The sequence below is a fragment of the Lepeophtheirus salmonis genome, chromosome 1 (genome assembly GCF_016086655.4).
Source record: "Lepeophtheirus salmonis chromosome 1, UVic_Lsal_1.4, whole genome shotgun sequence".
Classification (NCBI taxonomy): domain Eukaryota; kingdom Metazoa; phylum Arthropoda; class Copepoda; order Siphonostomatoida; family Caligidae; genus Lepeophtheirus; species Lepeophtheirus salmonis.
The window spans coordinates 8,619,060-8,684,995 of NC_052131.2; the positions used below are offsets into that span (position 1 = coordinate 8,619,060).

The 65,936-nt window shown below is 31.3% G+C and overlaps 3 protein-coding genes and 1 long non-coding RNA gene across 5 annotated transcripts in view; 3 read left to right on the forward strand and 1 right to left on the reverse strand.

Annotated features, from left to right (window-relative positions):
• Nucleotides 1-33,797: 33,797 nt before the first annotated feature.
• Nucleotides 33,798-34,708, reverse strand: LOC121116360 (uncharacterized). The gene is made up of 2 exons (XR_005863834.2): nt 34,580-34,708; nt 33,798-34,453 (listed from the first exon to the last, which is right to left on the reverse strand). It is a non-coding gene; the product is annotated as an uncharacterized lncRNA (long non-coding RNA).
• On the forward strand, nt 34,212-43,877 carry LOC121116306 (myosin-3). The gene is made up of 15 exons (XM_040710547.2): nt 34,212-34,424; nt 34,496-34,639; nt 34,707-34,863; nt 34,968-34,995; nt 35,056-35,245; nt 35,612-35,965; nt 36,030-36,353; nt 36,414-37,435; nt 37,496-38,719; nt 38,780-38,858; nt 38,917-39,312; nt 39,691-40,782; nt 40,848-41,015; nt 42,043-42,282; nt 43,475-43,877. Exons 1-15 carry the CDS (start codon nt 34,212-34,214, stop codon nt 43,667-43,669), a joined length of 5,826 nt encoding a protein of 1,941 aa, XP_040566481.1. The 3' UTR covers nt 43,670-43,877.
• Nucleotides 43,878-49,969: 6,092 nt separating this feature from the next.
• Nucleotides 49,970-57,461, forward strand: LOC121116328 (myosin-4). Of its 2 annotated transcripts, XM_040710570.2 has the most exons (4): nt 49,970-50,539; nt 50,594-50,826; nt 51,684-56,678; nt 56,750-57,461. In XM_040710570.2, exons 2-4 carry the CDS (start codon nt 50,614-50,616, stop codon nt 57,332-57,334), a joined length of 5,793 nt encoding a protein of 1,930 aa, XP_040566504.1. In that variant the 5' UTR covers nt 49,970-50,539; nt 50,594-50,613; the 3' UTR covers nt 57,335-57,461. The 2 variants fall into 2 exon arrangements, with proteins under 2 accessions (XP_040566504.1, XP_040566496.1); XM_040710562.2 differs by having other exon boundaries at nt 50,402-50,826.
• Nucleotides 57,462-65,075: 7,614 nt separating this feature from the next.
• Nucleotides 65,076-65,936, forward strand: part of LOC121116315 (myosin heavy chain, muscle-like) — a 7,362-nt gene continuing 6,501 nt past the window's right edge. The window contains exon 1 of the mRNA XM_071888692.1: nt 65,076-65,323. The gene's annotated coding sequence lies outside the window, so the exon portion shown is untranslated. The remainder of the gene's footprint in view (nt 65,324-65,936) is intronic.

Consider the following 65,936-nt stretch of genomic DNA (forward strand, 5'->3'; position numbering starts at 1 on the left):
CATACTGTAATTAATTTATTAATAACAGTTATAGAAACCCATATTAATATATCTATTTTACTGCCTTCTACTATGTACCACACCTTTTTCTAAACGAAACCTAAAGCATGTACAGATTATTTAATTAAGGTACATGCACAAGAAATTGAGACTTTCAGGGCTCCTGTTTGAAGGGTTTTGCGAAAGTTGCCGCTCCAATGTACAATTATAGGCCACAAAGTCGACATTTTCAACCAAGGGCTAATTGTAAATTTCAAATTAAAATAATATACGCGTTTAGTTATAATGGATGTAATGACTAATGAGATGCAAATCATGACTTGAAAAATAAAATAAAAATGTTGGAATTCATTGTATTATAAACATTTTGGTCAGGCATTTTTTTTCTATCGTCTGCTGTCGTGGCGTTAAATACTTTTCATTGTTATTGCATTGTATTATCTTTCAAGGCATTTTATCTCTATGGTCTAAGTATAAGTTGTCAATGTGTGAGATCACAAAAAGGAAAGCAAAAACTTAAAAAAAACACACATTTAGCTAATTCGAAAAAAGAGCACCATTTTTTAAAGAAGAATTAAGTCATAATAAAACACTACGATATTATATTGAAAAATGAAGAGAATTCTGCGATTTAATATAGAAGTAGGCTTTATTTTTGCTTCTGTATCCCTGATTTTATAATAAATAAGAATAAAGAAGTTACTAATCTCCATTCTACTCCATTCTATTATCTCTGCAATCTCTTAAATAAGCTGTTTCCAGGGGGTAAAGTGTGTCAAAACAGTAACAATTAATTTGACAAATTTGGTAAAGTAAATTTTAATAAATGTTAAGAAGATATAATCCGGCATGAAATAATCTTGTGTGCTTTATTTCATGATAAGATAACTAATGTTTTGACGGTAAGCTACACATATTACAAGATAACAGATCCAAATAATAAAAAAATTCGCCATATACCTGGTTTTTATTTATGGTTAAAAAGATAAGAATGTACAATATAAGTAAGTATGTTTTATCAAAGGGTCGATAAATATAATTTCCTTATAATCTGCTTATATACATAAAATTGCAAATGTATTATCCCATTTTTTCCTATAATCAGAAACATGTCTTCTGTATTTTTCATATTGCCAATCGTTATGGGCTGATTTATTAAAAATAAATAAGGATGACTTAATCTATGGATATGTTATATAGTATTTATTGAGTATATTTTATTGATTCATAAAAATAAATATAAAAATCCTATCTAATACCCTTTCACCCATACAAGAGTCAACTCATGATATTAAATGAAAACAACAATAAGGAAAATAGAATGTATCTTTGTTTATTTCAAAAAGCTGATTGTATATCTAGATCCAATTTTTTATGTAGCTGATCCAAACCAAACTTATTTAAAGGAATAAATTAGTTCGATCCAACACTCGTATAATGGTCTCAGATCGGTATATAGTTTCCGGGCAAAACCCACACACTTTGTAAATATGTATAATTGTAACACATTACTACACCATTTAATTACTTTTGCAACAGCTATAGTTCTTTTCACAAACTTCTATGCATTATTACTTTATTTACGTAAAAGCAAATTCTCCACTTGAACGTTTATAATTTATTTGCAAATGAGTTTTTAGCAAGTGATATATATTCAAACTTTCTAAAAAAAAATTCTTTTAAAAAAGATAGAAACCAAATTTGCATGTTAATTACTAATGTTTTTTTCTCATATACCGGGTGGTCCATTCAAATCTGAACACTTACTAATTCAATATTAAATGAAGATTTAGTGATTGAAATTAATTCATATATATATATATATTTAATCACAAACAATTAGTTACAAAAAAACAAAACAAATCTGTGCTGTCTAGCTTGCGTACAAGTCGAGATAATGACACTTGAACGGGATCGGTGATTCTCCACTCGCGCATTCCAAACAGTTGGGTGTCTCTAGGACAACCGTCTACACCATCAACAAGTCCAAAACGTTGGAGAGGAAGAAGGACTGGACTCGGAGGAGTTAAAGAAAAGAGCCGAGGACAACTCTTTCAAGTTCATACAAAAGATCTATCGGTTTCACACCAGACTATTCAGAGAGCTTTCAAAAGTGGGTGGAAAGAGGTTTGTGAGGAGGGAGGGGCAACTTTTGACACCAGAAATTAAAGAAATCCATTTCTCTACATCAATGACTATATTTAAAATCAATCTAAACATAAAATATTTGGGAAAGTTATATTTCATTCATCCTCATCATCAACTTAGTAGGTTCCGTGATTTTATTTCAATTTGGTATAATTATCCTTGAGTTTATTCCCATTATGTCATCACATAAAAATTACTACTGATGCCATTAATTTTTTTATATTTAAAAAAAATCGTGATTGTAAAGATAAACTTGTTCATAGTTGTGCCCTTAAATAGATTCTTATGTTCCAGAAAAATATGTCTCATTTACCCTGTTAAAAGTTAGTGAATTTGTTGATGAAACAAAACCCCATGTACATTGTGTATAAAATATTACATATCAATATTACTAAGTGTAATGGCAAATGATTACGCATTCATTATGTATTTACGAGCATTGGACATTTGAACTTTTTAGTATGGCACAGAATACTAATCAATTAGTGATTTTCAATAAAAAAGTGAACAGCTAGAATGAACACTCGGTTGAGTGCATTCCTCTACCTATGATCATATTTTCTAAATTGGATTTTTTTTACTATATGAAGCATCTTCATCAAACCTACATAAGAACACCAATTGGAGCTTTCAACCCCATAATTTACGCCAAACATATAAACAAACATTGCTTTATTAATATAAATGAGTGTATATTCTTGAACTTTGTAAAATGTAATACCAATGTATTATAATACAGGTTACAAGTTATTAACATTGTGCATTATTCCATTTCTTGATATGAAAAATAACTTTGCTTAGAATACTTGTAGCGATGATTTCGGGGAGTCTTTCGAGATAACTCAAATTTTACCCAAATCCCAGGGTTAAAAATCTCGTCAAAAATGACCATCCCTATATATATAAATCAAATTACCTATAAAAACTAGGGTTCTCTAACCTAATTCAATTTAAAAACTGGCCACATTGGAATTATTCTGAAATTTTACTTATATCTAGGTACTAAGATTACTCCTTTCCCTGTGAATTGGCGTTGAGCAGGATCTGGTTAGTAAATATTAAGTACTGTTTGATTAAGTACAAAGAAGAAATTTAAAGATAGTCTCATCCATATATTATCATTTTCTCCATTTGCATACCCATTACTAATCTTGTCCGGTTTGTTTTATTAGGGCCTTAAATAGTAATGAATGAACTTGGTAATTTTTGGTTTAGCTGAGGGTTGTATATTGAAAAACAAACATAACCTGACCCTAGGGCTAAATGTCTACTCGCACATTGCTATTTTTATAAAAAGAAAGACCTCATACTGCTTCAAAAACGAATATAATATATTCAAAATACGGAACTTTTTGTGAAGATTTGGAAAAATTAAGAAACCATTTACTTGACACATAAATATTGCCTGAGAAAAGAGGACTTGGAATGTATGAGATTGTTGTTTTAGCCAAGCTTATGTTTCGGACTGGAATGATCGATTTTGTCGTATGTATCTATTATGTTTCTCTCAGGATCCCGAAATTTCCAGGGGTTTTTATAGCCACGGGAAATTTCTGGAAAACCTACATTTAATTATTTCAAAATATAAGCTCCCTTTAATTTTATAATTAATTAGATTAAATGTTAAATACATATTAAATGAAGAATCACTCAGTTTTAAGTTCTTAAGATTTTTTATTTAAAAATTATGCACAACGAAGCACCAAATTTTTTCTAGGTATAAAATAACATTGTTGAAAACCCCACATAATTTAATTTTAGTACTAATCGTTAAATAGTAGGTGTCAAAACTTCATTGTATTCTGACTGTAAAAGTTAGAGGTTACAGTCGTTTTATTGGCCCACTTTTGTAATTTTCAAGAAAATGGATCGATTGATGAAATATTGTTTTTTTTTATCCTGTTGAAGCCAAACTATGGCTTTATAAGCATTATGGAGACTCTGTGCCAGGGAAATAAAATATTATTGACGGGTATGCTTAATTTAAACGTGGTCGTAAAGAGTGCCCCACGAAAATGATACGATTGTCGAAGACAGTGCGCAAAAGATCCACTGTAACGTTGGCTGTGTGGCACATAGCGCCATCCTGCTGGAAACAAATGCACTCGATGTCTTCCTTTTCCATTTGGGGAAATAAAAAATCTTCCAACATGGCCTGATAGCGCTCACCATTGACCGTAACGGCAGCTCCTTGCTCGCTTTTTCGCTTTCGGCAACAGCAGCAGTGTTTTCAATTGAGCGCACTGGACGAACACGGGAACGCGTTGTTTTATACATTAACGAACCAGTTTCGCGCACACGCTTCACAAATTTATCCACAAACTGCTCTGAAGGTGCTTTATTTCGACCAACGTAATTTTCTTGAAGTTTCGTTTGAAGACTCTCCATTTTGGAAGTAAGTTTTTAATATTTCCCAATTTTTTTCGAGCGTAAACTTAACCATTTCGTAAACCGGAGACCTTTTAGCAAATATTAGATGCAATGAGAATGTTACTACAGCCGTCAGACGTCAATAAAGTGGTAGTTCAAAATTCAACCGCTAGATGGGCCATGCGTTAGAAACAGCGATAATGCTAAACGCTTTAGCGACAGTTGTTTCGAATTACATAAAAAATGTCTTCAAATAGTTTTAAAATATTGTAGATAGCTGACAACTTGAAGATATTAAAAGGTAGTGATTTTACAATTTTACATGAAACTGTAGGCATGCACAAGTTGAATTCGAAGTGGCTGCCATAAGTAAGCAAGAGCTGTCTGGAGCGGTTCGAGTGAAATAAAGAACACTTTTTCCTTCTGGATCCACCGCTACACAACTGATTCACGTGTCAAACCGGTGATTTATTGAGTAACGTGTTATGATTGTATCATTTTCATTCATTTAGACAATATTTTTCTATTTTTTTGACAATTCATATGCATTTATAAAAAGGCCAATAGTACATTTATAATACTTTGAATGACTTTTGAATGAACGCAATCAATTATCCCTATGAAACATTACAGTGTGTCATTTTTAATTGAATGAAGAGAAAATTGAATTTGGCTTTTATAGGAGCATTCAATATGTGTATATTATTGCCATAAGAAGACAGTTAGATTGCATTTATCATGGTGAGATGAACTCTCTTGCAAAAATTATCCATCCCTTACGATAAACAATTAATAATAATATCGATGACAAACAATTTTATACTTTTTCATTTTATTTCACATCTATGCACATTTAAATTTATTTCATTCTATGCACATTAAATGAACTTAAATGTACGTTATTGGCTGAGTGTGAATTTTTGTAAAGGTTTTTTTATTTTTTTTTATTTACAAAAACAGTTTTATTTCACTCCATACTCCATATATTAAATTTGAATAAACAGTTTATGAATGTCGCTAAATAAACCTTTAGGGCTAGGAAATTCCCTTTTCCCGGTATTTATAGGGGGTTTATACCTATAGTTGATAATATTAGCTTAATTTATACTATTATAATAATTGGACATGAGTGTAGTTTACTTATATATGCTTGTTTACAAAACGATCGAAAGTATCGCTGTCTTGCAGTTTTCTGGCTTGTATTTTTACCTTTGTTTAAGAAAAGCTGTAAGATAAGCCATATTTGCTCTATGGTGGTGCTCATGCTTAGATATTTAGAGAAACCAAGAAATATGATGCTATAAAATACAACACGTCATTCCAGAAATATTTCAATCCGTATAACATCCGTTAGCATGGCTGAATTGCTCCGCGAGGGATTGGTTGTGTGTTTGCGTTCGATTGGGATATTCGGAAATAACCCACATTAAGACTGTTTTTTGTTTTTTTAAGTTTTTAATTTTTGGGGTATAAAGTAAAATCTTGTCAGAAATTTTTGAACATTTATATTGATATTGTCTAAATAGACTCTAAGAAAAGAGGTGACAAGACACTTGAAATAGTAAGGAAACAAAAAAACCTGTACCCAAATATGATTAATCACAACTTTGATCTAAAAAATAATAGCAACAACTAAGAATGAGACTTTTGTAGGATGTAAGAGAATAAAACTGTAACTTTTCACTATAAAAATTATATCCCTAACAATCATGTAAGACAAAAGATGAACATAGCACATTAAAACAATATTAGCCTAAGAGAACTCAAGGTGATTTTCTTATTTCATGACGTCATTTTATCATTTCTGTATTTTCCCCTCATGACGTACAGGGTTGATGGGATATTTTGACACATTTAAAAAAATTTACAATACAATGCTTAAAATCTTTAATAATTTATTAAATCACAAAATTCAAAAACTATTTGAAGGGTGTGGCTAGTGTAGTCCTCGAAGTTCTTCAACAGCATCATCTGGGACTTGTGGGTAAAAAAAAGACAAACGGCCCTAATGGTATTCACTGTGTTCCTCACTATGAAGGCACACATCATGATGTCACAGTCCTTAAAACCGGTGCAAGTCATCATAACAGCAGTTATTCATTGCCACTGGTTGGACGGGTTAAAGTCGTTGCATTCTACTGTTGTCAGTACCAGGTTTTCTCAACAACTGACCCAATATTTTGGAAAAATGTTACAGTAGTTTACTGCCACCTAACGGTCATTATGTGCGATAATATTAAACAACAAAAATGTATTGTCGACCCTGTATTTAATTTTTTCCTCACTTCACAGAATTATCCTGGTTTAATTCAATTAAAAGGGTGAAGTTATAGAGTAATATTCATGTATATCTCACCCCCTAAGCAAACAAAAAAGTATTCGAAGACCACTTCTTTGCACAAATATTGATACCCGTGATCATCGTTTCTCTACTTGGTTTATATTTTTGATCTTGCCATCTAACAGGTAGCAAATTGAAACTTACACACTTGTATTATATTGATTTGAAAGGGTCAGTGGGAGAAAATTAGAACTATCTCTAATTGTATAGGTAGCCATATATCACAAGCACCTGCTCTTTTTCAATTTTTAAATCGGGCAAGAAATGTCATCCTAGTGAGATTCAAGGCTGAGGGCATCAACTATTCCTCGTGCGGGTCACACTCCAAGAGAGGTGGCCAGGCTGACGGGAATGGTTTGTAAGACCATCTACAATGTTAAGAAGAGAGTAGACCACAACAAGACCATAGAGTGGTAGGAGGGGTCTGTAAAAAAAACAATCATTAATACAAATGCCCTCAAGGACGCCCCTGATCTGGTTTACAGATGGTCAAAAGATAAAGCAGCCATTTACATCGACGTTTTTAAGGCTGCTTTAACTGCTCCCCTGGTTCCTAGAAAATTTTAACTACATCGCTTTCTGGGTCAAGAGAATGTGGCCTCAATACAGTCTGGATTTCAATCTACTCAACCTTTTTTTTCTGGCTGTATATCGAGAGGAAGGCCTGTAGCATCGTTGAAGCCGTGAAGACCACCGTCGACGAGAAGTGGGGTGTCATGGAGCCGAACTTGATTCACAATACTTTCAACTCTTTTCGCAAGAGACTTGTCGCCATCTGTGAGGCCAATGAAGGCCGAATATAATAAATCAATTTGATATTTGTAAAAAACAGATGCGTGGATCATCAAAATTTTTAAACATTAGGTTATTATCTTACCATAATTAAAATTTGGAAAAAGTTGAAAAACAAACCTCTCTAATACCTATGCATCGAGAACAATGAATGAACTGCAATTAGGGATCTTTGTCTTTTTTTGCACTAATTTGATTTCTTCATAAATAGTTCGTCAATCCATTTCCTTTATACGTATTCCTTTGTTTGAATGTTATATTATTAATAAGAAACAAAATTTATTAAAAATGTGTTTGTTTCCTATGAAGCAAACGACAACAGATAATAAAATAGACAAAAATAATGTGAAAATGGACTCCTAATAGTTATCATGACAATCAGGTACTTTTTTATTCCGGTGTTGGCTAGTCTACTCCTCCTCTTGTTAGTATGCCATCTCCTAAAAATGCAAATTTACATTGATTTGGTTGTCAGCTATTTATATTTCTGCCTCCACCTTTATCATTCTTCTAAGGTTGATAGATTGAATTCGAATTGGCTCTTGTTCCCCGACAGGGATCATTTATACTTACCATAAATTAACATACCTATTAGTGAAGCGACAATTAATCGGAATCGAAGATTCGTTTGTTTTTTCTGGAATCAGCATCGGAAAAATAATGTTAATTTTGCGATTCTTTTTCTTATTTATTACTGTTATTGAAAAAAAAAAATGTAAATAGATCTGTTGGCATGAGAAAGGATATTATTTTTTGAACAGGGAAAAGGTGAACAACCCCTCCCCCCTCCCTTGCCCCTAGGAAATTCCAATGATAATTTTTTTGGAATATAGTCGGAAAGTTTTAGAAATGTACGGAAAATTTGTAATTTCTTTTGAAAAAAGTTGAATGATTTAAACAGTTCATGGAAAATATGAAAAGAAATACGTCATTCATTAAATAAATGTTATTCAAAAATATGTATTTTAAAAAATAGGTCATTCTAAAAATTCAACATAAATTTAAAATTTTGTAGCCAACGTCCCAAAGAAAGGAAAATCCTAGAAAGATACTTCTAAGGGAAGAATAATGATGACTTTTTGCATGTTATACTAATGATCAGATCGATCCATAAGAAAATTTAAATACCTTCATCATACAGTAAATAGATCAATTAGATATGTAGGATATTGAAAGGAAATAACAATATTATCTATGATAATTATACTTGTTCATAGTTAGAAACGCTCAGACCACAATTTCAACATATGATGATTCATTTTTCTCCTTCACAACCGCACATATTAATAAAAGTTAAATTACATATAATCTTGTTTCAATTTTTTTCTCATTTTAAGATACTTTGAATGTGTGTTATGTACATGTAGATGGAACAATGTACATGGTCATAATTTATTGTGGAGTCATCTGTCCCAAAACTCATCCATCCTAATAAATTATATATTATAAACATACTTAAAGCTTTGGATCTTATTAAATAAGTAATTATGTACATATATACCTCCTTATATCTATAGCAACTCTGTTGTTTTAACAAAAGCTGTAAAACAAAGGTATAAAACTCGTACAGTACCTTAAAAAGATTTCATTAGCCTTAGGAGTTTGCTTCTCCCTCCAGATAATTTCGCATTTGAGACATCGCCGTAGCTTTGCCTCACCAAGACCTCTTTTTTTCAGCTGTCGTTGCTTCAGCTTTCTTAGTGTTGATTGCTGGAATTCGAATTAGCTCTTGTTAACCAGTTAACAGTGCCCGAAAGGAATTTTCTACAACTCTTATAAAAAACCATAGACATTGTTGCTATTAAACAAAGTAACGAAACGCTTTTGTTAGCTAGCTTCAAGATAAGTCCTTGACTCATAGAAAACTTTTCCCCTCATCAAGATGATGTTAATGTATCGCTTTACGGCGGATGTATGCACAAGACCAGTTTTAGGAGGGTACTTGCCCCAGGTGCCGCTTTTGCTGGGCATATTAATGTCCCGGGCAATACCGGGCAAACCTAATCTAGCTTTTTTTTAATGCAATATGCCGTATGCAATATTTTCTTCTCTTTGCCGAATTTACCTTGTTTAATTTAATTAAAAGGTTGAATAGAACATTTCCATGTGACGTCAGCACTGTTGATGTTGACCATCTTGGGATTCTAAACAACGTTGTTTTATAACAGAGGTCGGCAATCACCGGCCTGCAAGTGAATTTTGAACGACCCACCATCTTATATTGGACAATCATCTAAATATAGGCCTGGATATTGTTTTGCTCCAGTCATCGACAAATATTTGAACTGACAAAATATAAAAAAATATTCAGAAACAAGTGTCTCTTTAAATAATTAGTATTTTTCCTACTTTCTTTTTTTTAAAATAAAATGTAGATTTTTCTTTATTGTAATTCATGTAGTAAAAAATAAGGTTATTGTTTAAATAAAATGATATTGAATCCTTGTTTTCTCTAAACCCCTAGAAAATCAATTAAAGATTCAATAACATAGTTTTCCACCACTTCCATAACTTATTCTTTTGGTACACATGTCCACAAGGGTTTCATTGTTAGTTTGGTCTTTTGGTGTGCTCCGCGATTTTATACTATTGAAAATAATGGAAAGACAAAATTAATTTAGGGAAAAATTCTTTAAAAACTTTTGAAAAATTATTTGTTCCTAGAAATTTACCATTTTGTAGTAAATAACTAATTTAAAAGAGTAAATATTATTTCAAAAGTAATCAATTTCCCCAAATTTGTCCCTGTCCTATTTTTTTAATAGTACTAAAATATCTACCAAAAAGAAGCTAAAAATGTAAAATGGCTGATATTGTCAATATATTTTCTTGAATTGTAATCAACACAATAATATTACAAATTTGAAAATCGAATTGTAATTGAATTTGTAATTATAAAATAATAGTTTCCTTTGATCAGAATAGTAGATTGTCATTTAGATAGTGTTGAAAATAACAAGTTATTTTCAAAATGAGATATTCTCTACCAATAGTTACCCTACATTTCTCTATTTTTTTCATAACAACATTTTATTCTAAAAAATCTAGCCATTTCATAGGGATTTTCAATAAATTTTAATTTGATTTAATTCAAAGATGACTGTTTTTCTTTGGCTTCAAGTTTGTTTTCAATACAGTAGTTAGTTTTTTTTATTACTTTTAAGGGTGTTTGATAAAATTAATCAAATTTTATTGCGAATGTGTTCTTACTATTTAATAAATATATAAACTATGAAGCCCCCAAGATAACTTTACCTTCAACTATCTTTTAATTTGAAGCATAAAAAAACCACTATATTCATGGAGTTCGTGTAATTAACTTCAGAGTAATTCAGAGTATATTCAGCGCCTCTTGTGGACAGAAAAGTATTCTCGTTGCTTACTAAGTTTGTACAAAAACTCATTACGTGCTCATTATTTCACTACTTGATTCATAGCTTTGGTTTTAATATTATATTCTATCTGTGTACGCAAGCATTATGTGTAGGGGAAAAAAAACCTTCTTTAAGTACTAATTAACTATTTTTTCAATCTTAAAAATAAAGCAATTTATCTCATTTTATGGCTAGAAATGATTATGGTTATTTTTTCGGTTAACATATCATAACTCTTCTACAAATATTAATATATATTTTTTTATTATTCTTATAAACAGATGGTTCAATAGTTTTCATTTGTAGACTTGAAATAAATAGTTCGAACTTAAAGGGTTATAGAATAACAATCCGGATCTCCTTAATCCATAAGCCTTCATTACTCATATATTGTTACATGTAAGTCGTGAGTGACATTGTTTATGCAACTTGCAAGGACTAGAGTGAGCTTAATCAAGTCATTTTATTCAAATTTTGTTACTATTGACTCAAGTACCCTCTCTGTCTATAATTATCAAATACTCAGGCTCTGAATAAGAGATTTACAAGAAGGAAATAATGGTGTCAATAGATACTTAATAATATTTTGATACTATTGTCTATTGATCATCACACTAAACTCATTAGTCAAAATATTATCTATACAAATAGGGACTGTAGCTATATGTAACATTCTAACATAGTTTTGTCTCAAACAGTAATTTTTGTAAATTGTATTTGAACAACTATTTTATTAGTTTACTCAACTCTTGATTACACATAGTACTCTGAATAAATATGTACCTACAAAGGTTCTATAAGCAATTATAAAGAAAATGTCATAAAAAAGTGGCCTTGTAGGATTCGATCCCATGAAAAATATATTACATTTAGATGTTTATGAAAATATAAAAATTAAAAGAAAACTATAAGTATTGTGGGAACAATAAACGATAGGTTGGTTATTCTAGCTTTCAACAAAAAGAGAATCAAAAATGAGCCCAAATGACTACTTGATCAGGGGATTCTGCATAAAGAGGGCTGGAGCCCCCGCTCCCAAATGAAGGAATTTTTACTTTTTATTAGGAAATTTAATTTAATTTTTTAAATTATTTCCCATAAAAATTAATTTTCTGTGAATAAATATGGATTTTTTAATTTTTTCTACAAAAAATTTAATATTGAAAATTTTCCTCCAAATAATATTATTTTGGGGTTAAATTTTGGAATTTCTTTCCAAAAATGTAATATTGAAATTTTTCTCCAAAAAATATTATATTTGTGATTTAATTTTGGAATTTATTGCCAAAAATTTAATATTTTGTGAATAGCTACGGATTTTTGAAATTTTTCTCCAAAAATGTAATATTTTAAATTTTTTTTCCAAAAAATGTAATATTTTAAATTTTTATCGAAAAAGTTTAATGATTAAAAATGATTGCCGAAAATTTTTTAATTCTGTATTTTTTTAGAAAAAATTCCAAAATCAGTCCCCTCCCTCCCCCTCAAATATATATTCATATAATTCTCCGGACTCCCCGGTTGATGCAATGCCTTATACCTGACAAACAGTTGGAAATCGAATATTTAAACACAAAATGTAATAAATAAAAAAGAATAACTAAAAAAAAGTCACAACATGTTGTCCGAAGAAAATTACATTTTATTCTTAAATAAATTAATTTAATAGTATTCACATCTTTCCTCGACACGGACATTGATTGGGTCATATGTGCTCTTTTTTGGAAACCAATAAAGAACATACTCTAATTGTACAATGTGCATATCATTACCATGAAAATATTAATTTCCCAGGGATCCCGTTAGGGCAGGCTCATGACCTTCACATTATATACTCTAGTAAGAAAAATTACTACCCACCGGATCAATGAAAGCCTCACAAGTCTCATGCAAATTGGTGTGAAACTAACAAACTTCCATCACATGTAACGTTCTCACGCTAATCATTATATTTCTCACGCATTTGTACTGAAATATCAATCACATCAGTATAAATGTCTGATTAAAATAAAGATGTTTGCAATGGAAGTCACTCAGATAAATCGTGTTAAGGTTTTTTTTTATGGGTTGGGGGGATGTTTGTTTTTAGATTGTAAAAAAATTCAAAAATCCATTGCTATTCACAAAAATAAATTTTTTTGGAAAAAAAAATTCAAATATTATTTTTTTTTTTAAATTTGAAAAGTTTAATTTTTTGGAACTTTTTTTCAAAAATAAAAAGGTTGAGGCTACAGCCCTGAAGGATCCAATCCCATTTAGATCATGAAAACTGGACATTTCATGAGTTTATAAAAAAATCCCCTGGACGGTCTCAAAAGGATGTAAAAGGAGGACTTGTCTGGGAAATGAGGAAGGCTGGTCACGCAACATATATCCGCAATTTTTTTTTTTTTGTTACAGCTATTGGCGTCTCCACTTTATTCCGATCTTATTTAAAAAAAAATTAAAGAGCCTAGTTGAATAACGCCAAAATAATGATGACATCACAAAAAAAACTTACGCCAAAATAATTCCAAGAAAAGATTTTAAACTATTAATAGCCCCTGTTATACCAATTCAACTCTTTTTCGACAAACTCTCCCTTAAACCTTGTCTTATTAACAATAAAAATATCTTTAGACAGATCATAAGAATATTAATACTTTTCACTTCCTATCTAGGTATGTTGTTAATCCAATCCAGGGTGGAGCTTGCAACCAATTGAAATGTAATAAAAATTTTATGAAACGGAAACAAATAATTTGACTTATTCAAAGGAAACGACGCTGTTTATTTATTTGTTTGTTTGTTTTTATTTGTAAATTAAACTAGCATAAATATAATATGTACTTTAAAAATGGACTCTGACAAGACGTTCCTTTAGGGTAGTTAAAGGAGATTAGGGGTAGTAGGGGAGACTGAGATAAGTTTTTCTTTCTCATAAACATCAAAATAGATAAAGCAGAACCGTTTGCAGGGGAAGGCTGGAGGGGCTATATCCCCCGCCCAAAAACATAAGGAATTTCGGCTTTTTACTAAAAAAATTAATATTTGAAAAAAAAATTTAGAATCACTTTTCAACTTTTTTTTCCGAAAAAAATAACTTTCTGTGAATTTTTTTTTTCCAAAATTTAATATTAAATTTTTTTGGATAATTCTATGGATTTTTGACATTTTTTTCCAAAAAAATAATTTTTTGTGAATAACTGTGGATTTTCAATTTTTTGTTTCTTCATTTTATATTTGAATATTTTTTCATTCATTTAACATTTGAAAATTAATTTTTAATTTTTTTAAATTCCAAATATTTTTCATAAAAATTTTGAACCACAAGCCTTTCCCAAAATGTAATTATGAATTTTATATTATTATTTTCTGCTTTAAATAAAAATGTCCTATTTGGTCAATACACAATTATCCAGGAGAGACAAAATATTTAAAAAAACAAACATATAATTTATGTTAAAACTAGTGAATAAAAGATTTATATCATTGATAAAAAAAAAGTAGACTAATAACTATTTCTTTGAGATATTGGATTAAAAACTGACTGAGAAATATAAGTAAGTTGTTTAGAAGAGTAATATTTTTGCAATAATTAAGTCAGTTTTTCATTGTTTCTTCTATAATTGAAATGATTTGGATGATTGATTCTTTTTCTTATTTAGGTAAGTTTACAGTTGGTATAATTTTATCAAAAATCAAAACTCACTCCTTGAAGATAAATCTGAGATATTCTAACACTCAGTACAAAAGTGCAAGTTGCAAAATTTTTGTAATTTGTTTATTCTTTAATATTATTTGATATATATCCACTTCACAGCCAGCTTGTTTTTTAGCCTGAGCAGGGCTGTGAAAAGTTTTTAAAAGTAAATTTCTCAAATCTAAAAGACTGATCAGCAGAGGTAGGGACTTGGACTCGAAACATATAATTCGACTTGGCCCCCATTCCATATTATGAACGCTTGCGACTCAAGTTGATCAAGCAATCAAAGACTCGACTTGAATTTAAAGGTTAAGACTCGTAACTTAATTCCGCCTCGATATTGATTTCAATTTGTTCCATTGATGTAACGTACTCTATACTTTAAAGTATCCTTTATTTTCTGATTACTCAAATCAGAAACCTTTACTGATCAGTGGCCTTTAATATAAATATTGTTATATCTTAAAACTTTAAAATTTAATAATTTCAACACCTACAATGGTCTAGTTTAAAATTATAATTTAGTATTAATTTCTAACTCATTTCAATCTACATCGAATAATCAAATGGAAGCTCATTCATGAAAATAATAATTATTATAGTCCAAAGAGGGTGTAGATTTTACAATGCCAATGTACGGCAAACCACAAATAAAAGCCTTTGTACCTTCTCTCGTTCTCTTGATAGGTACATAAGAGTAATTATATCATGTTTTCATACAAACATTGATTCATTCTATTTCTATGAAACCCCCTTCCCCCTAATCTACGTTTCCATTCATTAATTTAGTTTCTAGAATTTTCGTTCATATTATGTGAAGGAACGATATTTACCCTGAATATATTTAATATGTAGAATAATAACTAAAGAAAAAGGATTATTGTTATAAATCAAATGAATTATTATCAATACAGGGATTTCAAGTTCAGAAATCAGTTTCAAGTGAGATTTTTAATCTTACTACGTGACATTATTTGTGCAATTACGTCATTCAACTGGACTCTCAAATTTTTAAATAAATTATGTTTAGTGTTGTAACGATACCAATATTTGTCTACTATTTTGTAATATTTGCTCCTTAGAAGACACAATTAATTGTAGTATTCTCTTAATAAGAAGATTCACACTATATCAGTATGTAGTCATCGAGTCTGACCCGGGGCAGTGTCTCAATCAAGAAGTATTTCATAATAAACTATCACTGATAACCATTTACTCATACGCCAAATTGAAAATTTATATATGTTCCGTACACGTTACAACTTGTACAAGTTTCAATTTCTTCTTCTTAAAATGGTTCTAGAAGGATTCGCGTGGTACATTTTTGCTTTGTATGTATTCGTCTTGAGAAGCTTTCTCTTTGCGACGTTTTCGCCTTGAAACGTTTTCTCCGTGGTGCTTTTTTGCCTTGAATAATAATATAGGGAATATTAATTTTTCATAGTTATATATTTGTTTTGAATCCAAACAAGAAAACGGCTATTACTACACGCACCGGATTGTACTAGCTTACGAGGATGCCCTTTGGACTCCGTAATGCTTCTAATACATTCCAACAATTGATAGATTCGTTATTTGGACAGATGGAGTTTGTATTTGCTTACATTGACGATATAAAGGTGGCTTCGCTGTCAGAGAGAGAGCATCACAATCATATCAAGCAGGTTCTTCAAGTTCTGAAGGATATTGATCTTGCTTATATTGTAGAGAAAAGTGAGTTTTGCAAAGCAGGGATTAAATTTTTCGGGATATGTCATCAGTGAAAACGGTATTCGTCCCATCCAAAAAACTCGATGAGATGAGAGTACTTGATCAATCCAGAAAAGGTAAAGACTTGCATAAGTTAATTGGGATTGTTAATTATTATAGAAGATTTGTTCCCAAGCTGGGGGCACTGTTGGCCCCATTGTATAAATTGTTACCCAAGTTCAATTATTCCTCCATGGAGTGGACGGAAGAAGGCAACTCATCTTTCCTCAAATTACGGGATACTCTTCGATCAACATAGGAACCTGATAGTAGGTGCGATTGAGATCCAATTTGGTGAGGTATTTGCAACCTCCAATATTTCGAATGAAGTCGTGAATATGAAGCATTGGTTATCGATCTGGGAGTGTAAGATTGTTCAATTGCCTATAGTCTCCGACCATACGCCAAGAACCGTCTTGCTTTTCCACCAAATGTATTGGGTACGATCAATTTTATTTTTACCTTACAAAATTCCCACTCAGATTAGTTTGGATATTTCAGCCTTAATGATAGGTTCCTTCAATAGAGTTATTCGACGAGTACACGAGTAACAAGGTCTCCCTGTTGTAAAAATATCGTGTTTGACACCATGTCGAGGCTCAGAACATAATTCCTCCTCGGAATGAGGGGTCGAAAATTCAAGACATAGTTTATTGGCGATATTACAGCGCTCTTCTATTGTTTTCAGCACTTCTGTACGTCGTAACATCCTACATTCCATATCGACAGACAATCTGAAATGGACCTGGAAATTGGCACCAATGACACCGTATTTTATGTTTGCCACAACATTCTCTCATTCAAGCTGGACAACAGGCTCGAGTTCGATCCATAATTTCCTCAAAACATATGTTTCTACGGGAGCTCTGTTGGCAGTAACAAGCTTCGGAGACGCTCGATCAACATAGCTGAAATGGGATGTTTTCAGAACCATGGGCCGCATAAATCCAGTATCGATGAGCAACCATTTTTCATTACCACTGATATTAATAAAAGATTATTAGGCATTGCACCTGAGTCTATACTTGATAAACTGCATATTTTTGACGTCAAGTTGGATACTCGAGGACTGATCAGTTTTTTAACAAATAAGTTTAGGGCAAATATGACGCGTTTCGCAATTGGTCGCCTTTTTACCCAATTTCCGATGGAGAGCATAAAAACAAAGGCTTTGGTTGCATCACCTTTGGCATTTGGAAAGGATGATTCTCCCATTATGGAGCCACTTTTTTCGTCATAATCAACATAAAACTTTAATTGACAATTCATCTGTAGTCAAAAAAGCTTTCCTATCCATATCTGTTATAGTTATAACCTTTACTTTTAGCATCTCAAAAACTTAATACAAAACTTCTTCGTTGAATATCAAAAACTCGCCTCTTTTCTTAGACATGGAAAAGGTAAATATTCTCTTAATAATTCATAACCAGATTAATTACATGCTATTTTTAATTTGAGGGCGTTTTTAATTGACTCATTAGTAAATTTTCTATTTTTCGGATTTCTTTCACTTAAATTTTTTTTAGGACATCATCTTCAAATATATTTACCCGCGATATATTTCCCTTTCCTAAATTACTTACTTTTTTTTAAATCAGTATGTTAGTTTTTTTAAGTGTAGTTATAATACTATCTTGCTCTTTAATCTTGTGTAAGTAATTATGACAATCATGACACAAAGACTCAACTCTCATCATATCCAAGTGTGGCATTGTTGATATTACCCGTATCATATCATCTATAGAAGCTACGAAATTCATGTCTTCTTCCGAAGCAAATTGAGCTTTCATACCATAGGTATGATTAGTTTCCGTTTTAAACACAGAGGTTATGGTTGGAACAGCATCGGGCTTTGTATACTTTTGGCCTTTGATGATATCCTTGGAAAAAACATTACATGTTTAAAAGGATTTTCGCATACAGAATGGTCAGGCGGTTTCCAATTAGGAAAATATTTAAGATTTTATTGTACTTTTTTTCTTCTCGCGACTTCTTTTGTATTTTTAGGAATGGGAAATTTAAAAAAAAGTGAACGTTTCCTCAAAGGTTTTGGAATTTTGACTCAGTTCTATTTTTACGTCCTCGGACACTACAATGACCTATTGTTTTGGAGTAATTTGTTTTATAATAATATGTAAATTTATAAAATATTTAAGACTAGAATAAATTATATACATATTATTACTTATTCAAACTTATTAATACTAAGTAGTAATAACAAGAAATAAATGAGTGACGTCATAGAAAAGCAACATTTTGCGAAAATATTAACCATACTATTTCCTCAGGCGAACGGTGCTCGATGCACAACATGGTTTAACCCTTTAGGGTGAGTAACGTAATTTACTAACTAGTGTATTAGTAAACTTTAACTCTTTTCGGAGGAAAGGTTGAGAGATTCTTTCATGGTTTGATACAACTATTATGATAAATGTACTAATTTTCTTCTTAGTTATTACAACATACTATAGTTCTTGAAAAGAATGCACTGGAAACTACTCCCTTAACAATAGTGCATAACTTCTCATTAAATGTTAATCATTATTATTTAAGGAAATTTGATCTTTAGATCTTACATGGAATCATTTTTGTTCGAAAAATAAAGGTTTTATTTCTATAAATCCTTTTTATCGTCAATATCGTACGACGAAAATGATTTATTACTTCTAAAAAATATTATTAGAAATCCATTTATTTTTATTATTTAATAACTGTAATTTTTTGTACTTTTTATTATTATTGTTCTAAGAACAGGGGCGTTCGCAAGGGGTGGGCTCAACTAGAGGGGCTGTAGCCCCCCCGTATAAATAAAATTCAATAAAGGAATGTTTGATTTTTACTAGAAAATTGAATATTTGAAATATAATTTATCAAAAAAAAAAAAATTCTCTGAATAGATATCGATTTTTGAATTTCCTCACCGAAAATTTTTTCAAAGGAATATAATTTTTGATTTTTTATCTGAAAAACCAGCCCCTGTCCCCCAAAAAAAGATAATCCTTGGACTCCCTGAAGTAAGAAGTTTTTATTAATCGAAATTTTTAAATGTAGTGAAACCTGATTTGAGCAAGTCACCTCACAACGTGGTCATATCTCGTTCCCACACTGGGATTTCATAACAAAAAAAACTGTACTAAAGGCGTCCCTGCAATATCCGGTCAGAATTTAAATAAATTATTACATAGATTCATAGATTAGAGCATTCTCTCGCTAATACAAAAATACGCTATGTTATGTATTTTGTTGTGGGCTATTTTATGTCCTCATGTAATGAAAAATATAATTATGAAATACCCTCGTCTTGCTTGATACCGTCATGGGTATTTCATAATTTATTCTTTTTATTAAATAAACGAAGTTATAACTTAAGTTATAATACTTATATCATTTCTTGTTGATCCCTCATATATATAATTGATTTAGGAAAATAATGGCAAGGGAAAAAATGTCGAGGAAAAAACGGCAAGATTAAAAAAAGGAAAAGTGTCTAAATGGAAAAAATGGCAAGATTATTTTAAACTGATATAATATCTATCACCAATATAATATATAATAACTAAGAGAAACGAAAGATAAACAAACACGGCAGTGGTTTTAATGGAAGGAGTGCTAATCACTTAATTCTTAGTTATTAATTACAATATCATTAGACATGATGGACTATTCATATTGGACAAGACTCTTGAATTGACGGACAAGTATTTGCAAAATACTATGCAAGAGCAGCGATTTCCCCTTCGTTATGACCCAAGATGTGTCAGAAGAAGAGTTGGTTGGCTGTGGAGCGACAACCCACTGAGAAGACCACGAGGAGGTAGTTAAAGGTGGAGTCGTTGGAGAGTGCAAGGAACACTTTTAAGCTCAGTACAGTTGGAGCTATCTGAAATTGCAATAGAACGATGGTCTTCGTCTCTTCATAAACCTTATTTCTTGCCCAAAGAGAACGAAACAGGCTGCATTACGTAGTTATCTAAAGGACTCGAATTCTCAAAGTTATTTATTTAGGATTGTGTATTCATACTTCCATCAGATATCAAGCCAAGTTATAAGAACCATAACAAGTGATTATAGGCTCTTCAACGAATTTTTAAGTGTATTTTTCTGGTATGATACTATGACATTTGAATATGTAACTACGTTTTTAATAAATAATAATGGTCTTCAGTGAGATTCATCAAAGAATATGAATATTATAACTCTATATATTCATTAATTTCAATTTAGAATGAGAATACAGCTCCAACTTCATTAACCTGTAAAACAAATATTAATGTAAATTCCTTTGTGAATGTTTCATTCCATGAATTAATTAATTTATTAAATAAATGTAAATAAATATTTTATGACGACAGAAACGGCTCTAAAAAAAATTATTAGACACTCATGTAATTATCTAATCTTGATCATTCAGGTACGTATAGTTATAGCCAACTCTATGGGAAGGTTTCAGGCCCTCAAAGATTTCAAGTGCCTTATATTTCTCTTAACTATATTGTATTTTAAAATTTTGGAATTTGTGAAACTGTTGTGTCTATTTAACTTAATTAACCTTTCAATTACAGAGAAATGCAATCTTTTTTATTTCTTTGGTCATGGTGTGTATTATTCCACTTCAGGTGATCATATAAATACACTAATATTTTTTTCAAATGCCCTTAAAAGTTCGTTTTATGAATAAAATATATATCATCTAATTAGTAATTTCAATCGATATTTTCGGCCTATAGATGTTTAAAAAATGCGCAACTTTCAAATAATTTAGATCTTATTCCATGGGGAAAAATCATAAAAGTAACATTTATCAATTTGTGATAAAATAAATATGTTTACTTAGGATTATCACAACACGAATATGATATATTAGTTATTATTTTAATGTTGAAACATATTAAGCATAATACACACAAACAATTAGATAAATGAGGCGACACATTTTTAATTTAGAAGTGTTTTTCATATGCTAAGATCGATCTTCATTAATTAAAGACAGAAATACTTCCATGTTTTCAAAGAATTACTACAAAAGAAGGGATCCGAGATACTTTATCCTCAACAAGAGATGCTTTAATTTCAATGTCTACGGGAATGATGGCAGATTTAAACTTTATCCGAAGAAGAAAACCAAAACCAAGCTAAGCCTCAAAAGAGAAGAGTCGACTCCTTCCTTGGGTGAGGAATCTTGTCTAATGATATTGTAATTAATAACTGAGAATTAAGTGATAAGCACTCCTTCCTTTAGAACCATTATTTTATTTTTCTTATAATATATTATATTGGTGATAGATATTATATCAGTTTAAAAGAATCTTGCCATTTTTTCCTGACACCCTATCATTATATTATTTCTACAAATACATTTTCGCTATCATATAAAAATAGAAATATTTAGCAAGACAAATAATAAAAAATTATGAAGCAAAATTATAATACAGTATCAAATAAAACACTATGTAGGATTTTAATATTATGAATATATATGTGTAATTCATTTTAAAATTTGTGGAGAAATAATTTGACAATGATAGTTTAAGATTACATATAAGAGATAAATAGTCATTGGTATGACAGACTTATTTGGCTAACTACCAGACGATTTTGGGTTTCTTTTTTCGATTCTTTTTAAATGAACGGTTGTATGGTACAATAAATATAACGACGTGAGATACAATTTTCTTTTCATGGTCACTTTTTAGACTACAAAACAAAATCGGCTATAGATTGATTTTATACCACCGAATGAATTGTATATATTTTTTGTTTTTTTTTTTTCAATAATATTTTAAGTTCTTCATTGTATTCATAGTAATATTCTATATGTAAAATGTTAAATATTTCAATTAATCATAACATTTAGGACTTGTTTAAAAGATTGTCTATTGTGCAAAAGGGCATTGACTTTCCTTTAACCATAAAAACAAAAAAAATAACTTTTCTTAATGTAAGGTTGCGTTGATAAACATCCATAAAAGTTCCGTATTAAACAATATTATGAAGGAATATTCGTAAAATTGTGTTTATATTTTAATCTATGCTCCCTTCTTCCGCCCCCCCCCCCTTCTCGCTTACCCCCAATAAAAAAATAATATACAATTTAATATAAATTTAAAAATAAAACTTTATTATATAACTTCAACTTAAAATAATACAAATCTATCATATTTTGGACGCTTTCCAACATTTTTAACGGATTTATAAAAAAATAATTTCAAAAAATATGACATTTAAGAAATTTAATCTTGACTAAACTAGAGGTATGACTGTCACTTTATGAATATTGTGTTAATTAATAAGTTCATAGTTATTTGTGTGTTTTTCATTTTGTTTTTTTGTTCTTTTAAATGATGTGCCGATATTTTTTAAATATTGTCCTACTAGAATTGAAACTTACATATATTATTTTAAAGGGGATTCATTTTATATAATTAGATAAATGAAAATATTGTTTATGTCTAAATGTATCAGTATACATACCTTTGATAATATTGTAGAATCAGAATACCTCTCCGTAGCAGAATAATCATTGAATCAATTCCAGAAGGACTGTAGACGTTTTTTAGAGCCAACAGACGGTGAATGTGTCATTCAGAGTTTGTTCCTCTGAGGGCAGCTTTGTATTTACTTCGGATATTAATTGGATCTTATTATATACTTATTTTAAGTCTACGAGGACATAGTCTAGAAATGAAGAAATATATAGTTGGAGTCTTATATACAGGAACTGTTTGATGTACAAGAATAGCCACTAAGGCACCCTCCATTCAGTCATAACATGAAAGAATCTCAAACATTAAAAAATTAGAGTAAGTCGAATTTCTATCGAAAGATTCAAATTAAACGACTTTTCTGCAGATGTATGGCGCTAGCATCGTGGCAAAACTAAATAAAATTTTTAATAATTATGACTGAAGACATTATGAAATGTAAAAAGTCCAGACATATTTTTAAATTATCTAGGCATTTATTCTTCTAAGCATAATATTGGCAACTTAAAAGTTGATTAAAATTTATTAAAACGGTTAAAAATATTATAAATAAAAACAATCATTAAACATTGAATTTATGAAACAGATTGAAGGTAAAGTTTACATATTATAATGATTTATCCCTCCCTTTCCCTCTTTGAATATACATATTTTGTGTTATTAGTAAAAATTTATGGGTACTCCATATTCTGATTTTCAACGATTTGACTAAGCTTTCCTAAGTTCAGTTTTTTTTTAATCTTCTAGAGCAGTCTTTCGTAGCCTGTGGGAAATGAAGAAGGATAACTACTTCAAAATTTTACCAATTTCAACCCATTTTATCAAATTTTCAACCAAATTTCAAATCACAACCATTTACATCCTGTTTTAATAACAAAAACAACCAGTAGATGGGGTATTGTAAGTTAAGGTAAGAATGACAGCACAGTTGTTTATAAATCTCAACAGTGTCTCCCTGCAAACTCACTCCTGTCGCCTCTTTCCTTGGTATAACGGGTGAATGACAGAGCTCTCATTATTAAGTAATTACTAATACGTGTATATATTATTAGGGTTACTTCTTTTATTGTGTGTGTTGTTATGCTATTGTATAATAAGGGTTAAGATCTGTGAATGTGCGGGACAAAAAGAAGGAAGGTTTGATAAAGGCAGCAGGCCTACGGAATTTCCCACTTTGGTGCGAATAATCGAGTCTGCAGGTACCATGAGCGACATTCTCAAGAAAAAAGCCATCATCAACTGGCTGCTGAACCATTTTTAGCACTATTTTTCGGCATTCTAAAGCGACAGCCCAATGATGGAGTTTACGAGAGATCCCTTCAGCTTTCGAGTTGACATCTTCCTGAAAGGAGCAGAAGACATCGAAGACCAGTTTTTTGATCTGGTGGATGACTCTGCAGCAAAGGCTGTTTTTGCAGAGAAAAGTCTGAATATATTTTTTTGCAAGTCAGCGTTTTCGAGCATGGTTGAGATCAAAATCAAATCGCAAAACTGTCTGATTGATCTTGGATCTGATTTACTCTACGTTGTTTCAAAAGTGGAACCGAACATTGAGGTGTTCGTCAAGGCAAAACAAATGCAAACGTCTCATCTTGTATATGTCTAGTATTGCATTTTTTGTATGTTTTTTATGGGCCTAATAAATTTAGAAGCAAACATAAGGAATTTTTTCATATGCATGTTATTTCCATGTGATTACTGTTAGTAAAAAATAAGTAATATATGCGAAGAAAAATGTACAATGGCAAAAAAAAAAGCAAAGCGAATATTTACGTACTAAACACTGCATGGGTTACAATCAAATCTTTCAAAAACCGATGCTGTGGTGGTAAATGGAGAGTTGGCTTAGTAAAATAGGTCATTGGAGAAAAAAAGGTTAGGAACCCCAGATCTAGAGAGATGCTGGAACGGTTATTTTTGATGTATTTTGAATAGAATTTCAAATTCATATATATTCTATAAAAATTTATAAATTTAAGTATAATTTATAGCAACCATTTATGTTAACAGCCAGATGGGACATCTCAACCTATACATTGAAATGTCCAAAGGTTACGAATTACATGTTTAAAATTGAAGGATACACATATTTGCCAAAAAAAAAAAAAATCAATTGACTGATGTTGTTCTTGATTAGTCACATAATACCAACGCAAAAAGTAATACTGACCATTTCAATAATTTGATCCAAATGTTCAACCATTCGCCTTCCAAACTGTGGTGCAATTTTGACATCATAATTACAAAAATTGAATCAAGGAAACCAAAGTTCCGCGTAATTGGCTGTTACAGTACCAGAACCCTAAACACCTTTCACATTTTGACCCGCCTAGCTTTCATTTTCACCTTTATTGAAGAAAAACTTAAAAATATAGTGTATTTTTTCTAAATTCATAAATTCTTAGTACGATATCTTTTCTTTCTAACGCCATCTAGCATAAACCCTATCAAACATATACAAGGCGAGTTACACATTGCTAAAGCCAAATATGTAAACAATAGTGGATTTATTTTTACTACAGTTATTATTATCATCTAACTAAATATCATTCATTTATTCAACTAAGGTTAGTAAAGGACTTAAGACCATTGGCATGTTCCAACTTTGACTTACTAGTGCTGCCACGATACGAACATTTTTATAGTGGTTCCGGTAGCAATAGAGCTCTTGGTATTTCGGTACTCTTTTATACTATTTGGAAAAAAAATATGTAACAAAAATGTCGTAACAGCAATTGAATGACATTCACATAAATTTTTAATCGAAGTGCTAAGAAATAGAATGATTTTTTTGTTTTTTAATATTTATTTCTGCTTTTGTTTTAGTGGGGACAAGAAATTTGAGGGTTTACTTTATCGGTGGGCCAATTTTTTTTTAATGACATAGTCCTTATCTAAGTATCATTTCTAATATCAGATTAGTATGGTAAAATCAATATATTATATGTACTATGTACATATAATATATTGATTTTAAGCACAGACAAAATAACTACCTTTAAATGCACAAAAAAAAGAAAAAAAAGAAGACAAATTGAAATGATTAATAGGTGACATTTGTGCAAAAAAAATGTGCATTTCATTGAAGTATTCGATTTACTTAATGAGTAGCAGAAATCAAATTCTAAACGTACATATATTTAAATAAATATTCATCATTAATAATATTCTTAGTTTATTGAAGAGTTTAGCAGTTGATATATTAGCATGATTTTTTGTATTTAAATGTATTAAAAGCATGTAATTCAATGCATTTATATAGTCATAGTAGCTATTTCAGATCTATTACTTAAAGGGATCATAAAAAAAAATTGTAAGATATGATAAATTTTAAGAAAAAAATTGTTAATCATTTTACTGCTCTTATCTTTGTTTATACTTTTGTTCAATTTAATAAATTGGGATATGTTTACAATAATGAACAATGCGTATTTTTTGTAAGCAAGGTGGATTTTAGGGGGGTCCCAGCTCCTGCACTGGGTAGCATTTTAAATATTTACACCGAAAATATATTTTAAGATAGGATATTTTAATATAATTTTTTTTTTCACTTTCAATTTATTGTTTGACCCTTTATCAAAAAGGTAAATTGGGAAAAAAAAAGAAAAAAGCTAAGGCTGACCTTTGGATTCAGAATATAATTTCTGTTTATTTCAATATTCTTCCTCAATTATTGTAGTAACTTTTAATTTGCAAATTGAGATACGTCACTCAATTTCATTTTAGGCTTACACTCTACCGAGTGTCCATTCTAGTTTTCTCCCTTTTCCGTTTTCGATTCAAGAGTCAATTTTAATCACATGGACCTTACAACTTCTAGTAGGTAATTTTATTGTCAAAACAATCTTTTTACTCTTTACAGCCCAACTGCACAATTCACTGGACGGTATATTATGTTGATTGGCTTAGTAAGGAGAAATAAATATAAAGTGAACAGTTGACAATCTATTAGAGTCATTAAAATAATCGAAATAAGTGTAACTTGATATTATATTACGGAGTGGGAACACATAGTAATCCCCATAACATCAGGAGCACCGATAAGTATATATTTGTCAGCTGATGATTCGTGCATATGCTCATACACCTTTTTAATTATTAGTGTTTGGAATATTGATTTGTTCAACTCCAATTAAACATTGTTAATCTGTGAGTATGCCCACTAGTAAATAAAGGATAACAGAGACTGACTACTATTTGTCTTGTTAATTTAATTTTATAAATGCTCCAAATAAATTGTAAAAAAGTTATAGTGTGTCTTCAAATATTGTTTTATTTATTTAATTTTTTTATAAAATTCGACATTGAAGTAATTCCTGCCTATGTCCTTCCTTGATATGGAGTGGAAATTGTGTATATTTCTTTTCCTGTTTGTAGCTAATTTATTGAAAGTCAAGACAGCTATGGTACTCTCCTTCAAATCATTCTTCAAATTGTCAGGGTAACAATATTAATTTTTTTTTAATGAGTATATAGTGTTATTTTCATCTATGGTCATCCACCAACCCCTCCTCTAAATAAAATAATTTTAACGGCGCTGAAAAATAGTTTAATATTTAATAGGAATTACATATTTGGGTGACTATAATAACAATTTGAGGTTATTTTCTTTCGTTTTAGAGTGGAAATAGTGCAACAAGAATTATTTGTGGAAAATACTTGGTCCGTATGACGGTTCAAGCTATCTAAATTATTTAACGTAAATACTATTATGTTACGTTAACGAAAAATTATAGTTTTATAATTGTATGAAGCTTTTTCTTTAGTAAAATTTGCTCAAAATAAGTGATTCCAATCCTTTTTATCACCGCTTGATCCCTTAGGCATAACTCAAATTTTGCCGGAATATTTGGAAATTAATGGCATTTTTTTTATTTTTAGAAAATACATTTCTTGATAATCTTGATTTGCAAATCCCGGTTAGGAAGCAATAATCCATATAAAAACATTAAGAAAGTCAGTTAATTTCATTATTGCAAAGTTTTCGTAAGGTAAATATTATTTGAGCAATGAAAGGAGGTACTGAACTGTTGATTTTATAACATTTTTTGTCAACAGAGGCCTGTAATATAAGTATATATATATATATAAACACACTATTAAGTATAGAGCTTTCCCAGCCTTGAAGAATGGCTTATATACAATGTGTGCATATAAGGCACTGTTATAGGAAAACCTTTTTCTCATATCAATTAACTGAACATACTTAGGCATTGACATAGTTTCTCTCCTTCTAAAATATATATAATAATATAAAGGGTAAAAACGATACATATATTCAATCAGAAACTCAGAAAATCCATATGAACGGAACAGGAGCTACCTGCAATAAAAATGTAATTAAGGAAAGTTGTACAATAAAAAATTCGTTCATTTGTAGACAAAAAAAAAATTATGAGCAAAAGAGTAGAATGTAATCTTTAATTTGACATGAAATAACCTTGAACTCATTTAATCCACTTCATGTAGTGTTTTAAAGTGACGTCATCATTATGAATATAGGCAATTTTATATGAAGCATAATAAACAACCAAATTTGAATAAGAAATAAGTTACACATTCGTTCATTCAAATTTTAAAGATTTTAAAGGTCATCAAACAAAATTGCAAAAGTAAAATGAATGCCTGATTAACATATTTGCAAGAGCTCTTTTGCTCCTCAGTGAGCTAAACTTCTCTAAAATTTCTAGAGAAGCACTAATTTTTTGCAACCAATTGATCTTGGGATTTTTTTTCGATTTATTTTTCATGGAAAGATTGCAATATACATTAAAGATAACGACGTGCTTATAAACAGAAAAGCCAAATGAGTTATTTGTTTATTTTTAAAGGAATTTGTAGATGTGTTTTTTTTTTTTTTTTTTTAAATTTTTGGAGAGAAAATTATCCATTGATTACTACATCATATATGAACAACTATATCTCCAACATAGCGACGCTTTCGATTGATTATTATAAAATCTATGACATATTATATCTAATTACAAAACTTTGAAATAAATATAATTTCTTCAAAGCTGTTTACAAATATTTAATGATTTGGCAATTGTATTCTATTAATGATTATATACAATATTTGTCATGATAAAAAATCAGATATGATATTACTAATATTATTATAATATATTATAGTTTAGAATACACATTTAATCTGCATAACTTAAGTATATTATTTTACTATAAGAAAAACAATTTAATTTTTTTAAATCCCTCTACAATAATTCAATTCCTTTATTTTGTTTTTGTCTTGAAGACATAATATTTATATAAGTAAGAGCAGGAAGGAGAGGGGGAAAAAACAGCATTTTACCATGAAACAAAATAAACTTTTACATTAATAAGTTTTATTTTTCGTACCTCCTTAGTTCCCTTTTCACGACCGTGAGAAGGACACAAGTCATGTCTTAAAAGTAATAATAAAAAAATTAGTTACTCCTTCTCTTTTCATGTCATAAAGTTACGAGCAAGTACTCTTCAAGGTAAATCCTTTTTTCAACGCAATAAGGCCTCGAATGCGTGATCAAAATCACACTAGTTTATTAACATGGGGGTTGTTGCAAGCCTTGCCATCACTCCAATACTCATCGAAGTGGCTCGCGATGAAGAACTCCGTGAAATTGAGCGAAAGCGTTTGGAGAGACTCAAAGCACTACCTGGAAAGGGCTTCGTATTAGGTGACATTGATCTCGACTATGTAAAAAAAATAAAGACTTCTTCTCCAACGCATAAACATGATGGAAGCTGTACGTGTGGATGTCCCAAAGGGGACTGCAAAATGAAGGATTTTCATGAAAATGTGGAGAAAATTTATTTAACAGGGGATCTTAAGCCAAAGTATGAGGCTCTCTTTAAGCAAAAGACACCTAGGACAACTCTGGAAAATAATTTCTTTATTCTTGGGCACAAAGGACGACCAGGGAGTAAAAAAAATTCAAGGGCATATCCAAGGGTATTGTTACGAAGAGATAAATCTGCCATTAGTAATAAGAATACGTATTGGAGTTGCAACGAGTCGAATAGAGGGAATGCGACAAAGAAATTATGAAAGTTTTATGAATGATTTGGGAGAGACGGAGACTTGGACTCGGGACTTGTGACTCTACTTGATAACTCAATCAGAGACTCGATATTTGACTTGTAAATCAAAAGTCAAGACTCACAACTCGATTCGCGCTCGAAAGACTCTTCTATTTTTCACCAACAGATAAAAACTACTCTTAATTATATTTTCATATATATAAGGAGCCGAACTGGACTAGGTGAAACTATTTAAGGACTTGTGAGTAAAGATACGTGACATTCACTTGTGAATAAAGACTTGAGCCCTGACTTGGACTTGCAGTATAAGGACTTTTCCCCACCTCTGCTATGTACTAATTAATTAATTATATATTAGATCATTAATAAAGTCATTTTGTAAATACATAATATATTGTGTGTCTTTTTTTATGTTTCTCTAGAAGGGAAGTATGTGGATTAGTAATCAAATACTGAATAATATTTTTAGATTCCCCATTTCTTGCCAAGGAATAGTTTTCTCTAGTATTTATGTTCCATTTAAATACAATTTAATATTATGTGTTTATCTACATATATATATATATATATACATATTCATATATAACTGTGAGTAGAAGATTTTGATATTTATAAAGGGCAAAGTATCAGTATCAACTTGAGCTTTCGTATAAGTTTGAGAGAGAGAGAGTAGAAGATCTTTGCCACCACCTATAACTTTCCTTCCTTCCTAATTCATTACCCATATCTTACACCACCTCTACGGCTCACCTATTTCATCTTTGATGAGATAATCAACGAGTTTTCCTCTTCAATTCCTTGATTCCCAAATCTCATTTTGATTTTCTCTCCACTCCTTGAAAGGTAAGAAGCTTTAATTATTTGTCTAAGAAAAAAAAATCCCACCTTTGAATATTTTTCATATCATGGGATCAATATTATCTTTGATACATTGGAACAGTTGTTTTCTCTATTTGATTTTAATTACAATTTCCTATTTTTTAAAACAACGATAACTAGTGCCTACTTGAGCTGAAAGTTGAACAATCATCATTTAAATCTAGGGGGAATCAAGGCATTTTATATTTAAATCTAAATTACAGAAAAATAACTTACCCCAGGTTTTATTTAATTAATTAGCCTTTTAGTCAATGAATACATATATTTTGTGTACAAATTTTCTTTCTCTAATCCAAATCATCCCCGAGTAATTGAACGGAACGTGAATAACTTAAACTTTGTATGAATCCCTTATAGTATTTTAATGAAAGGATATTGTGTTTATTATATACTATTCATTATGACAAAATTGCAACAAGAACTCAATCATTTATAATTATTATAAACCTTTTGAGTACTTGTAAAAATAACTCATTATTTGTTAGAAACTTGTCTTTCTTCATAAAAAAGGATTTAACAAATTATTCGAAATAATTGGCATAGCCCTTATATAAGTACAAATAAATACTAGGCCTAGTTGCACATTTATTATAAAAATCACTATATTGTTTGTCATGAAAACTCAAGTCATTTTACTTTACATAAAAGAATATATCAAATATATATTTGTTTATGAAGCAAATATGTATAAAATAATGTAACTAAATCGCGTAATATTGACATAAAATATTGTTTCTAAATTATATATATTTGCATGTCATACTTTTTTTTTCTTTTTCTTTTTTTTTATATACAAATGCATTGCTCAGCGATAAATATACTTAATTTGTCTGAAGATATGTTGTGTGAAAATATGTAAGGTATGCTTTGATAACAAATGGGGCAGTTAATTAAAACATATAACATTGACCAGTAAAAGTCTTGTAATGTAAATATGTCAAATGTATTGTAATGTACTAACAACTTATTCTTTAAGCAAAAAAAAAAAAAAACTAATTACATATTCCGTAAATATACGTGTGTCCATTTCGATAGGGAAAAAAATGATTTAAAAATATATATACAAACATATTTGTGTATATATAACCCTGTTAACGAACAAAATAAATAAAATAGGAATATGATATACAGATATTAGAGTTGGGTTTCGGTCTGGTCTGTATTCTAAGGGTTTTCTTTACACAAGATCATCAATCCATTCCTAATTTTCTAAGGGAAATGAAGCTCCCAGATGAAGAAATTGCATTTAATTTGTTTTACAACATTATGATGTATAAGAGATCGTTACAATTTTTGTTGGACTGGACTAATTTCATTCTTTAAAGAAGTATGGTCTAGACCAATTGCACAAAAATATAGTCTCATATAAAATTGTGGAAGAGTAGAGTGATATAATACAAAAAAAAAATGATGGTGTTATGTATAACTTATAATTATTGATGTAAATCGTGTGAACTTGTTAGCTGGCCTGTTTTTTTTTCTTTTAATTGGTAATATAAAGAAGTTATTTTCTTTATCTAAGCAGTTGTAATTATAAGTTTATTCCTGAGTAGTGAACATCCTTTCCTAAATTAAATTCAATTATATTCAAAACATGATATGCTCATAAAAGAAAGAACATAATGCTGAGGATTTGTTGCAAAATTTTGGACTCAAAGTAGAATTAGTGATCACATTAGAGTAATTCTAGCAAATGTCCTTGTTTATGTTCTTTAGTCCTTCCCCCATTCTCATAGAGGATTGTAGATGATCTAATGAAACGTCATAAGTATTATTCATTCTCTCCTCCAAAATATTCTTCAAATTGCCAAGATTACCTTGTTGATTTTCGGTATCCTTATTTTTAACGTGATCGTTATGCACACTATTTTCATGAATACGTATTATTCAACGAATGTGGTCATCGAACCACTTTTTATATACTATCTTAAGTCTTCCCGATGATTATATACTTTTTTTTGTGTTCCTTCAATTGGCTGGATAGAATACACTGTATAAGTAGACATTATCGTATTACATTTAGCTCTGTCTGACCTAGGAATTGTCTCTGACATCCATATACATTATGTATGTATGTTTCCTTCTCAAAGAATGACCAAAACACCAATTTAGAGTTTGTCTAAGAATATAGACATTTGATGAGTATAGCGAGACCGAAAAATCAGTTAGTGTTTTGAAATCGATTAAAATCGCTTAATAGTCTGAGATCGTTCAAGTTTATAAAAATTCACAGTCTATTTTGATGTCTACTATCGATGTTTCTGATGATTGAATAATAATTCCATAGTTGGAATAAATGATTTTGAGTTTCTTTCTTTCTTCTTTCTTTTTACAGATGAAAGGTTGCGAGATGCAATTAAGGTAACGACTTGCGTGATCTTGAACAAAATAATGATATAAGTTGGTCTAAAAATCATTACAGAACTGAAAAAAAATATTCGTCTCAGACCAAGAGTCAACAATAATCAGGGGCGGCGTTCACAAGGGAGGGGCAGTATTCCCCTCCCAATTAAGGAATTTTTGGTTTTTTTACTAGAAATGATAGTTTTTGAAATTCTATTTAATTTTTGTTTTATTTTAAAAAAAATAATTAAGTTTTTCAAAAAACAAGCCCCCCAAAAAAAAAAAAAAATAATATATATATATATACTCCTGCAGACCCCACCCCTTCTAATAGATATATGGTTAGAGGTAAGAAGCATGTTGTCAAAATGATTTAATATCACATTAGTGATGGTGCATAATTTTTATTTCTAATTATTGCTTATATAACTTTTTATCACATAAAAGTATCAATAAAAGCAGCATTAGACATAAATACTTTTAACTATCTTGTCCAATTTGAAATGGAGTTGAAATTGAGGAGAGGAAGTCAGGTCCTAAGAAATATAACTTATTAAAATATGTTATATGACTCATTGTACGCTCTAAAAAGTTAGTAGAGAGAAGTTAACGAATATATTTTTAGCCTCAAGCAATATGAATGTGTACAACAGTCCAAAAGTTACAAAAAGACTATACAATGCCCAATATACTTCAACCCATAAATCATGTTGATATTTTTTGGCACAGTGTAGTTTTAAGGGTTAAAATAATTTGTATGTTTCTTTTAAAGACATAAACAAACAGTTTATATACTATGAAGGTATATGCATAAGAACATTATTGTATATATCTTGAAAAGGAAAGGATATTTTCATGTCAAATAGGAAAGTACATTATCTTGAAATGAAAAATAGATAAAGACTGAAAAAATATTATGATTTCATCCATTATGTACAAATATATTATGTAGATTCTACAAATGATTACTTTTAATAACCTTTAGGACAAATCAATAAATATCTCTCATCATGCCTGGCAACATAAAATTAGGTGCTTCAAATGAGCCGGATCCAGATCCAGCCCCATTTCTGTACGTTTCATTTGATATGAAACGTAATGATCAACTTAAACCATACGATGCTAAAAAATCCGTTTGGTGCCCTGGTGAGGAAGGAGGTTTTGTTGAAGGGCTTTTGCAGTCCGACGATGGCAAAAAAGCTGTTGTTCTAGTGGGGCATGAAGTAAGTCCAATTTAAACTTTGTGCAGATCCTTCCAGATTTTAAAAGGAATTATTTCATTAATCTCTTTTAGAAAAAAGTATGCAAAAGCGATCAAGTTGCACAAGTGAATCCACCAAAGTTTGAAAAATGTGAGGACATGTCGAATCTGACTTACTTGAATGAGGCTTCTGTTCTCTGGAATTTGAAGAGTCGTTACATTGCTAAGATGATTTATGTAAGGGATATTTGTTTTTTTCACTGCCAAAATATACAAACATCCCCTTTATTATTTTTGATTTTAGACATATTCTGGATTATTTTGTGTGGCTGTGAATCCATATCAGAGATATCCTATATACACTCCAACAACAGTTAAACTCTACTTGGGCAAAAGAAGAACTGAGGTACCCCCTCATCTCTTTGCTGTATCTGATACGGCTTATAGAAATATGCTTTCAAGTAAGTAAGCGCTCGAGTGTCCATTTAATTGTAATTATATGTACATATATAAAGTGACCGTTTAAATGTTTTCTTTCTCTTCCCCCCACCCCACTATTTTTTAGATGGGTCAAATCAAAGTTTACTCATTACGTAAGTAACAGTATATCGTCTGCATACCTGTCTAGATAAATATGCATTTATTTTCCTTAGGGGTGAATCCGGTGCTGGAAAAACTGAGAACACAAAGAAAGTAATTGCTTACTTTGCCATGGTTGGAGCAAGAGAGGATAAAAAGTCCAAAGTTAAAGTATCTCTTGAAGATCAAATTGTGCAAACAAATCCTATTCTTGAAGCTTTTGGCAATGCCAAAACAGCTAGGAATGATAATTCCTCACGTTTTGTAAGAGAACGTCAAAGCAATAAAACAAAGTGGCGAAACCAAATTTATTTGGCTATGTGAAACTTAATAATTCCATTGATGGTATCAAAGTAGGGCTAGATTAAACTTATTTATGAAATGAACAAACATTGAACAACTTTTGATTATTTTAGACCCACTTCTATAGGTCTACAGATTTCTTCATGTTCTCAAAAAGTAAAAAAAATAATCATAGAAGTTGTGTATTTAGTTATAGAGTAATATCCTCAGCACTAAATTTGAAGGGGGAATCTCATAGTTATAATTTCGCCACTTGGTTTATATCTTTGAAGACCACAAACACGAATTAAAAAACTTTATTTAATATTTATTTATTGTTGCCTCTAGGGAAAGTTTATTCGAATCCATTTCAATATTCAAGGAAAATTGGCAGGTTGTGACATTGAGACGTATCTCCTTGAAAAATCTCGTATCACCTTTCAACAAGAAGTTGAGAGATCCTATCATATTTTCTATCAAATGTTTCAAAAAGCCGTTCCGGATTTGAAGGATGCTTGCCATTTAAGCAATGATATTTATGACTATCACTATGTAAGTCAAGGAAAGACATCCGTGCCGTCCATCGATGACAATGAGGATCTTGAGTTTACTCATGATGCCTTCAATATTCTTCATTTTTCCAATGAAGAAACTTATAATATCTACAAAATAACAGCAGCAGTTATGCACATGGGTGAAATGGTAAGATGTTTTTACAACATGAAAATAGTTATTTTCACAATCAAAAAATATTTAAATCTTCTAGAAATTCAAACAAAAAGGCCGGGAAGAACAATGTGAGCCAGATGCCATGGATAAAGCAGAAAAAGTTGGAGATCTTCTTGGTGTTGATCCAGAGACTCTCATTAAATCGTTCTGTAAACCCAAGATAAAAGTTGGAACTGAATGGGTTACCAAGGGACAAAATATTGAACAATCCACTTCATCCGTTGCCGGAGTAGCAAGAGGACTGTACGACCGAATTTTTAGATTTCTCGTTGAGAAATGTAACTTGACTCTTGTAGATAAATCTATGAAGAAAGTATTTTTTATTGGTGTACTTGATATTGCCGGATTTGAAATCTTTAACGTAATGAATTAGATATATTATATTACAACTCATCCATACTGATCAATTTTATCATTTCAGTACAATGGATTTGAACAACTCTGTATCAATTTCTGCAATGAGAAGCTGCAACAGTTCTTTAACCATCACATGTTCGTATTAGAGCAAGAAGAATATTTGAAGGAGGGGATAGATTGGGAAATGGTGGATTTTGGAATGGATCTTCAATCCTGTATCACAATGTTTGAAAAGCCCATGGGGATTTTAGCTATCCTTGAGGAAGAATCCCTTTTCCCCAAAGCAACAGATAAAACATTTGAGGACAAGCTTAAGACAAATCATTTAGGAAAATCAAGCAATTTTACAAAAGCATCTACAAAGACAGACAAATCCGCTCACTTTGCCATTGTTCATTATGCTGGGACAGTATCTTACAATTTAACTGGATGGCTTGAAAAAAACAAGGATCCCCTTAATGAAACAGTCGTTGAGCTATTTAAAAATGGTAGCAACAAACTTACTGTTCATATTTTTGCAGATCATCCGGGGCAAGGATCCCAGCCACATGACGATGCTAAAGGGAAAAAGGGTGGAAAAAAGGCTAAGGGTGGCCACAAAACCGTCTCATCCTTTTATAAATTACAGCTTGACTCTCTCATGTCAACTCTTCACGCAACAGAGCCCCACTTTATTCGTTGTATTGTTCCAAACGGAAATAAGGCTCCTGGAGAAATTGACTCTGCTCTAGTACTTCATCAGCTGACTTGTAATGGTGTACTTGAAGGAATTCGTATTTGTATGAGAGGATTTCCCAATAGAATGCCTTTTAGTGATTTTTGCAGTCGATACATGATTTTAGAGAATTCGAAAATCAAATCCTCCAATATGAAGGATCCTCAAAAGATAACTGAATTAATTTGTACAAGCAAAATTGATAAAGAAAAGTTTAGAGTGGGTCATACAAAAATCTTCTTTAGAGCTGGTGTTTTGGGTTATTTAGAAGAAGTAAGAGATGACATTGTAATCAAACTTGTTAGATTTCTGCAAGGTCAAATATTTGGACTTTTAGCTCGACGGGAATACTCTAGAAAGAAGAAACAAAGGTACATCACATTTACGATTAAATCTGAAACCCTGTATAACTAAATATTTTTCTTTTTTAGAGAATACTTAAAGGTCATTCAAAGAAATTTCCGAAAGTATATGCGACTTCGGAATTGGGGATGGTTCAGTATCATTCAAAAAACGAGACCCCTTATTGGAATGGTTAATATTGAGGAAGAAATTAAAGTTCTAGAGGATCAAGCTCAAATGGCCGTCGAAGAAGTTGAAAATGAAAAGAAAGTAACAGAGGCTCTAGAGAAGGAAAATATAGATTTACTTGAGAAAAAAGCTGCTCTATTAAAGAGAGTAAAATTGGAGCAAGGGGATTTGAGTACCTATCAGGAGAGGAATGCAAAAGCATCCGCTCAAAAGGCAGATTTGGAGGCGCAACTCATTGACTGTCAAGATAAACTATCCAACGAGGAAAAGAAGAAACATCAAATTTCATCACAAAAGAAATCATTAGAAAAGGATGTGAATAATCTTAGAAGAGAAGTGAGTGAACTAGAGGAGCAAATCATTAGAGCTGAGAATGAAAAAGCAAGTCGAGATCACACCCTTCGTTCTCTAAACGATGACATTACCAACCAGGATGAAATCATATCAAAGCTCAACAAGGAAAAGAAATACATTCAAGAGAACAATAACAAGATTGGTGATGATTTACAAGTAGCAGACGACAAGGTTTCTCATTTAAATATGGTTAAAAGTAAGCTTGAGCAAACCATGGATGAAATGGAAGAAGCATTGGAAAAAGAAAAAAGATATAGAAATGATTCAGAAAAGAACAAGCGTAAATTTGAAACGGAATTAAAAGTAAGTCAAGAGCATGTTGCGGATTTGGAGCGATCCAAAAAGGAATCAGAGTCCAGTCTCATAAGAAGAGAAAAAGATATCCTCGAAATGAACAGCAAACTTGAATGTGAACAATCACAAGCTGGAAAACTAACTCGAAATATCAAAGAATTGCAAGCGCGAGTGGAAGAATGGGAAGAAGAGCTAGAGGCTGAGCGCCAAGGAAGAGCCAAATCGGAGAGACAGCGTTCTGATCTTAATAGGGAATTAGAAGAACTGACAGAAAGGCTTGAGGAAGCTTCAGGGGCTACTGCGGCACAAATTGAATTAAATAAAAAGAGGGAGGCGGAGGTGTTAAGACTCCGAAAGGATTTGGAAGAAGCCTCAATTCAACAAGAAGCAATCATTCTCAGTCTTAAGAAGAAGCATCATGATGCCATCTCTGAAATGACTGAGCAAATTGATCAGTTAAACAAACTGAAATCAAAGTAAGTAAATTTTTAATAGTTTCTCAGACTAACTCACATGATTCAATTTTGTTTTAACAGAGCTGAAAATGAAAAAATGACAATTAAGATGCAAACGGATGATTTGAAAGCTGCCCACGATCATTTAATGGCCGAAAAGGTACCAATAATTGTCATCATTTCTAATAACCTAATATTATAACCCTTTGAATTGATAGGCCTCGGCCGAAAAGAACAATAAGAACCTTCAATCCCAAAATATGAACATTAACAAAAAAATTGCTGAATGTTCAATGCAATTGCAAGACTTGGAAGAAAGGAACAAGAAACTCCTTATGGGTAACTCAGAATTACTTCGTTGTCTTGATGATGTCGAGTCCAATATTTCCATCATGAATAAAAGTAAAATCGAGCTAACCAATCAACTTGATGATGCTAAAAGACTCTGTGATGATGAAGCAAAGGAAAGGCAGTCTCTACTGGGAAGATATCGTAACTTGGAGCATGAATATGATGGTACAAGAGCTATTCTAGAAGAAGAGATCTCCGCCAAGGAAGATCTTATTCGACAATTCAAAAAGGCTGAAAATGAAACTTGTCATTGGAGATTAAAAGTAAGTTATTTTTGACACAAGTAAATATAAATTTTCTTTGCATAATGAATTGGTTCTTAGGACATGTCATTTATGACTGAAGATATATTTCTATAATTTGTCAATAGTCATTTTATATGCAAATTATTCTAAGAGATATTTGCAAACAATTATTGAATGTATGCAGCGTTTTTAGGTACAATATAATTAACAATAAGTTGCTTATTCTTTTTGTAAAAGAGAGTCATCCACATTGACTATGCCTTTGAAAGAGAGAGTCACATTTCAAAATTATAAAATGATTGAAAACTCACCAAAAATGTGATTCTATTTTTATACTCACTACGACAATGTAGACATAAATGTCGTTATCTTATATATATTTATCCTCAATTTTAGTATGAGCAGGATGGCATAGCCAAGATTGAGGAGTTGGAAAATTCCAAATTGAAGTTACAAGCTAGACTCACTGAATGTGAAGGCACACTCGAGAACTTAAATAACAAAATGATTCAATTAGATAAGGCTAAGACAAAACTTCAAAAGGACATTGAAGAATTCGGAACGGAAGTGGATCACGCCAACATTAAAAATGGTCAAATTGACAAAAAGATTCGCCAATTTGACAAGATCATCATTGAATGGAAACAAAAGACAGATCATTTATCCTCTGAGTTGGATAATTCTCAGAAGGAGTGCCGTAATGTCAGCTCTGAACTGTTTAGAGTGAAGGGAGGCTATGAGGAAGCGACTAATCAATTTTCTGAAGTTAAAAAAGAGAATATGAATTTGACTGACGAGATCAAGGATATTATGGAGCAAATTAATGAGGGTGGTCGTTCCATCCATGAGATTGAAAAGCAAAGGAAGAGGTTGGAGTCAGAAAAGAAGGAACTCCAATCTGCCTTGGAAGAGGCAGAATCTGCACTGGAAAGTGAAGAAAACAAAAATCTAAGAGCACAAATGGAAATCAATCAAGTACGACAGGAACTGGAGCGGCGAATTAATGAAAAGGACGAAGAATTCGAAATGGTTAAAAAGAGTCACATTAAACTAGCAGAGCAAATGCAAAATAGTTTGGAAGCAGAGAGTAAGGCTAAGGCAGAAACACTTCGATCAAAGAAGAAACTTGAGGCAGATATTCAGGAATTGGAGAGGGCTTTAGAGCATGCCAATATCACACATGCTGAAAATCAAAAAAACATTTCCAAGTACCAAGACAATATCCGTTCTACAACTCTGAGATTGGAGGATGAACACAAGACAAAGGGTATGATGAGAGAAAATTTGATTAGCTCAGATAGAAGAACACATTCACTCCAGAACTCCCTGGAAGAAGCGAAAACATTATTGGAACAAGCGGATCGTGCTAGGCGTGCAGCAGAGCATGAGCTGAATGACTGTCACGAATCCATGAATGATCTCTCAGTTCAAAATCAGTCTCTTGCGGCCACAAAAAGAAAGATTCAATCCGAAACAGACAATATAAAGGTAAAATTAGGCATATGATTGGTTTAAGATAAATTATTGATAATGTTTCTTGTGATTGAGTATAGCAAGAAGTAGAATATATGAACTCCGAGGCAACAATGGCTGAAGAAAAGGCGAAAAATGCAATGATGGACGCTGCTAAATTGGCGGAAGAGTTAAGGGCTGAGCAAGATATGACTATCAAGATCGAGAACGAAAGAAAGGCGATTGAGGCACAAGTTAAAGATTTACAAGTAATATATTTTTTTTTTTGTAAAACTACATAGTGTGTACTTATATGATGAGTCACATACTAGCCAATGAATAAGAAAGCTCTTTTAAAGAAAAGGTTAAATAAAAATAGTCGAGGCTATGCATCTATGTTATATATATTTATAGTGTGTAAGCCTTCCTTATAAATGTCACAAAGTGGAAAATGTAAAAATTATACCTCACCCAAAAAGCTACAATTTTATATCATAATCATAATACAATATTTGCCTAACTTCGTTTGAATTATTAAAGCAAAAGTTACGATAAACACTGACACACCTGCAAAAATGAAATTGACCCATTTGATTTCCATTTAAGAAAATTTCTGTATTTCACATTTTTTTTGTAGTTATTGGTAATTCATGATAAAAAAAAAAAAACATATCTAATAGAGAGCAAATTAATCAGTGCCATAAACTGAGGGTACGCAGGATTATATATATATCAATTTATTTTTGGAGGAGGGGCCTTATAATTTTTCGGAAAAAAAATCCATAAGTTAAAATTTTTTGCAAAAAATTTTAAAAATTAAATTTCATATATTAAATTTTTTGAAAAAAAATCAAAAATCCACAGCTATTTACAAGATTTTATTTTATTTTTTTATAATTTCCAAAATCTAGTGCTGCTCACAAAAAATTTAATTTTTGAACAAAAAAATAATTTTCAAATATGAAATTTTTTCGAAAAAAAATTAAAGAAATCCACGGTTATAGACTTTTTTTTTTCAATCCACAGCTGTTCACATAGAAATTATTTTTTTGCCAAAAATTTTCAAATATTTAATTTTTAGAAACAAAAATCAAAACATTACCGCTGTTCACACAAAATTAATTTTTTTTGAAAAAATTTCAAATGTTAAATGATCATTCAAAAGCAAAATTTCCTTAATTCGGGAGATACTTCAGCGGCTCCAGTCCCCTCCCTACGGACGCCCCTGATAAATAATAAATTATTTTTCATTAAAGAAATATGCATTTATATATTCGTAACAATCACAATACCTAGATTCGATTAGATGAGGCAGAGACAAATGCTTTAAAGAATGGGAAAAAGGTTGCACAGAAGTTAGAGACTCGAATAAGAGAACTTGAAGGTGAATTGGATGGGGAGCAGAGACGTCTTACGGACTGTGTAAAGAATCTCCGGAAGAATGAGAGAAAAATCAAGGATCTGGACTTTCAATCTGAAGAAGATAAGAAACAACAGCTGAATATGCAGGAATTGGTTGACCGGCTTCAAAATAAGGTACATTTTTGTTGTATATATTATGTAGTCCGTCAACACAGAAACAAGTTTGAATTATTGTTGACTAAATATTGAGTCGTAAGTACATTTGTGTTTTTCGTCGAATAGTAATCGCCCACTTCTATCAACAATTATTCTGTGGAATCATTTGTGTGTTGGAAATTGCACATAAAGTAGCAAAAATTCATTGACAAAAAAAAAGCCATCAAAATGTAGATTATAGACTATAGCTAACATTCTAGAGTATCCCAAATCATCCCAGAAATTTGGATATCATTCCTAAAATTGACGAAATACACCTATGAATAGTTATGTAAAATGTTTGTATTTTTTTTCCAGCCCACTTTTTTGGATTTGGTAATCAGAGGAATGATTTTTCTTTTCCTCAGCTGTTGTCATTATTACTATGTTTCGGAATAACAAACTTGTTTTCCTACAAATGGAAGTCCTTGTTTGACTCTGTGGAATTCCCAATATCTTGTTTATTCCCTTATTCCCATCCCACCTTATCACAGCTGATTGTAGCTGAAATATTGAAAAATTATGACAGGTTAGCTGCTTTCCTCCAAATGGCTAAAGTTACCATGTTCATTTTCGGGTTTTTTAATAAGCCCAATATAAACACGTAAACACTCCCAATGAAGTATTCAACTATATTTATACGATGTAAACAAATCAGAGGAGTTCGCAGGATTATATATTTGAATTGGTATTGGCTTGGTATTTGAAATTTTTTTAGAAAAAAAATCCATGAATTAAAAAATTTTTTAGAAAAATAAATGTCAAAAATACACAGCTATCCACAAAATATTAAACTTAAAAAAAAATATATAAAAAAATATTAAATTCTTTGAAAAAAAAAATCAAAATTCCAGAGTTACTTAAAAAAACTTTAAAATTTTAGAATTTTTTTCCAAAAAAATTTTATATATTACATCTTTGGAACAAAAATTCAAAAATCAACAACAGTTCACAAAAAAAAAAAATATCAAATATCACATTTTTTATGAAAAAACAAAAATTCCTTATTCTAGGAGAGGCTACAGGGCCTCACCCCTACTCCCTGCTGACGCACCATCAAATAAATGAGAGATTTCTCTTTTTCTTATTTTTGTTGAAGATTGTTTTTGTGTTAACTCACCACATATGCATGCGTTGTTACAAACCCTTTACTACCTTTTGTATCAATTAGATTCGAAATTTCAAGAAACAAATTGAGGAAGCAGAGGAAATTGCTGCAATGAATTTATCCAAGTTCCGCAAGGCTCAATGTGAATTGGAAGAGGCCGAAGAGAGAGCGGATTTAAATGAACATGCTTTGTCCAAGTGCCGTGTTGTTGGGCGTTCAAATACTCCTAGCTATGATTCTAGAGGAGGTTTCTACTGATACAATTTTTGGGATATTGGACCTGTTTTGAATGACCTGCTAAACGGAATAATTATAATTAAACTATCCATTTGTGAGACTATACAAAGAATACAAATTAACAATTTAAAAATCGAAAAAGCACTGTAATATTTAACCTAATGTGTTCATAGACATTCATTTATTGTTTTATGACAAAAAAAGAATAAACGTAAAAGTGCATTTAAAATCAGCTATTTTTTTTTAAAATATTGATAGGTTTAAGTAGTTTGTAGAGAATAAACTGCGTTAAGCAATTAGAAAGGAAAAACGGTTGTTTCGTGTCCTCTTTCTTCTTTTTTGATCATTATTTAATCGGTCGTTGTCGTGTTAACTTCTCCCTCTGAAGTAAACGTTCTCGCTTATCATTGCTGTAAATTATTATAAAATTAATATATATCAGTTTAAATAGTAATTACAATATTTTCTCTCCATCTATTTAAATGTTGAAAGTTCCCCTCTTTATAGCAGTAATTTGCAGCTAACATTAGCAAACGTCTTAATTTAGGTGTATGTCTATATGTCTTCCTTCCGCCTTCTCCTCACGTTCATTTTTTCATTACAAACTACTCTAATCATTATAGGATGGGAGTTCTACAATAAATAAGTAGAATTGTAAAAAAAATATGATCTTAAAGGAGTCTAATACTTGTGCAGTTGCAAACTGAACAATATTTTCTTAATTTTTCAAAGCTGGTATCATTATTCTTTCATTCTTAGGGAACATCTAAGTATATAGTATGTGTGCTGCTCAGAAATGATGGGGAATACTTTAGAGGCTGTGTTTTTTGTTTTTTTTTTTTTTACTGGCAAATCATATTATTTACAACTCTATATATGCATGCGCTGTATAGTCTTAGTAATTGAAGATTGATCAGTATTAATTTTGTCAGCTATGACAAGACAAAATATGTTTTTTTTGTTGTTTTTTTTCCATGACGATGACAAGATGAAACAGCTATTTTTATGTTTCGTCTAATTAAAGCAAAGGTGTATGATCAGGGGAGTCTAGAGGATCTAGAGGACATATATTAAGGGTCTAATTGATAAATCAGGGTTTTTTTGTTTTTTTTGGACTTCATTAAGATTAATTATGAGGGTATTGGGTCTGAGTTAAGGGCCATATATGCAAGGTTGATAATCATAGCAGCCATTTAATTCCGATTGTGCTCCGAAAAAATCAAAAACAACCATGGAAGTGACGAAAAGATAGACTTTTTCTGAATGAGATGTAGCAAGAAACAGATATCATCGACTCCACCGGATATCCATGGACACCCGTCTAAAATATACATGGCTCTCTAAGTAATTGTCACATTATACTTGAGATATGATAAAGTTATAAATCAGAATCAGGTCTTTATTGAATTACTTAATCTTTCCTCCGAAAGGAGAACGAGAAAAGGGACACTGGTTGAAAAAAATCGACAGCTGACAAAAAATACACTATATATACCTGTCTTCGCGAGGTAAGACTGTTTCATGAAGAGAATACTTTTTTTTGTAACCAACTTAATTTGGGCTAAATTTGATCATGTGGTCGGGGTTTCGTTTAAATTAAAATAATGAATGAACAGAAATAAGTGTAGGTAATTCCTCTACTTATTTCTGTTTGACCAGAAATTCACCAGAATGAGCGGGGAAATTATAAACAGTTTAAAACCTGCAAAATACCAACTCTACAGTGTATCATGGATAAGTAGTTAATTATTTTGCAGTATGTAAAATAACTATATTAGAAGAATATACAAACTTTCTAATTTTTTAAACAATTTTTTTTTTGTCACATTCATGTAATTATTAAATCAAATAAAGACTATTATTTAAACAAAACAAAACTATTATACAATATACAATCTTTCAAATTTTCTTAAAGAATTTTACTTTATATTGTTTTTCCTCCATTTTATCAATAGTAGAAAAACGCAAACACACCACAAGACGTCGAATTATTTATCCTTGAAGAACAAACTGCCAATTCAAAATGTTTGATATTGTTAAAATACGTTTGGACATGTTTACGAACATTATAAGAAAATTAACTTTTTATCCGAGTAAGGAATTTTCTGATGACAATACTCTTGAGTGCAACATTCCTAGGGGTTATATTTCTAGAACTATGTCGAACAACTTCTTTCAAAATAGATCTAAGCAGTATGAGTAAATAATGCAATTCTTTATAATCTTATTAAGGAAGCCTTGCATTTATATGGTTTTTATTCCCTCTAATGTGCGATAGTCAAAATATTGTAAGCTTGACAAGAATAATAACAGTCCAAGTAATTGTTTTATCAACAAAATCATTTATTCATATCTAAAAAAAAATATACCACGGCCAAAAAAAAAAATAATAACCAGAAATCTGTTGGAACCACTCTTACCGATAGAGTATCAGCCCGTATACATTCCAAATTTTCTTAGTCACTTTGAGATAGTAAGAATGAAAAATTTTCTTCCTTTGACATCTCCGTACTCGACGCACGATATTTTACAACTGAACCGGCCAAGCACAATACTGTCAAATAGTGTTTGTAGTATACACTCACACCTTTATAATACTTTAGCAAATGACCCCATATGACCAATAATGAACAAGATATACTTAGTTTAAAAAAGGGCGGGAAATACGAAATTACCTTATCCCCAAAACTATTATAATATTAAAAAGTCTTCAATTTGTTAACTAATCAAGTCAAGTTTCAAGCATTTACTCAGAGTCCAAGTCCATGAATATTTTTATCAAGTTCGGTCCTAGTTCTCAAAAAAAAATCTAGAGTACTCACAAAAAAAGGCTTCCATTGAAATTATTGATGTGAATTTCGAGTCCAAGTGCGAGACTTAAATTTTGAACTCAAGCCAAGTCTCAAGTATTTGACAGTGTGATCAAGTTCAGTCACAAGTCTTCAAGATATTCACTCAAGTCCAAGTCTATACCTTCGGTAACAATTAATCAGGGAAAATAATGATTTATTTTAATCAAATATCTATTCTAACGCTGAATTGGCTTAACACCCCTGAGAAGTACCCGAGTTTAGATTTGAAAGGAGGTCTAATGAAATAATATATAATCAAAATTGTTCATTTTAGTATTTTTAGCTTTACTTTTAAGTATCTATTACTTATAAATGAGTGCTTAACCTCATAATATTTGCATTAAAAGCAAACGTTAACAACATAGGCCAAGGGAAAATATGCATTTTTAAAAAATAACAATATTGTATTTCACATTTAAATCATTATGGAAAATGTAAAGTAATTCATTCAAGACAAAAAATAGTTTGTTGTGTGATAGTAATGCTTGTTGTACAAAAAAAAAATTGCAATACACGTCATCTGTTATTAAATTATAATATTTTCACTTGTATCTCTCTATATGTACATAATAACTAAGAAAGATGTTCAAACTTGTGCCTGCCCCATAGATTTTGTTCTTACTTACTCTATGTTAAGTAATTACATCATTTGGGTATAAAAGAAGACTCTATTATTTACAAAATCATTTAATAAATAAGACATTAGCTACTCCATTATTGTTTATTGAACTATATAAACAAAAATGTTATAGTTTATAGTGTTTCTTAAGTCAGAAGGGAAACTGGGAAAGGATACAAAATCCTTTTATTAAGACTCAAACTGGAGACTTGCAACTCGACTTGAGTCCATAAATACTTCCAACTAGTGCTGTTTCAGTCCTTATTTAAGACTCGACTTGTGCTTGTCAAATGGAGACTTTTTTCATTCCCCTAGAAAATAAAATACTTCATTGAAGAGAATTTGAATTATTGATTTGTATAAACTGATTCTGATGAGTAAAAGTCCTATTTTGGAGAAGACTACTTCTATTTAAGTAGAGTGAATTTTGCATTTGTTTTTGTTGTAACTTATATGATTGTAATTATATTATTTTGTAATCAATTGGTATAATTTTTTATAAATTAAAAAAATCACTCATTGAGGAGACATTTGAAATGTTGTAACAGGCTTACAGGTTTACAACAAGACTGATACTATTTATTGCACAAAAAAAAAACGCATGGGATTTCAGTTACATCTAATAATTAATGGGTGTGCATGTATTTTGATTGCTCCTCATCCGCTCTAACAATTTTGTGCTATGAATCACATAAGTTATTTTCTCATGTAATCATTATTTTAAGTATTATCGACTAGTAAATACTTAATATGATATTTCCTATTTGTATGCCCAATGTGATATATTTGACCATATCAGTATAGATGTCTGTGTGACGTATGTACCAAATTTGGGACCCATTAATTAAATACAGGTTTATGCTAAATATGTGTTAGTTATACAGAATATACTTCATATATGCGAGAAAAATTCAAAAATCTAATTCAAACATAATTTGGGTCATAAAGGGTTAATGAGGAGGGGTAATTCAATCCCCCCCCCTCCTGTTGGGAATTAGGGCATTGAAATCTCGTATGAAACGCCATCTATGAAGAAAAAAAATCAATTATAATTTCTTTAAAAAATATCATATATTCACATAGATTAAAAAGTCATTCAATTTCTAAGCAAAATTCAAGGACTGAATAGTTTGATTGATATTCTGAAATGGGAGGGGAAAAAATAAAGAAAATGATGACATATTATGGGTAATGGAGGATTAAATTGTTTCTGAAATTGTAAAGAAGAGCAGAAACACTAACAACAAGGATTTTTTAATTATCAAAAAGCAATAGCTACAAAATTTACTTTACAATTGCATGATAAAACGCAGATTAGAATTGTAAAATTTTTTGCCTACTTTTCTTACAGATTTTGACGAGTAAAATTGTTACATTGAAATAAAAATTTTTAGAACTATTGTTATCAGTTTTTCATTGTTTATCAAGTATGAATTATTGATTATTTTGTAATTAGTTTATAGTTACAAGCTTGTCTCAAAATTAGAAAAAGACACCTTGAGTAGAACTTTGAAATATTGTAACGCTCAGTACAAAGAAGTCAGTTGGAACCAGAGCTACAATTGTCTCTATATACTTGATTCTATATTTATAAATAATAATTGTATTATGTTAAACATAAGGTAAAAATAAATCACTCGCAATACTTAATCATTTAGTTTCATAGTATTTAAGAGAGAAGAAGCTTAGGGTTATAATACATATACTAATTTTGTGTGGATATATTCATTTTGGTATAGCAACATATATCAAAGCCTCCAGTAGAAATAGCCCCCTAAAAAGGACACAAAAATAGTGATGTTAAAAAAATGCCTGGAATAAATATTCATGTCTCAACTGTTGCTTTTTTTAAATTGATATCGTTAGAGTAGTGTCTCTCAAACTTTCTCAACTCTATCTAAAGGTGTCTACACCCCTTCAGATAGCTTTTGAGCATATTAACAAAGGGAAATTTCAATTATTAACTTTTTATGAAAATATTTTCTTTCTAAAAAATATGCCCATATGTTAGGCCTCTGGAGCTGCACCTCATCCCCCTTATAGTGCACAATTCAAAGCTTAGCCCTACCATAAGTAATATAAATTATATATATAAATTCTATCATTTTATAGGTTCATTATTTAATTTAATTTATCTACTTAAAATCGTAGCTGTCATGATTAAATAGTCGTGGTTATGAAATCAGTAACTACTAAAAAATTCATTATGATTTAAGGCTTGATTTTAAAGGAAAAAATATTTTTTTTCCCCAAGTTCTAATAATATTTTATGTACTTGAAAGCAGTTAAATACATTTCTGAGAAAGGATATTTCAGGAGAGTCCTTTTCGAAATAGTATGAAATTCGTTCCGTACAAAAAATATATTTTTTTTTGGAAACCGTGTGAAGATATTAAAATATTATTTTTTTTTTTTTTTTGAAAAAATTTGTCCTCTTAAAAATCCTTTTGAGACACTAGTAGTAACCCAATGCTTTGTTTGAGTATTAATGATGGAAAATTGATTTGTTCGAAAACTGAAAATGCTGGTCGGGAATCTATTACATGATTACTTAAATTTGTTAATCAATACCAAAATATAATGTAGGGTAAATTAGAATATAGTTTTATAACTTTGTTCGACTTCAGAGATTTTGGACATTAATTTTTTTTTTGTCACTTACACAAATTGTTTAACTTGACAATTGTGCAAGAAGCAAAGTTTTACTATATAAGAAAAAAACTGGGTGTAGTCTATAGAAAAATAACTCTCTTGAAATTTTTCAGAGATGAACTTACAATATAAATTGATTTTTTCAGTAAATGAGGCTTTTAATAATATATTATTTGTATTAACGTAATCAATGAATATTTATCTTACCCGCATATTTAGTAAATCATATTACAAAAATACTATCAAACAACAAATATAAATTTTATTTTTTAAAGAATAAAAAGTATCAAAGCGAAATACAAATATCATCCTTTTTTTCTTTTTTTTGTTGAAATGATTTTCATTACGTTTTACAAGTATATTAGTGTTTTTGATAATAGTATATCTTAATTTTCAAATAATGAAGAACAAAATATTTTATTGGCAAATAAGGATATTTGCTCTCCCAAATATCATTATATCGTCCTCCTTAGATGATGGACTAAGAAGCTGTGTACAAAGATATATAGAAAAGAATTGTTGTATTTTTTTTTTTTTAATATACAAAGTATACATTTTTACCTTATATTGACACGCCCCGTAACTTTTTGACAATTATACAATCCTCTCACAATATAACGAGAAAGATTTAAAATGAGAACGAAAGCCAATTTTTGACCTAAGTAAAATACACAGACAAAAAAGCGTGGGTGTGAGTGGGTGTACCTATATAAGTTCATCGAGTTGACCCGAAACCCCATCAGTATCTTTTATCATCTTCGACAAAAGGTTTGTCCTACTATTTTCTCCGAAAGTACTGACAATATTTGTATACTTTTAAAGATTGACTTGAAGTTTACACCATGCCTGGCCATATAAAGTTAGGAAAATCCAATGAACCGGATCCGGATCCAGCGCCCTTCCTCATCGTTTCAATGGAAATGAAGCGTGAGGATATGCTCAAACCCTATGACTCTAAGAAGTCGGTTTGGGTACCAGATGGACAAGGTGGATTTAGAGAGGGTTTACTTGATAGTGTCGATGGAGGAAAGTCCAATGTTATGTGTGGGCATGAAGTAAGTATATTTTGAAGAAGAGCCATTTAAAATTGTTAGTGTGAACACTGAAGCAAAATATTTTGTTCATTTTAATTTATAGAATAATTTGTAAACCATCAAAATGGACCAACTTTCAAAATTAATCGAGTTTATTAATTTAAAGATGAGTTTTGCTCTTATGAAATTTCCGTAAAGGCAATTTTAATTTTCTAATATCATAATAGAACCAATTAAATCGGTTTATTATAGACAGTTTAAAATTTTGATACTTGGCGAAAGATGCCAATTTTACCCCATGTTTTCCACTAAAATCCAAATCAGCGTGGTATGTTTGTATTTATAACACTAAACGAAATTGAAAGTATTTTAAGTGATTCTCTCTAAATTAATTTATTGTTGTAATTTCTAATTTTCATGATTTTGAAACAATTTTTGATCATTCATACTTATAAGCCTTGTATGAGATTATATGCAAGACTTCAATGGTAATCAACAAAATAAAACAAATTTTTGTTATACATAAACAACAATGAACTATTCACAATTACCAAATTTATATTCAAATAAAGAAAGTTATAGAATGGCAGAAATGACCTTGCTCGAACTTTTGTAAGATTATATTATTATTAGATTTTTAAGGGTAAATTTGAATTAAAAAAAACCATTTCTGGATTATTCCTTTATTGTTTATTTTCCACGAAAAAGTTGGTATCCGTTCTATTTCAAAAAAACTAAGCACTCTTGTATATTTTTGAATTGATGGCTCAACACAGCGTTGATGTTCTCTAGTTTTTATTTGTATTTTTGAGTGATTTCAAATTATATATGAATTTAATAAACAATTTTAATCTAATATTCACTTAATTCTTGTATAGAAAAAAGTGTTCAAAAATGAAGATGTTGGACAAGTCAATCCTCCAAAATTCGAAAAATGTGAGGACATGGCTAATTTGACATATTTGAATGATGCTTCCGTCTTTAATAACTTGAAAACCAGATTTCAGGCGAAACTTATCTACACCTATTCTGGATTGTTTTGCGTTGTTGTCAATCCTTACAAAAGGTACCCCATTTACACACCACGGGTAGTAAAAATGTACTTGGGTAAGAGAAGGAATGAGGTGCCACCTCATTTATGGGCTATTACCGAAACTGCTTATCGTAACATGCTTCAAAACAGCAAAAATCAATCTATGCTAATCACTGGGGAGTCTGGAGCTGGAAAAACTGAAAACACCAAGAAAGTAATTTCCTATCTTGCTATGGTTGCTTCTTCTGGAAAGAAGGCCGCCAAGAAAGTATCTCTTGAAGACCAAATTGTTGCCACAAATCCCATTTTGGAATCTTATGGAAACGCCAAAACATCAAGAAATGACAACTCTTCTCGATTTGGTAAATTTATTAGAATTCATTTCACCACTTCTGGTAAATTGGCGGGTTGTGATATTGAGTCTTATCTCCTTGAGAAGTCTCGTATTACACAACAACAGGCAGTTGAGCGATCCTATCACATATTTTATCAACTTCTTCAACCATTTGTTCCTAATATGAGGGAAAAATGTTGCTTGGGTGAAGATATCTATGACTACAGCTATGTATCTCAAGGTAAAGTTAAAGTAGAGTCGATTGATGATAACGAAGAGTTGGAGTATACGTTCTCTGCCTTTGATATAATTGGTTTTAGTGAGCGTGAAACATGGGAATGTTTCATGCTTACAGCAGCTGTTATGTCTATGGGTGAAATGAAATTCAAGCAAAAAGGAAGAGATGACCAAGCTGAACCTGATGATTTGACATTCGCCAATAAAGTCGCTGATCTAATGGGTGTTAACTCTGATGAAATGATGAAGGCATTCTGTAAGCCAAAGATTAAGGTTGGTACGGAATGGGTCACAAAAGGACAAACTTGCGACCAGGCCAACAATGGAGTTGGTGGTATTGCTAGGAGTATTTATGACAGAATATTTAAGTGGCTCATCATCAAATGTAATGACACTCTAATTGATACCACTATGAAAAAATCAAACTTTGTTGCTGTATTGGATATTGCTGGCTTTGAAATTTTCGAATACAATGGTTTTGAACAAATTTCCATCAATTTCGTCAATGAAAAACTCCAACAATTCTTCAATCATCACATGTTTGTTGTTGAACAAGAAGAATACATTTCTGAAGGGATTGACTGGGCTATGGTAGACTTTGGAATGGACTTGGCTGCCGCCATTATTATGTTTGAAAAGCCAATGGGTATTTGGGCCATTTTAGAAGAGGAATCTCTTTTCCCAAAAGCCACTGATAGATCATTTGAAGAGAAGTTAAAGGCTCAGCATCTTGGCAAATCTGCTCCCTTTGCAAAGCCTCAGTCAAAGACAGACAAGAATGCTCATTTTGCAATTATTCACTACGCTGGTATTGTATCATATAACGTAACTGGATGGTTGGAAAAGAATAAGGATCCTGTCAATGACACTGTTGTTGATGTTCTCAAGAGATCTCCTGTGAATGAGCTCCTTGTTGTTCTGTGGAAAGATCATCCAGGGCAAAGCTCACCTCCAGAGGAAAAGGGCAAGAAAAAGAAGAAGGGTGGCGGTGGCAAAACAGTATCATCTGTATATTTGGTTCAACTCACGGATTTGATGAACACTCTGCACAGTACTGAGCCTCATTTCATTCGTTGCATCGTTCCCAACACTCACAAAAAACCATTGGAAGTTGAGCCTCCATTGATCATGCATCAATTGACATGTAATGGTGTGCTTGAAGGCATTCGTATTTGTATGAGAGGCTTTCCTAATAGAATGCTATACCCAGACTTTAAATCAAGATATCAAATTTTAGGTGCAGCAGAAATTTCTAGCTCTGGGGACAATAAAACGGGAGTATTTGCATTAATGGATAAAGTTAAATTCGATAGAGAGAAATATAGATTAGGTCATACAAAGGTATTCTTCCGAGCTGGAGCTCTTGCCCAATTAGAAGAAGCGCGTGATGAAATTGTCTTGAAGCTCGTGAGATTTATGCAAGGACAATTTTATGGTTTCCTAAAGAGAGTAGAGTATAAGAAGAAGGCTGACCAAAGAGAATTGTTAAAGGTCATTCAAAGAAATTTCCGAAAGTACCAAACATTGAGAAATTGGGGATGGTTCATTATAATTCAAAAGACACGACCCTTGATTGGTCAGGTGAATATTGAGGAAGAGCTACGTTTGCTTGAAGAAAAAGCAAAAGAAGCATATGGTGCCTATGAAGAACAGCTCAAAACTAAAGAAAAACTTGAGCAGGAAAGTATTAAAATCGCAGAAGAGAAAAAGAAACTATTTGCTCAAATAGAATCCGAGCAGGGTAATTTGTCTCAATATACTGAAAGACAAGCAAAAGCATCTGCTCAAAGGGCTGATCTAGAAGTTCAGCTTCAAGAGGCAGGAGATAGATTGACACTTATGGAGAGAGAGAGACATGACGCCACAGGCAACAAAAAATCTCTGGAACAAGAAAATGTGGTCATCAAGAAGGATATTGAGGATCTTGAGCTCTGTATCCATCGTCTCGAACAAGAAAAGACCAACCGAGACCATGCCATTCGATCATTGAATGATGATATTACCCACCAAGATGAAATCATCAATAGAATGAACAAGGAAAAGAAGCATATGGATGAATACAGTTCCAAATCTTCTGAAGAGCTTCAAACCGCAGAAGACAAAGTCGAGCATCTCAATAAAATTAAATCCAAACTGGAGCAAACATTAGATGAATTAGAGGATTCCTTCGAAAGAGAAAAGAGAGGAAGAGCCGAAATTGAGAAAATGAGAAGGAAGCTTGAAGGTGAACTTAAGGTTAGCCAGGAATCTGTTGCTGATTTGGAAAGAAGCAAAAGGGAAGCTGAAAATACAATTGGACGAAGAGAAAAGGAAATTTCTGCACTTAACAACAAACTTGAAGAGGATCAATGTGGTGTTGGAAAACATCAAAAGCACATCAAAGAAACTCAATGCCGAGTTGAGGAGATGGAAGAGGAGTTGGAAGCTGAGAGACAAGCAAGAGCAAAAGCTGAGAGACAAAGAGGTGATATGGCAAGAGAACTTGAAGAGCTTAGTGAACGCTTGATTGAAGCAGGTGGTGCAACTTCTGCACAAATTGAATTAAACAAAAAGAGAGAATCTGAAGTCAGCAAAATGCGAAAAGACTTGGAAGAGATTCATATCCAACAAGAAGCAACCATGCAAAATTTAAAAAGAAAACATCAAGATGCAGTCTCAGAAATGTCCGAACAAATAGATCAGCTTAATAAAATGAAATCCAAAATTGACAAGGACAAGTACCACATTCATAGTGAAATTGGGGATGTTCGTGCAGCTGGTGATGAAATCAGCAGATCAAAGGCTGCGGCAGAGAAATCTAACAAATCCTTACTTGCTCAATTGAATGAACTTAATAAAAAGGTAGAAGATTCCAAATTAACTGTTGGTGACTATGAAAATAGTAAAAGAAGAATTGGTGCTGAAAACTCGGATCTTCTCCGTCAACTTCAAGAACTCGAAAATAATGCTTCCATGCTTGCTAAGTACAAAATACAAATGGCTAGCCAATTAGAAGAGGCTAAGCGAGTTGCTGACGACGAGTGTAAGGATCGTCAATTATTATTTAGCAAATATAGAAATTTGGAGCATGAATTAGATGGTACTAGATATCAACTTGAAGAGGAAGCTAGTAGTAAAGCTGAGCTTCAAAGACAATTCACTAAAGCCTCCCACGAAGCTGATATGTGGAAGTCCAAATTTGAAAAGGAGGGATTAGCCAAAGCTGAAGAGCTTGAAATGTCAAAAATGAAATTACAGGCTCGTCTTACAGAGTCTCAAGGAACTATTGAGCAACTGAATGGTAAATTAGGTCAGCTTGAAAAATCCAAATCAACACTGCAATCTGAATTTGAGGACATGAGTGCTCAAGCGGATCAAGCTCACATTTTGAATAGCTCCATGGAGAAGAAGGCTAGGCAATTTGAAAAGATTGTTGGAGAGTGGAAAGTAAAGGCAGATTCTTTTTCAAGAGAGTTGGACAACTCACAAAAGGAATGCAGAAATGCTTCTTCTGAACTATTTCGGGTAAAAAATGCATACGAAGAAGCAATCATTCAACTTGATGAAGTTAGAAGAGAAAACAAACAACTATCAAATGAAATCAAGGATATTATGGATCAAATTTCTGAAGGAGGACGATCCATTCACGAGATTGATAAAATCAGAAAACGCCTTGAAAGTGAAAAAACGGAACTTCAAGCAGCCTTAGAGGAAGCTGAAGGAGCTTTGGAACAAGAAGAGAACAAAGTTCTTCGGTCGCAGTTGGAATTGAATCAAGTAAGGCAGGAAATTGAACGAAGGATTTGTGAAAAAGAAGAGGAGTTCCAATGTACTCGTAAAAACTTTGGGAAAGCTATAGATCAAATGCAAACAGCTCTTGAAAATGAGACCAAATCTAAAGCTGAAGCCTTAAGAATGAAGAAAAAACTTGAAGCTGATGTTTCTGAATTGGAAACTTCTTTGGAACATGCCAATGCTGCTAATATGGAAACTCAAAAAACAATCAAGAAATATCACCAACAAATTAGAGAGTCTCAACTTCGATTGGAGGATGAACAACAAGCCAAAGAGATGGCCAGAGATGAATTCTTAGCTGCTGACAGAAAGGCTCATGCCCATCAAAATGCATTGGAAGAAGCTCGAACATTACTTGAGCAAGCTGATCGCGTTAGGAGAATGACTGAGCAAGACTTATCTGACACAAATGAACAATTATCTGAGCTTACCTGTCAAAATCAAGCTATTGCAGGAGCACAAAGAAAACTAGGAGCCGAAATTCAAACATTGAATGTAAGTTCATATGAATTTAAATTTTCCTGCATATCTAAATATTTATATACGTTTCTAATATATTATGTTAGGCTGAATTAGATGAAATGAGTGCAGAAGCCCGCATGTCGGACGATAAGGCACAGAAAGCAATGATCGATGCAGCAAAGTTAGCTGATGAGCTCCGTAGAGAACAGGAAATTGCTCAATTGCACGAAAGAGACTGTAAAGTCCTAGAGTGCCAAGCTAAGGATCTTCAAGCCAGAGTAGATGAAACTGAGGCAAATATGCTAAAGTCTGGTAGGAAAGCAATGAACAAAATGGAAACTCGTATCCGTGAATTGGAATCAGAACTCGATTCTGAACAAAGAAGACTTGCTGACTCCTATAAGAATTTAAGAAAATCTGAACGTCACATTAAGGAACTCACTTATGCCACGGATGAAGACAGAAAGAACCATGAACGTATGCAAGGCCTCATTGATCAACTTCAAAGTAAGATCCGCTCCTACAAGAAGCAAATTGAAGAAGCTGAAGAAATTGCTGCCATTAATTTAGCCAAATTTCGTCAAACCCAGTCTAACTTGGCGGAATCTGAGGAAAGAGCTGACTTAAATGAAGCTGCATTTGCAAAGTACAAGGCTAGAGAAAGAGCATCCTCCATGGCTCCTCTCTAAAATTCACTTAATCATCCTATAGAATACTGATCCCATCCCCCTACTTTGTACCCAACATACATAATTATTAATTATGTATGGAATTGAATAATAAAAATTTGAAATACAATTTAGTTCAAGCATTATATATACTGCATATTTTTTTAATTTCATATTCAAAAAGAGAGTAAAAAATATATCATTATTATTCTTAAGCTGATATACCTTGTTCAAAAAGACTTGGAATGTTTTTTAAAATGAAAATGTAAGAAGGTTCCTTGTTGTTGTTTTTTTTTGTTAATATTTCAAACTCCTCTCATGCAACTTCTGGTGTTGATTTGTTTGGAGGACCACTTCGAGGTTTGCCTTTTATGTTCACTCCAGCTTCTGTCGTTTCCTGACTTCCAGAGCCGTGTACTATATGACGTTGAACATGCTCCTGATGTTAGTGTGACTGGAGCAGACTAGAAAATCTCCTTTATTTTAGCTTCCATTTTCCATTCTTGGAACACCTAGTGTAGGTACGACAAAATCCATACAATTACATTTATTGTAACTTTACCTTGATGTCTTTGTATTGTACGCTCTTTATATATCGACACTTGTCACAAACATGTATTACCATCTTAGACATTGATATGATGAGCTCAAACTACTTTTAATGAAGCAGTGAGCATAAAATTATATAAACAGTATAATTCATATTCAACTAATCTCAAGTCTTTTATTTTGTCTCCTTCATTTTTGTTCAATAAAGATGTCACTATGAAGAGTACATATATTTGCCCAAACGAATTAGAAATGTAAGATCAAATATTTTTTATAATTTTTAGGATTTTCCTAAAAATAATATATGTAAGTCTGCTCAAATGGCTCCACAAATGGTTCTGGTAACATGGTAGCCTTTAAATAACATTTTTTAGCTATACAACCTGAGGGCCAGGGTGTATTTTGATATTAGAAGGGTTTTTTGATGCTCAGGGAAGCGGCGGTGGAAGAATTTAACCTGCCTCTGGGATTACCAAATTATATACAATCCGTGGGCTGGAGTGTAGTATAAATAAAATATTAGAAGGTTTCTTGGTGCCAAGAAATGTGGCGGCGGTAAAGTTTAAACTGTATTTTGGCCCAGTACTTCACCTGTACAACTTGAGAGGATGAGTGTATTTTGGGATATTATATATACTCAGGGAAGCGGATGCAAGACTGCATGTTCGGAGTCAGAACCAGAATAAAGAACTAATTCCGGATCGTACGAAAGAAGAGTGCCCATTTACTCATACACATAAACAAACATGAGAATAATTCTTAAAATTTTAAAGTCTTTATTATTTCTTTTATATTAAGTAGAAGAGTTCATAATTAATTTTAATTTCTGAATGTCCCGGGCTTCGCCGGGCAAACCTACTCAAGTATTTATTATTTGTAAATGCAAATTCAAAATTGTTTTGGGCAAAAAAAAAAATAATGAAATAAGAATACCCTTTTAAATTATTTATGCTGCGCCCCCAAACTACATACTTCCACGCCATCTTGTGTAGGATTTTTTTTAAAAGTTTAATTATGCCCAAGTCGCGCTCAATGGAGAGCAGGTCAAAGCCACACTCAAAATTCTTGAGCGAGAGTGCGTTCATTGCTTTAATTAACGAGCGAGAGCGTGAGCACGCTCATCATTTTAGAAGAGTGATAAAATAGCTTGAATTTTCACTCATATATATAAGTTTGTATTACTTTTTCTGTTTCTACCTTTTATGGGATGACATCAAAAAAGTTGAGACACAAATAATAATTTTAAAGATTGTACAAATAGACGGTTGAATTTATTTCACAAGATAACCTTGTAATTTGATTCTGAGTAATTTCATTGCATGACAATATTATCGTGTGCATTTTCGTTGCATTTTATATTATATTCGGACAATAAAACTATTGAACGATGAAGAAACATGCCAGGATGGAACCATTTTAATCTATCATATACTCTGGTTCACAGGTTGTTTAGGGGAACTTCTAGTCTCCAAGGCAAGTTGAATTTATCCACTGCCACTTCCCTGAGCATCAAAATACCCTTATAATATCCCAAATACACTCCAGTCTACAGGTTGTACAGGTGAAGTGTTGGGCCCCCATGCAGTTTAAACTCCACCGCCGCGTTTCTAAGCACCCTTCTAACATCTTATAATATACTCTGGCCCACAGGTTGTGTAGGGGAACTTCTAATCTCCTAGGCAAGTTGAATTATTCGGCTGCCACTTCCTTCAGTATCAAGGTACCCTTCTAAACCCCAAAATAAACCCGACCCAAATGTTATACAGGTGAAGTGTTGGGCCCCATGCAGTTTAAACTCCGCCACCGCCACGTTTCTAAGCATCAAGGAACCCCTCTAATATTATATAATACACCACGGTCCAAGGGTTGTCCATGCCAAATCCCGTTTGATATGTTCATGCTGAATGTTTTTATAAAAACGTTAAGAAAACTATGTAAACTCTTTGGTAGTCCTACATAAAAACATTGATAAATGATAACAATTTTTAAACATAGGAGTGAGTTCAGAGTCTTACAGTGCAATACTTTGGATTAATATAAATATAGACTGGCCTATGGCCATAATGATTACAGACACAAAAACGGGCGTGCATTTATTCGAGCAACATTTATTTCAGCCAGGGTTATCTTAGCAACATTCATTTGAGCGATATTTTGTTAAAGTAAATATTATGAAATAAATTACGTCATTATTAGACATCATCACTCATATCACCCAACACAGCTCAAAATCAAATTAGAGAAGTCTGGAAGGAACAATTGAGGTTCTTATCGGATTTCGTCTCAACTCCGTAAGCTTAATTGGAGGGATGAATTTACAAAACATATTGAGTGGGATTCAAACACTTCGATCTATGGGTCCTCTTGGATTCTGCGATCATTTTTGATGTCTAATGTTATGACAATAAACCTTCGATTCATGAGCCATTTTTGAATTGATTCAATATAATATGTATTTTGTTCTTTTTTGAAGAAGGCTTACCGGAAGTTGGGACGGATCTTTTTGGTTGTCTTTCATCCCTCTAATAGCTTCATTGATCTAAAAAATCTTAAAGGACAAAATAAACTATAGATAGTCTCTATCATTGATGTCAAATGTATAAATTTTTGGGTTCTTCTCATTAAGAATATGGATCAGAAACCTGTAAAGGACCTAGATGGAATTATTCAAGATGACTATATATAAAGGTGAGGCAGCAAGGAAATTCTATGCTTGTGTTTTTTTTTCATTATCTAGAGACCAAGGAAAATTTATTGACGTGACAATTGAGACACATAGCACTCAGTCTTATATAATTCTAAAGAATAATTTTAAAATCCAGGCTTAATTCATTGTAAAACAACACGAATTAAGTTAGTAAATATAATTAAAATTCATGTACAGTACAAAATGGTAAACATAGGCCCATGCCAAAAAGTATAAAAGCAAAAATATTTAACTCATATTGATATTAATATCTATAAAAGTAATCCTTTCTAATACTTATTTTGATTGTTATGAAACTTGACGATATCCTTGCTTGATACTTTATAGAATAATAAAATCAATTTATGAACTAATTATTTAAAAAGACTAACATTAATTTGCATATTAATAATAATGAACTATCTGTATGTAAGCTTATATTAATATGCTTTATGTATGTTATCAAATTTGCATTTTTATTACATAATATATGATTGGTGAATAAAAGAATAGCAATACATAAGTAAAAATTATAGCATACATTTTTTAAGAAAATACATACATGAATAATAAATATTTATTTGTTAATTGACCAACCTGTTTAAGTTTTCTTAGATTAGTACTTGCGTTCTTTAGTTTGAGGTTTTTATTAAGGTCATTAATCTAATTCTTGTTCTAGTTTTCACAAAGGATATGATGACTTCTTTAGGTCAGTTAGGATATAATTCAGTTGGATGATTATGCAGCCTAATGCTCCGTAAGATAAGGACAGTGGTTACATCCTCTTTTAAGTATCCTCGAATGGTTTTCTTGTAAAAAAAACAAGTAATTCTTCTTACTTGGATTTTGGAGTGGGCCTTTTCTAGAGTACAAAACCAAGTGCAAGTTACTAAACTCAAAGAAGTTAAAAAAACAAACATGATTATTATATTTATTTGTTCTTGTTACATTAATAATATTTTATTTAAAATTGGTAGACTGGTTATAGTCGCTTCCTTCAGCACATCAAAAAGTAATAATAATGTTTGATGGAGTACGTTCTTTTAGACACATCAACTTAATTGGTAGAAATAAATTTAAATTTAGAAACTTAATCAATGAGCCAACAAAATTAAATTATATTTATATATCAATACAGTATTAGTTTTAAGATACTCGAGTTTAATAATATAATTTCATAACAATGCCTACTTAGAAAGTTTTGAACTATATTTAATCCTAAAAGTTATTTGCTTCAAGTAATCCTTGTAAATAGTCGGTATTTGAATTCTTTTATGCATCCTTATTACTTAAAAAGCTCACTATATGTCGAGTGGAATGAAAATGAAAGAATGTTTACAATTAATTATTCATAACCACTATGAGTAGTTATGTTACACTTTATCATATATTGACTTGCTCTTTAATACCGGAAGTCAATTCCACACGTGCCAAGGAGTCTCTATCTATTATTTTCTAATTGATGAAGAAGGCTTATCATAATGGATAGACTTCCTATCAAATTATGGTCAATGCAAATTATTAATTACAATACATATGGATTAACTACATTTGGTCTTAGATTGAATGATAGAATTGATGACAACAAGGCTAAAGGGTCAACACAGAATAAGCCTTCTACTTCATTTTTCTAATGTATTTGAGTGAAATCAGACTGTATTCTTCGATCCTCGCTACAGTCCGCTATAGAAAAGTTATCCACTTGAGAAACTGAGACTTAGCTTGTTATGATTTGCTACCACGTGGAAGATCTTCAATGGGTTTGAATGTCTTTAATAGAATAAAAAAATTGTAGAATCAAGTATGTAGCTCATTGAGACAAACACGGGACTCCAAGTCTTTGAAATAAAAGAGCATTGATAGAGTTGTTAGATGATAACCTAACCCAGGAAACAAATGTCCTTCAATTTAATACTGGAAATAAGGATTCCTAATATCCCGAAACCAGAATTACATGAGGATGATGGATGAAATGGATTATTGAATAGAAGTAGACATAGACAGCTAACACAAAAGATTATGTTAGGAACATATCCTAACGTTGTCTTCCTTATTCTTCTCTTTTCACTAGGGGGGCTCACTCCTGCACTCCCTCCCCCCAAAACACACGCTGGTTGCAGGCCTATCTGTAGGAACATGTTCAGCCGAACCTTCCTTACCTTGAGTATCCACTCGTTGCATAGAGTCCTTAACACAAACTATAGACACATTGAGTAAAGTCAAATACTGTAGTAAGTCCCCTTTTTATATGTCCCGAAATAAAACTAGAGTTTAGGATCGACTTCGGTGTAATTCCTGCCAATGTTTTGACTATATACGGAGTAAGATTTGTGTTTACTTCATTTCCAACCCTGTCAGGGCTGCTCACAGCTTATCTAATTAAACGTCATGAAAGTTGAGATGCTCGTCTCCCAAACATTCTTCAAATTATCAAGGTTACTATGTTAATTTTCGGTTTATTTTTTTCTTAACATACAGGTGGATAGCATCTTGAAGATCTTTGGTAATGATCCCAGTGGGGTAAGTCCATTTTTTTTTTTTTTTAATACAAAAATGTGGACTTTCTCAAAAATAAAATTTATTCTTAAGTTTGAACAGAATGAAAATTGTACAAATAACTGAGGGAAGTCTACGTACGTTACAATTTTAATAGGATTACACTAGAGATATGGCAGTCTGGCTATGTAAACAATGTTTAACGCCTAGTGTTGGATGAGTACTTTGATTGCATTTCTAACAGTTCACCCCACTCCCCGTTTCAGTATTTATTCTACTCGTTCCCATCTTTTCTCCCATTATTCAACAATTCTAAGGACCGATTAGTCGGTCATACAGCCCTAGCTATCTTTTATTTTCTCAACACCTAGCTAGAATTGAAAAAAAATAAAATGAATTATAGATAGAAAATATAATACGTGAGTATTATTTGTTCTAGCCAAACAACTTTTACTTTACTCCTCCGGTATCTCGTATCTTGGAAAGAGGTTATGATACTGCTTCAACTGCTGAAATGGCGCAGTTACCATAAAAAAATAACAAGGATAGGTCTTAGGAATTACAAAAAATTTCAGAATCGGTCTGATAAGTTTTTTTAGTTTATTAAAACCGATACAATACTATCCATGTTCCTTTGAGAAACCGAAGTACTTTAAAATTATATTAGAGAAAGCGATGCTTTCTATAGGGCGCTTTACAATTTGGAACTTTTGTCATGGATCGACAACAAGGTCAAAATATAAGACAAAACATCTAGTCTAGAAAATGAACTTACTACTTTTTCAAAAAGTCTTCCAATTAAAAAAAAAAAAGAAGATAAATCTTGACTTTCTCTTTTGATGATATGAATTACAGTCACAATACACAAAAAAAAGCGATATAATAGAATGATGGAAAAATAGTTTTATTTTATTTTGATGCAATAGAAAAACCAAAAATATATTTGGGATGTACTATATTACAATTTAACCTTAACACTAAATAAAGTGTTATAAAATGAGCATTTTTTGACTAAAAGTAATTATATTTTTGTAAATCAAAATCAACCCTAAAACTCACTTTAGATCCCTTAAACTTAGTTTATATCTAACAACAAAAACTTTGAGTGGAAACTGAAGGTTTTTTAAGATGATGCAAAGAAATGTTAATTTTTGTACAAATTTGATGTTCCATAATCGTCCAACATATACAAATTTTAATACAGATCCAAAAATAGATCCGAGGTGACTTTTTTTTTAATGGTAAATTTATTCAGTCATAAAACTGTTTTAGGGGTTAGCAAGACAAATAAAAATTAGTGTTGGATGTTATTCAAAATTATCGATTTTGGTCTCTCCTTTTTAATCACGTACATCAACTCTTTTTTTCCTTTTTACAATCTCTGTTCCTTTGAATGAAATTACAAACTTAACTATTCATTACAACGATGTTCCGAGTTTTAATTATAATTCAAGCTCAATTATAGTTGCATTTTTCATAAAAAATCCAATTTTATTAATTTTTGAAAAAAAAAACCACTCCATTTTTCGTGTTCAAGTAATAATCGAGTCCAATACTTAAAAAACTACTATTAAAATTTGTCAAAATATAATTCTAAATAATTACGTTCACAATTATTTAAAATATTTGTTATTTTTCTTTAAAAACTTTCAAATTAGTTTCTTTACTTCTACAAAATTGAGGTAAATTAAATGGATTTGCTGACTTTTCATATATACATATTAGTAAGGTCAATTTAGTCAACACCCATTACGATAAAGTCAAAATGGAATCAATGCATCTATTATAATTAATTAATAAAAGTGACTCACTTGTTTAATAGTTATTCCAATAATTATTTACTGTAGAGTGCTCTATACAATCATTTTTGTCAACGATTGAAATTTTTTAAATACCATGCCTATCCCATGTCTATGGAAATTTATCTTTGACATTTTGAAATGGGCGAAATCTAAAAAAAATATTCAACATTTAGAAAGCACAAAAGTTAAACAAAATAAATACATTTATATATATAGGAAAGAATATAATAGAGAGGTTTTGGACAAGCGTCCAAAAACACGTCTTTTATGGATGATGTTTTTTTTAAACTCTTACACACATACATGGGATGCTCGAAATTTGACATTTAAAAGATTTATACACTTTGAACAAGGGTACTCCTCATGAACTTAAAAATTTGAAAAAAAACAATAAAACAAAATGCTTTCTTGTTGACGAGTTTTATCACAAATTCTCAGTCATCAATAGACTCTTTTTTCGATCAAGCCGAAATAGAGGTAACGTATTCTTTTGAAAATATTAACTATTCTTTAATTTTATGATACCACGACCTTTTTTATATAAATATGACTTTGTTATACCTTTGACGGGTGTTTTTTATATATTCTTATTTAATAGTAACCTAGTAAGCATTGAGCAATAATTGACTCCCACAAAAATACATAATTAATATTAATAATAATCAGTCATGTGCATAAATATCCCCATTTTGTCCAAATTTGATCATTTTGTGCTTTTCTAAAATAAATTTCTTCATTCCACGCCATTTTTGATAAAACCCACAATTTATATAGCACTCTAAAACAGTCTGGTATATCTACAGAATTAGGTCTGTTTGAGTATTACTAACCATTAATAAACTATATGTGACTTCATTAATTATGTAATATACTTTAATTCTTTTCAAATATTTAGCAAAATATTAAACCATAGATAGATAAACTCATCTGATCAGCCCGAATATTGCTAATGAACTAAGTATTGCTAAGTATTACTTTATTTCATGCCCTTTTCAATAAAAATCCACCATTTATATAGATTTTGCACAGACACTTTCGAAAATCCAGTATATCCACAGAACACGGACTGTTTGGAATATTGATACCATGG

Bases quoted from the DNA above. Each gene is read 5' to 3' on its own strand.
- LOC121116306 (XM_040710547.2), top strand. From the start codon at position 34,212: ATGCCTGGCAACATAAAATTAGGTGCTTCAAATGAGCCGGATCCAGAT. The intron at 35,966-36,029 runs GTAAGATGTTTT...TAAATCTTCTAG, and splicing joins TTATGCACATGGGTGAAATG to AAATTCAAACAAAAAGGCCG. The intron at 41,016-42,042 runs GTAATATATTTT...CACAATACCTAG, and splicing joins CACAAGTTAAAGATTTACAA to ATTCGATTAGATGAGGCAGA.
- LOC121116328 (XM_040710570.2), top strand. From the start codon at position 50,614: ATGCCTGGCCATATAAAGTTAGGAAAATCCAATGAACCGGATCCGGAT. The intron at 50,827-51,683 runs GTAAGTATATTT...ATTCTTGTATAG, and splicing joins ATGTTATGTGTGGGCATGAA to AAAAAAGTGTTCAAAAATGA. The intron at 56,679-56,749 runs GTAAGTTCATAT...ATATTATGTTAG, and splicing joins CCGAAATTCAAACATTGAAT to GCTGAATTAGATGAAATGAG.